This window comes from Bidens hawaiensis, unplaced genomic scaffold (genome assembly GCF_021521415.1).
Source record: "Bidens hawaiensis isolate Kalapana, Puna unplaced genomic scaffold, B.hawaiensis_p1.1 tig00013186_1, whole genome shotgun sequence".
Lineage (NCBI taxonomy): Eukaryota > Viridiplantae > Streptophyta > Magnoliopsida > Asterales > Asteraceae > Bidens > Bidens hawaiensis.
In genome coordinates this window covers 499,454-571,542 of record NW_027492112.1, presented here as the reverse complement: position 1 = coordinate 571,542, position 72,089 = coordinate 499,454, and the positions used below count along the sequence as shown (strand labels likewise).

The following is a 72,089-nucleotide window of genomic DNA, read 5'->3' as shown; positions in this document are numbered from 1 at the left end:
TGCACTACTATTGTGAGCATATCCAATGAAAATGCAATCAACAGTTTTGGGACCAATCCTAAGAGTTTTAGGAGGTGGTACGGTGACTTTAGCTAGGCACCCCCACACTTTCATGTATTTGTACGAAGGTTCTCTTCCCTTCCATAACTTATAAGGAGTCTCATCCCTATTCTTGAGAGGTATCTTATTTAAAAGATAATTTGCCGTTAAAATGGCATTCCCCCACATGTCATGGCTCACCCCAGAACTAACCAACATGGCATTCATCATCTCTTTCAATGTACAGTTCTTTCGTTCCGCCATGCCATTTGATTGTGGAGAATAAGGAGGGTTAATTCATGTATTATGCCACTTTGTGCGCATAAATCCGCAAATGGTGAAACGTATTCACCTCCTCGGTCGCTTCTCACACGTTTAATTTTCTTGTTAAGTTGTAACTCAACTTCGTTTTTAAACAAGATAAATTTTTCTATTGCTTCATCTTTACTTTTAAGTAAATATACATAGCAATATTTTGAGCAATCATCAATAAACGTGATGAAATATTTGTTTCCCCCTCTTGTTGGGCACATTTTTAAATTGCACACGTCGGTGTGAATTAAATCAAGTGTTTCTGTTATTCTTTCAACCGATTTGAAGGATGATCTTGTAAGTTTGGATTCAACACATGATTCGCATTTCGAGTTTGTATCAATGTGGAATGTTGGTATGCTTTTTAATTTAATTAAACGACGAAGTGAATTGAAATTTACATGTCCTAATCTACCATGCCAAACATTTGAATTTAAAGACTCAATAATATAAGCGGAAATAGATGCCTTATTCATTTCATTTCCAATCACGGTTACATCAAGTTTATACATACCATTGAGGGCATAGCCCTTACCAACATACATTCCACGCTTAGTCAAGACAAACTTGTCCGACTCAAACACTAAACGAAAACCAAACTTATTAAGCAACCAACCCGAAACCAAATTCTTACGAATTTCGGGCACATACAAAGTGTTGCTCAAAGTAAGCTCTTTTCCCGAAGTCATCTTCAAGATCACATTCCCTTCACCCTTGATGTCGGCCGTTGCTTTATTCCCCATAAACAACTTAGCATCACTAGTAGCCTCCTTAAAGGTGTTAAAGAGGGTCTTGTCACCACACACATGATGGGTCGCACCCGTATCAATGAACCATCCTTGCGGTTTGTCCCCCACAAGATTGATTTCTTCAATCATTGCCGAGAGCTCGGTGATCATTGTCATCAACGGTTCACCATTTTCATCCACCATATGCGCACGCTCACGCTTAGGCTTCTTGCATTGGTTCGCACGATGGTCATTCTCATTACAATTGTAACAAACACCTTGGAAGTTTGAAGATTGAGGTTTCTTTTTCACAACCTCCTTCTTCGGTCCAAGGTTCACCTTTCCCTTTCCCTTATTCATTTTACCCTTACCCTTATGCCCCCCCCTAGAAGATTGTCCAAGTTCAACCATGTTGGCCTTAGCCATTGGCTCCACACGAGCTGATTTTTGAGCCGTTTTATTGTCTTCCTCAATTCGAAGAACAATTAATTCATCAATAGTCATCTCATTTCGTTTGTGCTTAAGATAGTTCTTAAACTCAACCCAACTAGGAGGCAACTTTTCAATTATGGCTGCAACTTGAAATGTTTCACTAAGTGTCATACCCTCGGCATGAATTTCATGAAGTATAACTTGTAATTCTTGGACTTGGGTGATCACAGTCTTGGAGTTAACCATTTTAAAGTCCAAAAAACGGGCCACAACAAATTTCTTTGTTCCCGCATCTTCGGTTTTATACTTCTTGTCTAAAGACTCCCATAGTTCTTTGGCAGTCTTTATCCCACAATAGACGTTATACAATGGATCCGTCAAACCATTGAGCACGTAATTGCGACATAGAAATTCAGAATGTTTCCAAGCGTCCAAAGCACTCAAACTTTGGGCATCATCTTGGGCAGTGGGTATGGGGGCTGTTTTCTCCAAGAACTGTGCTAAGTTCAAGGTTGTCAAGTAGAAAAACATTTTCTGCTGCCACCTCTTAAAGTGGACACCCGTGAACTTTTCGGGTTTTTCAGCATGGTTAGCCATTGTGGTCACTCCCACATTGGCTGGGGTGGTCAAATGGACAGCAGGGGTAGCATTAGAAGTGTTTGGGGTTGGTCCTGTCATTCTTGCACACAGAAAACAGACCAAGTTAGTAACTTAGAAAAAAAAAATTCAGAAAATTCTGAAATTTGCCAGATAAATTTATTCCGTGCGAGATAGCTTTATCTCGTGCGAGATAACAAAACCAGCCCAAAAAAGGAGCCTTTACTGATTTCAGAATGCTAAACCAAGAACGAATCTGTCTAAGTCCAACTTTGAAGATCCAATTCTTGATTCTGAGACCAAAACAGAAAAGAAAAAACTGTTTTTAAAACATATACTATTTTGAAACAAAACTGGTTTGGATCAAAATAGAATAGTTTCTGAAAATTTAAACAAAGTTTTCACGATAAGCTATCTCGTGCTAGATAGCCAAAAACAACCCAAAAAGGAGCCTTTTCTGATTTCAGAATGTTAAACCAAGAACGAATCTGTCTAAGTCCAACTTTGAAGATCCAATTCTTGATTCTGAGACCAAAACAGAAAAGAAAAAACTGTTTTTAAAACACATACTATTTTGAAACAAAACTGGTTTGGATCAAAACAGAATAGTTTCTGAAAATTTAAACAAAGTTTTCACGAAACGGTTTTAAAAATATTGTTTTAAGATTGTAGGAACCGAATTCGTGAATTGAGTAAATAAACAGAAAATTAACAAATAGTTTTATTACTTATACAATACAATACAAGAATCTGAAATACAATACATAATCAAAGAAATAAACCAAATACAATACAAAAAAAATGTAAACGGTTTGGCTGAGGATCGTGTTGAACACGGGGCCCTTAAAACAATATTTCGAGTCTCCCAAGAGAACTCGTTGTTTCCCAAGGTACAACAGCCGGAGCAGTAGTACCGCCGGAGCAGTAGTACCGCCGGAGTTAACCGTAAACCTGAAAAAGGTTCGAATAAAAGAAACCAGAAATGTAGAAGAAGAAGAAGTTGGAAAAACCTTGCAACAATGCTTGTGTTGTGTGTAAGGTTTGGTGTGTGTTGCAACTTAGTTTACCTCTCTATTTATAGAGGAAAAACAAGGCACAAGTTTTTCATCCACCAATGTGGGATACACCACTATAGTATTTTCTTTCAAATACATACAATCACACATCGATATCTCATTTATCAATGTCTATTAGTGTGCATTTGTTGTATCATAACAACCTACTAATGCACACGTAACAAATTTTCCAACAGTTATTTTATTTTATTTACGGGTGTTCAATTACTTTGGGGGTATTATACGAAAAACAAAAAACTTGAAGCCCTTTTCCACATATGGTTATAAACCCTCCTCGCTTCTCAAGTTTTAAACACATGCATGTTTTCGAAAATATCTATATTTCCATTAGCAATGATTCTAGTTTTAAACAAATGCATGTTTTCAAGAGACGAGAAAATAATTTATGTTGTGTCAAAATATAGGAATCATTCTAATAAAAATCATCATAACTCTTTTTTTGTTTGTTCATTTATCCCAACTCTTTCGTACCTATCATTCTTTCATGCATGCAACCCCATTACTATCACATTACAAATTACTTTATAAACTTTAGTTAACAAAATATATTATTTATATTTAAGAAAGAGTTTAAATAATTAAACAAAAATAGAAATAAATAAATAAACTTGCATTAGATTGAAAACAAAATTACATAGATAAAACTTGAAGTAGAAAATAAAATTAGAAGCTAGAACAACACTACGTAATATAATGAACAACAAACTAATCTTTAAAAGATAAAACTTAATCACGTTGAGCCTGTTGTATTTGTCCCTGATCTCGTCGTGTCGCTGGTGTGAATAAATATGGCTTGTGTCGATGAAAAATACTTTTTACTCTTTTATGAATATTTTACTTTCTTCTAAGTCTTGTCTATTTTTTTTATCGAAATGCTAGATCACCTTCTTCGTCACTGAGTCGTCTCGGTAGGTTTCAACGAGGCTTAACTTCTTTGCTTCATAAATAGATGAATACATAACTTTCTACCTGGTTCTTGAAATTGTGAGAATCCATTAGGTGGTCAGGTTGGGGTTCGTTCATTGTTGCCCTTGCTTAAGAGTTGAGTGATGGAAACATTGGCTCTTGGATCCATATAATTGCTGTATATAGAAGATGAGAAATAAGAGACTGAAAAGAAGATGAGATAGTTGGGTGTAAATTTGTTTGAACTTCAAACCGTGAGTGATTTTCTAGGGAAAAGTTTAAAGTATAGAGTTGAGTGATTTTTTCCCCATCACTTTAAAATTTTAAGTAGAAAAAAGTTGATATCCATATGGACTATTTATGTTTTTAGGCAAAAGTTTGGACCAGTGAGGCAACGTTGCAACGATGTAGTTTCTTAAAAGTTAGAGACAAAAGGTGAAATATGAACATATCATATGTACCATCCGTGTACTTTGTGTGTTTTAGTGTTTGTATTATGATTTTTTTGTAAACCGAGTTGTAGGTCTCGTTATGGTTCTAACAATTAATCCCAAATCATCAAGAATGGATCTCGGATCAAAAAATACACAAGCATTCGCACACACACACTATTTGAGAGAGAAAAAGAGTAGAATAAAGTTTATAAGAAGCTTAGCCTAGTATATGAAGTATAACATGGTATTTATACTCCATACCTAGGTTACATACAAGGTGGGCTACTTGGTCCAGCCCAACTGGGAATTACATTGTCTTCCAGGCTCAATACAACCACAACTAAACAAAAGCATAACAATAATACAAATTAGAATTGCATCAAATACAAAAGCTTCAACAAAATGATAATTAAATAGGGACTTAACACGAGTAATTTACCTGTTTGAAACCGACAAACTGAAACTTAAAAGAAAAAAAGCCTGACTTTTTGGCTGTGGGACAGTGATTCAACTAAAAGTACATAAGTCGTAAGTGGACGCATTCCTTGCCTTTAGTAGGTAATAATCTTTTTTAATTTTCTTTTGAAAAAGGAGTAGATTATTCGTATTATTATTAATTTTTTTTTTCGGGATGGCCATGGCCCTGGTGACCACTAGACATTGTAAAACTAAAGCATTGTGTTATTAGACAATTAAATATTTGTTTATCTATATTCGAACACTAGTTTTTAACACTCGTATTACGAGGGTTGTTTTATATTGTTTGTTTTAATATTTATTTATTTTTTGAATTTATATTTCTTTATTGTATGAAAGTTAATAATATACTTAAGGTTTGATAATAAATTGTTTCACAAATAAATGAGATGTTATAACCCGGTTTAAAAGCTATATGGTTTTTATGAGACCCAAGACCCGTTTATATTTTTTACTATAAAAATGGTTTTTTAATTATAAATAATATTTATGAAAGTTAATAATATACGTATGGTTTGATGAGACCCAAGACATGTTTATTTTTTTTACTATCAAATTGGTTTTTTAATTTAAATAATACATATATATCTTTTTTAAAATAAATCATATATTAATTTTTATTATATCCTATTTTATAGGATTTTTGTATCAATAATTTGGTGAGAATAATTTTTAATTTAATGAGATGTTATAACCCGTTTAAGGAATATCTGGGTTTGGTAAGACGCATATCCATGAATTCGGGTCAAATGCATGAGAAGCCTACATTTAAAAATCAAGCAAATCTGGTGACTCCGAAAAAAGAGGGAACGACCACATCGCGACACGTAGAATTTTTATGTCTTCGTTTAATATATATGTATATATATATATATATATATATAGATTAAAAAGCTACTATATCCTTAAAAAAAGACTAATATTTGGTGCTGTCCAATTCACAAGTCTATGATGATTTCCAAATCCCACTAATACTCGTAGAAACTTTATTGACCATAAGCTTAAACGCCAACGGTGAAATTATAATACTACAATGTCAACATCCAAAAGACTTTAATTGAATACAAAATTAAAACTTGAACCCGAGGTCTTACACATTTAAACCTAGATGTTTATAATTTTGTCTTTGTCATCACTAGGGCTGTTTAAAATTTTCGAATACTTATTCGAATACATTTTTCAGATATTTTGGATATTCAAAATATTGAATATAATTCTTTAAACATTTTTATAAGTAATTTTTATTTTCAAAATTTAGATATCATTCGGATTTGGATAGTGAAACCACCATCCGAATGTTTGGATATTAATCTAAGCTCCATATATCCGGTTATGAGAACCCCTAATCACCACCCCATTGGTATGAGAAGGCATAACTAGTGTGAAGAAAAAAGACGAGCTAGGCGGTTCAATAATCTATCCTATATAATAAAGGAATCCATTTTTTGCCAAGTGTCAATCTAATGTTTCTCCATTTCTACCTTTTCCCGCCCAAAATATTAGAATAATATTGTTGCAATATCATCATTTTAACCTTTTAATTTATCTTTTTACAATGAAACACTACTACAGAACATATACATTAAAAGCGGTTCACATATCAAAAAACAAGCAAAAGTGCAAAAGCATAGAAAAACCACCCTAAAACAGGACGTGGCGGACTGAGTAGATTGCGGAAAAACATGGATCATTTATGGCCTCAACTCGTGTCATTTAGTCCACATCTTGAAGTTTTGAAAGATCCTCGTTCTAAATTGTTTGCAGCAGCTAGAGCAGGAAAAGACAAAGATACCAGCTTGTATAAAACTGATGCAATAGATGACGAAGTCGACAAATTGGTAAATTTATACGCACACATTTATGAGTATAATGTCATTCTTTGTTATAACATTTATAATTTTTCAAAGGGACGTACTGAGAAAAGGATGAGAGAAGAAGGAACGTATTATGAAAGGAGGTCCGATCCAATAACAGAATGTTTTGGACCAGAGCACGGCGGCCGAACGCGGCTTTATTCATGCATAGTAGGTAATGACATTTTTTTATTCTATTTGTATTTGTTTTCTTTAGTTTATACATTTTTTAGGAAATTTTATTATAGTTAGTTTAATACTAATTGAACTAAACTAATAAAATCAAGATTAGTAAGTGGACACAGTTGTTTGCTTAGTCAAAACAGGGTTATGACCAGATGAGGTAACCTGAATGGAGTTTTATTAGCTTGTGTTAATGGCTGTTTGATCGATTATTAGGTACTCATTCTCTTTAGATCTAGATCTAGAAGTAGATTGTTGCCACATGATACTGATAGCTTGTGTTAATGGCTGTTTGACCCATATACATTATTGCCACATGATACTGGTAATGGGGCTATGTTGTATCTCATACTCTTTCTCGTGCCAGATTATCTATCCATGTGCCCTATTTTGAGGATCTCAAAGATATAAACGTGTAGGTCTATGCATTGTTGCCACCTTTTTTTCATCTAGTTGTGATGGAACTTAGAGCATCTTTCTAACAGATGTATGTTGAGTGTATCGGGGTTGCGTGAAGTACATGGCAGTTCATTAAAAGAGAGGGGGGGGGGGGTTAATTGCGTGAAGTACATGGCAGTACATGACAGTCCGATATGTGCTGCTTTTTTCCTTTAATTAGACAAGTATTTATTTATATACTTTGTTTTCAGTAGGGTTACACCAGCTATACGTGCTAACAAGTTAATTACTTCATTATGATGGGTTCACCAAAAGATATCATTAATGTTTCAATATTCCTTAGATGTTTCGGACCTTGTAAAACTCGCTATAAATAAGGGTTGCTGAATAACAATCCTTCCAAGTATAACTAACAACCGTTTTAATAAGTATCTGCGACTGATGGTTAAAGCTCGCAATTCTACAAGTTTTAGTAGCTAGTAATTTTAATTGTTAATTAGTTAAAGAAAACTGGTTGTTTAGCTAGTTTAGTTTAATATTGTAATGTTATTCTAGTATATTAATTTAATTTTATAGGTGCATCTCATATTGTTGGAGGATTGTTTAAAGGTGATTGCGATATTGAGGGGGTTAACTCGAATCGAGAGAGCCAAAGTGTAGACGCGACCCCATAAATTATCGAAACTACACAAATTGCATAAACTACACAAATTACATAAATTATCCAAATTACATATAAATTTAACAAATTACTCCAAATAATACACAAATTACTACATAAATTATACTGGTTGCCAAAATTACTCAAATTATAAAAAAAATGCTCAAATTACATAAACTACATAAGTTACCCACCCACATTAATGTAATTGCTCAAATTACAGAGTACATAAACTAAGTTTGTTGTGTACAAAATTTGTAGGGTTTAGAGTCTAAAGATGCTTTGTACAAGTAGTCCCAATTAGTAGTCCCCAAGTGATTTAAAACCTGCAAGTTGCATAAAAATCCAAGTTTAGAACATACAACTTACAAGCAATAACCAGAGTAAAACTTTAAACATCAAATAATTTTCTATAATATTTGCAATACAACCCAAAATCAATTTCAAGTATCTTCTTATTGGTTCATTAAAAATAAATAAACAAGGTCATAGAAAAGCCCTAAAACCTCAATAAATGGTTAATTCATCCAAATATTAATAGAAATATGATACCATTAACCGAAATGCAAGAAATCAAAGAGATAATTAGCAAATTAGGGGCATTTTAGTACAAAAAATATGAACGTGAAACCTACCAATGAAGTGTACGCCGCCGGGATACCCAAATGAATCTTCATCCACTGCCGCCGCCGACGCTTTTTTCATCCATCACCGTGGGTTCCAGACGGAGAGTTGAATGACGATCGTGGAACCCAGATGGAGATATGAAGGAGGATCATATTTTGGTTGGGAGATACATGAACCAGGAAGAGAAATTGAGAGGGTTGGGTTGGATGATCAAATTTGAGTTACAAATCAGAAGATATTAGGAAGATAAAATATAACATATGGCTGTGATTTATTGTCAGAAGAGTGATGTCAATTTACCATCATGCCCTCATAAAATTCTAGCCACACATTATTTATAAAATGTCAATAATTAATTACAACCTTTGATTTAAATGATCAACGGATAAGATAAGATTGGTTCTTAAGTTCTCACAACTCAGTCAAGTTCTTATTTGAAATCATACCTATTTATAATTACTCTATTTTTTTTCTTGTTTAGCACGTTAATTTTATTTGTATTTGAACCAAACTCAAACCCTATATATATACACACACACACACTAGTTTTTATCCCCCGTATTACGGGGGCTGTTTTATATTATTTGTTTCCAGTATTTATTTGTTTTTTGAATTTTTATTTTTTTATTGTATGAAAGTTAATAATACCTATGGTTTGATGATAAATTGTTTCACAAATAAATGAGATGTTATATCCCGGTTTAAAAGCTATATGGGTTTGATGAGACACTCGTTTATTTTTTTACTATAAAATTGGTTTTTTAATTATAAATTATATATATCTTTTTTTAAATAAATCATATATTGATTTTTAGTATATCCCTATTTTATAGGATTTTTATATCAAATATTTGGTGAGATTAGTTTTTAATTTAATGAGATGTTATAACTCGTTTAAGAAATATCTGGGTTTGATAAGACCCATACCCGTGAATTCAGGTCAAATGTATGGGAAACCTCCATTTAAAATTAAGCAGTCTGGTGACTCCAAAAAAAGGGGAGCGACCACATCGCGACACGTAGGATTTTTGTGTTTTCGTTTATATATATTATAGATATATAAGGGAGGGATATTTTGAGAACATTGATGAGTTGTAAGAACTTTAAAAACTTAATATGAACCATAGTTATTTAATTAAACAAGTATGGAATATGTGACTGAGAATAAATCTGATTAAAAAATTAATTAAGAGAGAATAAATTTTTTTGATGATTACACAAGTTTAAATGTTAGTTACACATGTGTAATAAGTCAATTCGGTGTGTAAAAAAATACTGTATTTTTTTACGTTACTTACACTTACGTATTACATATGTGTAAAAAACAAATTCAAAAAAAAATGTTACGTTAAGTTATCTCGAGTTCTTAAAACTCAAAGTGGTTTTCAAAAGAAATCATATATATACGGGGAGGGATAATTTGAGAACCTCTTGAGTTGTTAGAACTTTGAGAACTCAATATGAACCACGCATTTAATTAAATGAGTATGAAATATGTGGCTGAGAATAAATCTGATTAAAAAATTAATCAGGAGAGAGAATAAGTATTTTTGATGATTACACAAGTTTAAATGTTAGTTACACATGTGTAATAAGTCGATTCGGTGTGTAAAAAAAATACCGTAATTTTTTGTACATTACTTACACTTACGTATTACACATGTGTAAAAAAAATTCAAAAAAATATTATTAAGTTGAGTTCTTTCGAGTTCTTAAAATTTAAAGCGATTCTTAAAAGAAATCATTCATATATATATATATATATATATATATATATATATATATATATATATATTGTCTAAAATGCCAATATAATTATGGTCCAAACAAAAAAAGAGAAACCCGGTCAAACCCTCCTAAGGCTTTGAAGAGGTAGGTCCCAGCAGAGCCCAGTTGGACCCGCAAGACTCACCTTGAACAGGGACTTCTGCGCAATGACCAACTGCTCCAGCAGGACCCACCATGCTCAAAGAACCTTACGCGCAGTACGCCAGCTGTACCTGCAGGGAAAGCCTCCCAATGGTGAAGTACCCCGCCTGTTCCCGCAGCTGCGGATACAAGCCATCAGGGAAGGCTACCCGCACTAACAGCAAGGCTACACGCACAAGGCATTCGCTACTTCAGTAGTCACATGAAGGAATGAGCAAGGCGGGAACACTCCCGCCTAAATGAGCCAGTCCGTATGCTTCTGGAAGGTCTTTCGTACTATACCTACTAAGGTATGGGCGGAACAGACAATTTGACCAGAGCAGCCCATGAACTAATCACAGGGTGACAGCTCACCGACAACAATACGAGGAGGAGCATCCTCTAGTACTGTTTGTCACTATTAGCCGCTGCCTACTCACCAACCCTTACGATGGGACGTGCGCAGCCTACAGTTGGTGGAACAGTGCGTAGCCGGCAGTAAAGGAACAGTATACAGCCGACCTTATTACTGTTGGCCGTAACCTATCCACCAACCAGCATGGCCTGTGCGTAGTCCACTGTTGGTAGAACAGGAATACTATTCAGCCGGCTGTACCTGCTTGGAAACCTACCTTCGGCTATAAATACTCCAACACCTTGGAATGGTAAGGACATCATCTGATATCTCAATCTTATCTAGCAATCTCTTAATATACACTTATATTCAGAGCAATCTAGTCTGATTCTCACGCCGGAGGGTGGTCACAAGGAGGAACCCCCCCCTTCTCAGTGACGAGCTTACGGTGTCTGTTTTGCAGGTCCTCTGAAGAACAACCTTCTCTGCTGGACCTCATCCGTGGGAAACATTACTTAACCCCCAGATTATCTATAATCTGCCCGTGGGTTCACCTAGTGTTTCTTCAGGCTTCTGGTCAGCAAGCAAGCAAACTAGCTTGCTGTTGTGCGTTGGACAAAAGAAAAGCAAAACTCCACCTTTTTTATTAAACCCACAAGAAGAAGAAAAATAATGAAAGCTTTGCTGCTTTCCTTTTCTTTCAAATGGCCACGGGATTAAAAAAACACATATGCTAGTTTTTGTAATTTATCTCACCAACAAACAAACAAAACAAGATGCAATATGTCGAACTTGCCGAAAAAAAAATTCCAACCATATATCTCACAATACTCTTTCCTCTCTCGATCGTGTTCTCCCATGTGTCCTAAGCTCTTGATACCACTTGTTAGGATCTTGGACACACACAAACACAAATAATACTGCAAGAGACAAATAAACAAAGATGAACATGTGAGATTTACGTTGGTAACAGTGATCTATTAAATCTAACTAAAGATTGCACTAGACAAACCTAGTAATAAACCTAGAAAACCCTAAACCAGATCACTAACATGGGCAACTGTACCTACCGAATGTAATATAGCGAAAAGAAGTCTGGGATATCGAACCCCAGAGACACTACCACAAAATATGTGTTATGGTTTTTGATTTTTGTTTACATAGAATTGTTGTCATCACAGATCCAGATGGTATAGGGGTGTTATCGTATAGATGGTGACACCTAATCTATACTCAATTAGTTCTAGAATGATAGAAATCGTGAAACTTTAGACATCGCATCAGTTTAGACTACGCGAAATAATAGAAAACGCATTAGATTAGATTACACGAAATCATAGAAATTAGAAATCACATCATTACGTGAAATTATAGAACTCGCATTAGTCTTAGAAATTATGAAATTGCAAAAGCATTTCCACGAGATCACGAGCTTTGCCAGTTCCAATGTTTTTGCAAGTTCTATGATCGGGCGAAATTTTTTCTGCGATTTCCAAATCTTTTGCGGAATCTTAACGTTTGCAAAATCCCTTTCCATACTTAAATATTTTCAAGATTTGGACTTTGGACTTAAAATTACACTTATATATATTGGACATATATAATATTTTTTATTATAATTTATTAACTTATAATCTAAAACTTAAATCTTATTTAGTTTATATCTCATGTGTAAATATTACTAACACCTATACATAATACATACATTATAATATATCTAAAACTATCAAAATACCCCTTTGATTTTTAGCTACAAACTTAAACAAGATATCCTATATTTCCTACAAATATATATGTATTAACCATCCTTTTAAAATGACTAATCTATAATTAGTAAGTGTTATAATACCTATATTATCTTATTAATAATTCATATGCATTAAATATATATCTAACTTGTTTGGTGTGCTAATACAGATGTCTCAAAAGAAATTGAAGGCTCCTAAGCCAATGCAGTCCATGAATGCTTTGATTGAAGATCACAACCAATCTGTCTCAGTGGAGCTGCCCACTAGGCCTAAGAACAAGTATTTCATATCTATGATCAAAGGATTACAATCATGTCCTTTGTCATATGCATTTAGTGCCAGTCCTGTCATCTATGAAGATTGGATCAAAGAATTTTGGGACACTGCTGTGCAAGGATTAAATGGCAATGTACCGTATGTTGCAGCAACGATTCAAGGGCAGGCGATTTTAGTTGATGAAGACATCATCCGCAAGACACTACAAATCAATGACCACAAAGATTCTTTCAAAGGCAAGTTAAAGAAAGAAGATGCATATGCATTCTTAGGCAACATGAGTCATGAAGGCTCTTACCCATTTACCGACGCTCTACCTCCATACTGGAAGTTTCTTGTGCATGTTATAACTCATTGCATTTCCAAGTTACAAGGAGGTTTTGACCGCATGAGTCTGGAACTGTTTACATTGATGTATAAGCTGGTGAACAAGGAAGATTTCAACTATTCTCAGTTTATCTTCGAATCAATCTATTCACATGTTAAAGAGAGGAAGACCCCGTTTTTGCTTTATCCACGATTTATTCAGTTAATCATCAATGATCAGGCGAAGGACCTTGAAAAGTCTGCTGGGGAGGCTCATCCTATGGTTGTAATTGGTGAAAGCGCATTTGATGCGATGGCAATCAGGAAGAAGGCTTACAGCTTTACCAAGCCTTTGGTAAAATTTGGTCAGTTCGCTGAAACTGAAGAGGATGTTGATCCGAACTTTGGGGCCGACGGAGCCAGTTTAGATTATGAGTTGGTTGATGAGTCTTCTGATACTGAAGAAACTAAAATAGAAGAAGAGGAAGATCCTGAGGAAACCGATAAGGGAAAGTCTAAAGTGTCACAAAAATACAAGAGGAAGGCCACCGACGAACCTCCTGTTGATGGCCCCTCTACTTAGAGACTTCCGAGTCCCCTTTGAAAAGAAAGCGATTGAGAAAGACCGTTGAGCCTGAAATAACAGAGAAAATGATTGAAGAATCATCACAGAAATCTAAACCTGAATCTTCTAAATTTGTACCTCCTCCTCCTAAGTTGGCAAAGGATATTATTATTCACAGAATAAAAAATCTTGAGAAAGAGAATGTAAACAAAAATGATGCTTTGGGACACATCAGAACTTTCATCATAAAACAAAAAGAATCAAATGAAACGCAAAGGCAATCTCTTGAAGAGCTGAAGAAGGCTAATGAAGAGCAATTTGAAAACCAGAGTAAGAGACTTGAAGCTCTTGATGAGTTGATGAAAGACCAATCTGATTTAGTGAGGATGGTTGAAAGTCTAGAAAAAGAGATGGCTGAGGCGAAAACAAAGTTGGCGAAAACAGAAACTGACTTGGCTGCAGCTAACAAGAAAATTACAAAGTTGGAGGGTAGAAACGAAAGAAAAACGCTGAAACTGCAGTTAAAGAATAGAAAGGTTCGGAAATTAACCAAAAAGAACATCAAAGATCTCAAGAAGCTTGAGAAATATCTGGGCAGAAAGCACAAACGTCAGGCAAAATACAATCTGCATTAATAAAATCTCGCGTTTATTGAGTGTTTATGGTGTTCATTTTATTTTATGTTTGTATGTTATGTGTAACCAACTACCAAACCTTAAGATGTCTTATATGGCCTACTATCGCATTTAATCTAAGTTCAGGGGCTAAAAATGTCAAAAATCAATTCATGGTTCTGCTCCCTCGTCGCGGGGAAGGTTTCTTGGAGTCTCCTTGTCGTTCGCACTACGCGACGAGAGGAGCTTCAGCCCGTCGCGATGCGCAACCGACTGTGTTGTCGGGAAAAGAATTTTGGCATCTTTGATTTGATGCCAGTTCGATTCCAATCGCCATAATCTCTTGGAGTAACCTTCAAGACATGTTTGGGACGATTTCCCACTCTCAATTTGTTATCTTGTTGCTTAAGTTGTTGTAATCAACCTTAATTACATTCATTTGATTCCATAATCAAATTATACACCAAGTCTCTTCAATTAATGAGTTTAACCGACCCCTCTATATAATTTAACACTCGTAAACCCAAATAATGCTGCCCTTCGAAATCCCTCTCCCTTCCGGGTTTTGGTTGCCAATTGGCAAGTTCTTGGCGGTTTGACTTTCAAAAGTCCAAGTCTTTGACTTTTTGGTGGTTTCTGCTCATTCCGTTCACCTAAGGGTAATGTTGCTATACTACTTGTGATTCACATGTCACGAGAAATTGTGACCTTTTTTTTTACTATATATAACAAATCCGTGGTTACTAGCTCAACACATTGTTGACAATATATATTATTTTTACGCATATCGGAAGTAGCATTTTGGGATGAAGTGAAGTTTGGAGACTTAGTTGGACCATAAGCTTTTATTTGAAAATAAAGAACAATTGTTTGAGTTGATGTATTTGTTTCAATTTGTTATCTTTTTTTTTTAAATAATGTGTACTTTAATTTGAATGAAATAATTAGTCATTGTCACTATATTTATTTTAGTGTCTTTTGAGCTATGATACTAATTTAGTCGCGTTCCGGCATGTTTCGTCGTAGGTTGGGGTGTGACAGTGCTGTAGAGATTGTTTTCACAAACAGGCCCGCCAAGTATGTTACCGATGAAATTGAAGAAGATAATAGCAAGGCTGAGAAATGGCAAGAACTTCACAAGCATGATCAAGATATCACAACAAAGCTCAGCATCAATCTTCCAAGAGTTAATTACAGTAACCTTAAGCTTTCACCGGGTATGCCTTCAGTTGTCCTTGCTCACCATGAAATGCCTGGGTGTTTGGCATATACAATGATGTTCCTGCTCCTCATATTCTCATTTAAAAGGAGGAGTGGTGAATTCCATGACACTGATCTTTGTATCTATCGGTGAAGAGTTGATGCATTTAGAAAGTTATGGCTTCGAAAAAATCAAATGGGATCACTACCTACTTCAAGAGCAGTAGAGACTTAACACTTTGTCTGAGAATCATGAACTGAACTATATTGCCAGAAAGATTTGCTATAATTCTGATGCTTTTCCACTAGCGGCAGATTTTGTGAAGTTACTAAAGAATAAGGATAGAAAAGGTGGATTCACTACAATCAAGCCTAAGCCAGGAAAAAGAGACCATCACAAGTCAGAATTGCATCATATCACTTGTGAAGGGCTCGTCTTCTACAAATACAGAAAATCCGATGACATTGTATGGCTTCCCATCGACAAGCTTTTCAAGTGTCACTCATTGGAAGACTGAAAGATGGTATTTTGATATAGAATCAGGGGAAGCAGTGATTAAGGCTGGTGGTAAGGAATACAAGTTCTACAACGAATTTGATTTGTTGAGGTTTGTCGTTGATAGATTGGTGTTGCATTCTCATCTTCTGCCCAATGTTAGTAAAATTGACTTTAATTGTGCACAAGTGGTTAGAGATTCATTTAGGCGTCACACAAGCTATTGCAAGAGTCTAGAGGGAGATTGTAAGGTTATTATTATTAGACTCGTGTAATAGATTAGCTTTTATGTCGTTTCCATATACGTTTTATCGTTAATTTTGTATTAGGCTCAAGGCCAAGCCCATTGGGCCTTTTATATGAAAGACAAGAGGCCTAGGAGATTGGGGGTGATTAATTGAACCTCCAAATTTGGGGGATGAATATGTTTTTTTCTTAAATTGTGAGGACGGGGTATGAGGATGAGGAGTGAGATGAAAATTTTGATGTGGTTTTCTTAGTGTATGTTTGGGATTGCTTCTTACAAATGTTTTTTGCTTTTTGGAGAGACAAAATGTTCAAAATGCCCTTTCAAAAGCACATAAAATCATCCAAATTTAGAGATGAATATTCTATTTTAAGCCTATTCATTGCCTTGTAATTATTAAATGATATTTTATATTATAATTGCAAGCAACTATTTGTGTAGTAATTGTTGAGTACCATGATATGACCAAAATTTGTTTTGATACTCGAATAGTTAAAATGGCCAAATCTCAAGAAAAAGAATCCAAATTTAACTCTACTAATAAAGTAGACACATGAAATAACACAGATTATCAAAAGTTATATACTCAAAAGGTGGATTTGTATATATACAAAATTGAAAAGTGAGTTAGATTATAAATTCAAACTTTTAATGCCATACATTCTAAGTACACTTTCACATAAAATAACTTTATGTACATATTCCATGGTTATAAAGAAATAAGATCATGTGTGGGCATTTTGAGGGGGTGAAAGTGTCACGGCCTTAGGGGACTCTTTGAGGGCGTTTTGGGTTGGGGCTCTTTGTAGATAGTGCCCTTCCTTTAAATCCTTCAAACAATCAAATTTAATCCCACAAACTTCAACCAATCACACATATCTTATTTAAATTTTATTTAAATTATAATAACTAAATGATGATTATAGGAGTTTCGTCCGCTGCACTCATTTCATCAAAAAGCCCCAATGATGACTTTGACGCAAAGTGCATCCATAACGGCTCTATCTACTGCATATGCTCCAGGTATATAAAAAAATAATTAAATTTATAATTTAAATTTCTTTTGTTTTTTTTTGTATGAAGAAAAAATTTGGAGATGTGACACATGAGCCTAACTATAAAATCATGAACACACTTAGAGCATATATAATGACAAATAATTCAGTTAATTATTTGCTCAAAAACCCTCCCTCAGTTAGCCCATCCACTACTCAGTTAGTTGAATGGTACATTCTAACCTACTTACAAGCCTTAACCAATTCTCTTTTCCACATCAATATACAACTTGTACTCCACCACTTACAACTCACCAAACATTCATTCACTTCAACCTCTGGAAATAGTTCAAATGATGGAAGCTTGCTTCCAAAGTGAAGAAGACAGATTATGTTTGCTGCCAGCAACCTTCTTCTGTGTAGCCATTGTAGACTTGTATGAGTTCTGTGTAGCTATAGCCTGTAGTGTTTAGTTTAGGCAATTGAGTTTAGATTGCCATGAAAGAAACAAGATCAAGGTTTGTGCTTCTTCCTTTTTATACGGGGTGTTGGAATGATCAAGCAGTTGAAGTTAAGGACACAAAGGTTGAAGCGAAACCCGAAGCAATGGAGGGAGAAAGCTCATCATCATCAACGGTGAAAAGCAAGAAATCTTGGAGTTTTGTTGCTCCGAGTAGATCGGATATCTCTAAGGTGATGGAGAGGTTGATTAGAAGCACATTGATCAAAGGTGTTACTCAAATGTTTGGTAAGCGAAAGGTTTCATGATTTGTTTGTTATCCTTGATCTTTCTTTCATAGTCATATTATTACTAACCATTAGAACAAGGTTTAGGGTAGTCGTAAATATAGCGATTGTGTCTAAAATGGTCGAAAAACCAGCAACCAAAAATTCTCGCAAAACGATTGAAAACAGAAAAATAAATGGCATATACCATAAAAACCCAACTTAATTTATGTTTTTCTTACAAAAGTCACTCCATAATTTTATAGACGTTAAAGTCTGTAGATGTTAAATTTGAACAAAATTATGAAAAAGAATCTTTAAACTCTAGAGCAGTGCATCTTGTCGTTTTGATTATGTATCCTTTTTTTACATGGCTTATATATCATTTTAGCCCATGTATTTAAAAAAAAAAATAATATGGATGTGTTAGTTTCAAGTTGTTTAAAAACTGAAATTTTATAATTTTGTTAAGTTTAAGTATTTAACATGTAAAAGACTTTAATGTGAAAAAATATATGTTGAGACTATATTGGTTTTATGGTATTGTCTCAAAATGCAAATATTGCAAAACAATTAAGTTTAAGTTTCCGGTCACAAAATAAAAACTAAAGAAGTTAAAATTAAAAATTAAGTTATGGTTGTTATCGTTCTCTTGAAACAAAGTCTCCATTTTCATCTTGGTGTTACTTGTTTCCAGCTTACAAAGATTTCGAAGACATTGAGAGCGAGCCGGAACTAGAAATAGGATTACCGACAGACGTGAAGCATGTCACACACATAGTTTACGATGGATCGGTGACTACAAATCCTGACAAGAATTGGGATCGTCTTCAGCCACCCGAAAGTCTTTCTTTTCCTTCTGTTTCTTTAGAACAACTTGAGCTTCAGATGGCCAAAGTCGAAAAGAGGGATCCCTAAAGGTTTATGACATAAAGGTAGTTAAGTTTCAATACATAATATATATAACAAATGAAAGTTGAGATTGTGATATGAGAGGAAATTGGTTTATGGTGAAATTTGTTCTTTTTGGGTGTTTGATATAAGTGATCTTAATGAAATTGTTTTGTTTGTACATAATTTTTTTCTTCTGGGATGTCACTTGTGTGATTAGATATTCATAACACTTCCTTTTGGCTTATATGACCATATCAATCTGGTATTCTTTTGTCACAAGATTTTAACATTGAGAGATAAACACCAAGTTGATCTTTGATTTGCAAAATTTATTGAAATTCAATGGAATTCAATGAAATCACAATCTAAGTTTTATTTCTTACTGTTTTTCAATGTGTTTGGTTCACGTGATTTATTAGAATGTCTTAATGGCTTATACGACGGTATATATAAATCTAACAGGTGATTACCGCACTGATAAATCCAATTCTTTTATGATTGTTTTGTTTCCAAATTTGTTAGAAAGAGAAATTCTTTTAACAGATTAAACTTATTTTAGATTTCAATTCATTTCAACTTCTTAAACAAAATCATTAACAAAACGCAACCTAAGATGATATAGGAATTTCAATGTGAATAGTAGCATGTTAAAATTGTTCTCCTAAGTTAATGTGAACCGACTAATATGTCCAAAGTTACAAAGAAATAAAATAGAGTAAACTACTATTTCGCTTAGGTGGTTTGATCATTTTCATCACTTTCATGTATTTTTTTCCCTTGTTACGCTAGGGTTTACGTTTTTTTAATACATCATATAAATTATAATTACGTATGATGCTCCAAATACCTACCATGAATTTCAGTAAAGTATCAACTTGATTGACTCGTTATGCCTTTTGTCCTCTTTTTATTTGATAGAACGCTTTATACACTTGGGTGGTGTTCTCTGTAGGCTAATCACAAGTTTAAATGGTGTTTTATGTATCATAAACAACTAAACTCGTATTAGTTTGTCATACGGTTTGATTGAGTGATGTTTCCGTATCTCGAGTGGCCTATAATTTACCTGTTTAAAATTTCGGTTTGGATTGCTTTTGGGAGAGAGGGCACGATGAGCATTCTTATGTAAAAATGATTAGGAATGGGTTTAAAAATAAAGGTACGTAGGAGAGACTAGAGAGCGATGACATGCCTTTAAAGCATTTTTGAAACCGGTTCTAGCTTGCCGTGAGATATGGGAGAGGCTTACATCGAGTCAATTTTTGAAGCCTCATATGGTGGATGATCTAAGATAGCGAACATAAATCATATTCAATACTACTGCACTCTTAATTTCTTACTAATGGTGTAACATTGTGGTTTTGTCTATCACTAAATATCAAAAGCAAATTGGTCAAGTCAGGTCACAAATAACAAACAAATTCCATACCAACATGTATTAATTTTTAAGCTAACACTCGTAGTAACATTCAGATAATCAAACACTCAAATAAATAATTAACTAGCAAATCAATTACTCGAATCCACTAAACAATAACCTAATAACTAAGTTGACAAATAATCAACTAATAAAGTATATTTTAAAGAAAAGTTTTTTTTAATAAATTTCTAAATGGTTGACGAATTGATGAGTTTTTAAATTTTGGTTGTGTTCATAATTTAATTATTTAAAATGAGTATGAATTCCATATTTTTCATGTCTTTTATTCCAATAAGAATGTTGTAAAGGTTTTAAACAATATAAATGAAAGTTGGTGCAAAAAGCGTTACTTCTTTGTTAAATGGTGTGTCATCCTTGTCAACTAAAGTTAAAGTTAATAGCGTAGTTGGTCACATTATCACATATTATTATTATCTACAAGAACATACTTTAAATTTTAGAATTTACTTCGACTTAAAATATTACTATTTGTGTTTTATATAATTTTTGTTTAAATCCATGTGACACATTGAAGACATATATATATCATGTAAAACAAGGGGCGTGTGACTGAAGAAGTATTTTAAGGTTACCATTTGGAAGATTCAAGGGGAGAAGAATTTAGCATTGAAAATTCGAAACTAAACCTAAAAAGTTTATTTGATTTGACGTAAAGTTTAATCAAATATATTTAACAAAAAAAAAGTGTTAGAGCATTCACAAGACCACAACACATCGTTTTTAAGTGTCGTTCGTCTCAGTTGGCATCACACAAACAAGGAGACGCAAACGAGTCACGTTGTGAGGCAAGGGTCAAGGGTTAAGGTTTACCTCTGCAAACAGTGGAGCATACGAGGTGGTGGCCCTACCCTCTCACTTACACACACAATATATATATATATATATATATATATATATATATATATATATATATATATATGGTAGGGTTAATGTAAAAAACAATATTTTTGTGAGAAAAATAAGAATAGATCTAGACCCTTGGATCTATGATCTAGTGGTTGAGATTGGTAGTTTCTAAATAATTGTATTGTTTCATATTTACATTGTATAGTGTCATATTTAGGTGGTTTATTTTATTTTAAAGCTCTTCTCACACTTCTCATAAAATACTTGTTTTTTATTTGAACTCTTTTCTACATATATATATATATATATGATGGTTCAAGAGAGAAATGAAATTACTGCGAGAAATGAATATGGACCACTAGTTTTATTTTAGGTTTTAAAAGCTTCAAGATTAATTAAGAAACTATAAATGCATCTCTCTTTTCAATCAATATATCTATTAAATTAATATAACTAATCAAATTACTATAATTGAAAAATATTAAGAATTCATTTATTTTCTATCCAAATTTTTATCCTACACAAGTACAATTTATCCTACACAAGTACAATTTATTCATACGTTAGAATTTCTTTCTATCCAAATTTCTTCCAACTCAATATATAAATATCCATCAACACGTAGTTACATTGTGACAAATAATATAAAAAACTATTTTACATGTTTTAGCATTAAATGTCAACAAAAAAATTACAACATACACAAAAATATATAACCTACACTTGTTCTGAGAATAAGAAAACATATAACATACACAAAATTCATCATCAATAAAATATGTACGCACACGAAAACATATAACGTACACATGAAAACTTTATCCTACACAGATACAATTTATTCATACATTAATAAAATTTTCTATTTAAAACCAATTTTTCCAACTCAACTTATCAATATACATCAACACGTAGTTACATTGTGATGAATAATACAAAAACCTATCTTACATGTGTTTGCATTAAATGTGAAATATACAACCTACATAATAACATATAACCCACACTTGTTTTAAGAATAAGATAACATAACCTACACACGAAAAACATATAACCTACACACGTGTAGGATATGTGTGTATTTATGTAGTTTATATAATTGTTGATGTCGTATTTAATATGTAAGTTATATGTTTTTTTGTACATTGTACGTTTTTATTGCTCAAAACAAGTGTGGGTTATATAATTTTGTGTTGGTTGTATATTTATTGTTTATATTTAATGGACACATTTGTATGACATTTTATTTATTATTTATGAAAACTAAATTAGTGTTTTTATCTTTTTAACTATTTTAGTTAAATTATGTAGATATATTAATTTGAGAGATTTATTATGGTTATATTAGTTGTATTAATTGGAGAGAGAGTGTTCATTTATTGTTACATTTATATCTTTTTCATTTATATTTAAACTTTTAAAACCTAAAATAAAACTAGTGGCCCATATTCATTTCTTGCATTTCTCGCAGTAATTTCATTTCTTTCTTGAACTTAAACACGTATATATATATATAATATTTAAATATAATAGGGTTTGTAGAGGTTTGAGTTTGATGTTGTGGACGAAAAGCGGCATTTTTAAAAACGGTTGAAATCTGATGTGATACTATATAACGATTTGTATAGATTTGACGTTATGGATGCTCTTATATCAAAATATTCATTTAAAAGATAGAATTACGTGGGGGTCAATTATAACATGTACTCAGTTTGTTATGTTTAATAATATTTATTGCTTAAATTTCTTTAATAGTTTATGAAATGTAATTTTCTCGACCTGGCCTATTTTGGTTTTATCCGTTTTAGTTTGACTTGACTCATTCCAGGTTGATTTTTTTAACACCTAATGACTAAAATTCTTGAATTCATCACTATAGATCATGATACGCTTATCAAATTCGAGTACATAACACATTTATCCTGGTGTTTTTTATAAGTTTTAGTTTTATCTTATAATTGCATCCTCAAACCAATAATAAATACTGTTATAAATTCACAAAACACATTTGTAAAATTTCATTCATGATTTCTTTTTAAAAAAGTATATCAGGTTTTTTTAAAGTTGATCCACTCAATACTTTTATCCTTTACCAACTTATGAGATATAATCCATACAAATTGTTTTCTAATAATTTTATACCGATCTATTTATAAAATATAAGTGGTGTTTGTTTTATTTTAAGTCACAAAATATTCCTTAATAAATGAATAGTTAAATAACGTAGCTAAATAATAATGTTGATAAAATCATAAAAACGAGTATTATAAATTTATAACTTACAGTTAACATTAGGATTCAACTACATAGCACTACAAAAGACATATTTTTAAAATATGTACCGATATATTACATATTATTAATTTAGTTGAATGATGTTGTCATTAAACATGTAGATATTTTTTTATTTTTTTAAAAAAAGAAGGTCATTGCTTCAACCTTTTCTTCTAAGAACCCTTTATCTCCAATTAAAAAATGACTTTTTAGATTGTAAAAAAAAAATATATTAATCAAAGCAATGAAAAAAATAAAGTCAAAGACTAGGAGCTCCTACCATTTCGGCCTTTTGGGAGGAGGATAAGTCCATATAAAAGTTGTGGTCGTGGATAATGTGGACACAGAGGCCCATCAACTTTTTTACTATGGGCCGGTCCCAATCATACCGAAGAAACACGGATTCGATCCCCTGGTATGGGTCCTGGATCCAATGAGTCCACAGGGTAAAACACGATAACTACTAACACAGTATGAGCACAACTTCCCAACGTCCAATGACCGAAACCTGCAAAATAGACACCGTGAGTCTCGTTACAGGAAGGACAAGGTGGGGGGTCTTCCTGTAACCACCCTCCAGCATGAGAATCAGTATCGTTCGTAAATGAGAATGCACCGAAGTCAGAGTATAAGTAAGTAAGAATACCAGTGAGTGAATGAATAGCTCATGCAGGTTGACAAGGTATTTATAGTCGAAGGAGGTAGGAAGGTGATTGGGCCAGCTGTCCTCTTCTAGAAGATCTTGATAACTGTCTGGACGCGTATCCTCTTATGATAGGTTGAGCTATACATCCCATGTGCATGGGTATAACAACCTGGACACGCATCACCTAATGATAGGACGAATTGCACCCTGGCCATGTGCACGGTTATAACAAACTGGCCAGGTGTCCTTCTTTCATTGGTGGGCAAGTCACGTACTCCTCAAGCAACAATCGTGGACGTTCTTCTGGAGTATAGTTAGTTATTGACAGCTGTCCCGTTGGCATTGCCTTCTGACCATTTTGGCGGACAGATGTCCTATCCTGCGGATGACTTCTGAGGGTGCCAGGATGCTTCCGCAGGTGGTACGAGGATGTTCTTCTTCTCCCATGATATGCGGGTGATCCGAATGTCCCGCGGGTGATATATAAGAGGTTCCTCAATGACGGGTATTTGGGTCTTTTTGGTACCCTACCTCTATACATACTTTTGATGCTAAATCTAACAATGAGAATGACTGTTGTGCTCACTAGACATGTACATTTCAGGTTTTATCCAAACCAGTTCGGGTTTGATGTCGGCCCAGGTTGGTCAACCCACAGTCAAAACCGATTTGTGATAAACCAAACCAGGTTAAAATGGGAATGGCCCAATCTTATCCAAACCGGTTTGGTGACGGTTGGGACTAGTTTATAACCGGGTTCAAACTAGGTTGAGTTTGAAATCGGTTTGTTGTGTCTAAACCGGTTCTTTTACATTTCTACTACTCACAATTGTCTATAGGAATGTTTATTGAAGTTTAGGTCAACAGAATTATCCAAAAAATGCAGCAAAATTGAGCACTACGACAAATAGATCTTATGTCTCGATTTGCGTCCATCTATAACGTCTTATAGTGTACATTTAATCGTAATAATCCTAAACACCTCACCATTGTCAGTCATGAGATAGTTATAGACGATGGAGTCATGGAGAGACGTAAAACCACAACGTGTTGGGTTGAAGATTTGAATTGTTAACCCAAACATGAAACATATATATGTGTGTGTTGTGTCGTATTGTTGATTTGAGATACACCAACTCAATGAGTCATAACTATTAAGTATAATTCGAATTTGGTTATTAAAATAAGTATGATTTGTGATATTCTTTTTATTTAACTGCAAGCATCACCAACACAAAGTCAAACACATCCACTAGCAAGTAGCTAACAAGAGCGGACAACAATACAACGCAATACAACAGAGACCAGAATTACATAGCTAACATTCTTCATGTAGCCCAATCTAAATTCAAGTTTTTATCTCTATTTTTTAATTCAAAAAAGCTTAAAACTTTAACATCGTCCAATATTCTCCCAACTTTCATTGGAATATTAGAAAATATGTATTTATTCTAAACTCTCCAAATATACCAACATGCCACCATAATAATCGACCGAACCACCAAAGCAATATAACAAGAAGTGAACAAATGCTCCACCGAATCACCCGAGGCTAAACAACAACTACAAATGTTTGGATCTAAGATATTTCTACAACATTATTTTTATCATCTACAATAATCGGAAAGTACAAAACTCATCATTTGTTCAAAGATTAGACATAAGATCAACAGTTTTTTTTGATGTTTGAAACATCTGGCACACGATAATCGATCCACCGCCAAGTAAGTCAAGCCATTGCAAAAATTCTTTGAGACAAATCATTTGCTTTCCAAATTAACAATAAGAAATTTCTTCCCACACCGATTCTTGATTGTATTTTAGAATTATGCAAGAAAATGAAAAGTTGACACTTGACATCCATAGCCCAACAAAACCCTACAAAAAATGTTTGTAATGTCATGTCATTGTAAAATAAATTGTATCTTATCTATTAATGTTCGTACTTAAGATTTAGCAAATCTTTTTACATTCTAAATTGTTATTCCACCATTATCGTTTCTTAAAGAAATTGATGTTTGTTTATATTATTTTTATTCTTTAACTATTTTAATTAATCTTATGTACTAACATTACAAGATGCGAACAATACTAATTTAAGAGAGGTCAAGTGGTATGTTATCGGATAATTTTTTTTTTCTAGTTTATATTTATACCTCTGAATTTCAGTAGAGTTATCAGACATTTGAATTGTAATAATTCTTTTCTTTATACGGTTTTACGCTTTTTTTTTGTTTAACCAATTTACGTTTTTACTTTTGAAATCTAATAGAGTTAACATATAGTTCCTGAACTTTAATAATTCTGTTTGTTTAAGCGTTTTACATTTCTCCCATATACTCAGGTGGAGTTATCGTTTAGCACAACTTTTTTTTATTTTTCAAAACAAATAATTTTCTTTTATTTTGTTGTACATGTAATTCTTTTTGTTATTTAATTTATTATAATTAAAGCTAAATTTTAACTATAGACGTGTTTAGTTAACTATGTTACTTGCTTATTTTTACCGTTGTTTATATTAAAGCGTAGACTGTTTATATTAATTCATCAGTATGTCATGTAACAAATACAATCCCCACGAATGATGGGCTTAAATACTAGATATTACTAAATTCAGCTTTTAAAACTTATCCAACCGATTTAAAAACAACGGTTTCTTAAAGAGTGATACCATGTATATTATCATTTTAGTTAATATATATATATATATATATATATATATATATATATAGGGTTGTAAATTGAGAACTTTGAGAACCATTTTGAACCACTAAAAACACCTTTAAAAAATATTTAAAAAAATTATAAAACAAAAAATAACAAAAATTTTAAAAAGGTAAAAAACTAAAATTCTTATATTTCATTCCGGTTTAGGTTTGAAAAGGTAAAAAAATGTTAAAACCAAAAATTCTTATTAAATCTGAGACCAACTCTCCGGCCAATCTCCAATCTCCGGAAGGCATGTCGGTTACAAACGTGCATTCAAAGGCATGCCCACGTAACCGTAACCAAATTTCAATTGTTCTCAGCTTCAGTTCTCGCCGTCTCCTCTTCCTAAACCTAAATTTGTTCGTCCCAACCTACAGACATACTTCTTCCCTTGGGCATAATCAATCCTCTGGCCTACTGTAGGCTTTGTTGTTACCGGCTATGATGCTCATGCATGTGACCCTACGATAATGATCGTCTATCGTTGTCAGGTTCCGATACATTGCTTCCAAGGCGGCGTTGATGATGGTATGTTTCGTATGTTTAACGCTATGATGATAGTTTATTATATGAGCCTCATTATTTGTTGGCTTTATTATTTGTACTTATCTGGTTTATGTTGTTGGTTCAGTAACGATGCCCATACGCTCAGTCGAGAGATTCTTATTAGTTCGCTTTTGGTCGATTAGTTTTCCCTACGAGCTGGCTTTTCGTTCAGTTTAGAGAACTTTTGTTTGGACTTTGTTTGAATAAGTCGACTAGGACTCTGTTTAGTCAACATTGCCACTTACTGTATAATTAATTAATAGGTACTATCCTTGAGTAACTTGGCTAATGAATATCCAAATTAGAAGTATTAGCCTTAAGTAAACTAGGGTATACGTTATACTTTGCTCATAGCAAATATTACAAATTTAAAAAAATTATACATGAAAGTTATGTACATGTTATTTTCATGTTGGATGGGGTTTAGGGGTTGGTTTTAAATTGCATTTTTTTTAACCTGCTAATTTTATTTTTTTTTGACATTCTAATATAATTTCAGAAAGTGTACCGAAGTTGCTGCATTCAAATATTCACAACAATAGCTGGATCGTTGAACGGGTCGCATTCGTGTGTTAGCGAGATATATATATTGAACCTATTAATAGTAGCAGCGTGTATCAAGGTCAAATGATCCGCACAAGCTCAGGTAATATGTTATATGATTACTAAATATGTAAATATAAAATGCATATGCAACATTTGGTCACATATTTCATATCTATATAAGTATGCAAAACTTTACATTACATGAACATTTTGGTAAAAAGGAATCGCTGAAGCAAAAACCTAGGAATAAAGTAACATGTGATATTTTCATTCTAGATCCGGATATAGCCTTCCATTCGAGCTTTTTGCGACCCGATCTCGACTAGCACATGAGCTGTTTGACTCGTTTACATCCCTACAATTAGGTATGGGTTTAAACTATCCTAAAACAATAGAACATATTGCTATTTTCATTTATTGCAGCATTTCAAAATGTGAAAGGTTCATTTAATTGAAAATTAAAACTCCTCTAATCTCTCTGCTTGTTTTTGTTCAAATGCTATGTATACAATTTTTTTAATCTATTTTTTCTTAAAAATGATATTTATTTTAATTATGTATCAGCTAACGACCGAGCTTAAACGAGCTCTGATGATTTCAGCTCGATGTCTAAAGCTGAAGCTTGGCTTATAAGAAATTTTCCAACCTTTAGGCCGGCTTATTTATTATTTAATTACATATTCACGTATTAATTTGGGTATGTTTATTTTGTTACATTTAGGGTTTATGATTGGTGATTGGAGGGTTTTGTGACAAAAACTACAATATAAGTATAAATGAATGTAGTTCATTTTTTGAATAATTAATTTGTTTGTTTTGATGTCACAAAACCAAAATTCATGCTAATATTTTAAGGAATTTGACATCAAAGTGACTAAAAAAATGTTCTATTTGGTTCAAATATGTTTAGTGTCTGTTCACAAATGGCGTTGTTTAATGCAATATACTTATACCTTATGCTCCAACTATTATGCAATAAAATGTATTCGGCTTCTGACTTTTATAAGTCAAACTGTCAAAAACCGAATGTATGCTAGAAGGTTTTGTGTTTGTAAATGAAATTGATATCACGAACAAAGCTGAAGGATTATGTTTTAACTTTGGACGGAAATGAAAAGCTTCAATATGAGATTATAATTGTCTGGGGCAACGTGGGGAGTATGTTAAACAATTCCTGGGTTCGAACAGAAGCAACATATTACACAAATAAATGGATAACGGGGTCCGGTACACCCCCGTGAAACTCATTTAAAACTTTTGGAATTTTAGATTCTGGCTGTTTTGACTTTTTTAGGTCAAATTTGGTTTGAAGCAAGAGTTGACTTTTGGGGTTAAAACGAACCAAAGTGACATAACTTGCCTGTTCGAGGTTCAGGTGACAGGCGGGAATGGAAGTGATGGCGGCACGCAAAGCCGCAATGACCCAAACTTTACAAGAACAATTGGCGCATTGTTTTGGTATTAATATATGCTATGTGTTTTTAATCTTGTATGCACAATTACCTAAACTTGAACCGATTATAGTTCGTTTCATTTATTACTTTTAGTATTAGTCCCCGAGTACCCGCCGCAAAGCGCGGGCTCTCATGCTAGTATTATACATATGTGTATATAATTTAGCTAAACCGAGGTTTTTTTTATTTTTATTTTTATTTTTATTTTTTTTATGAAACCGGGATGTTAAAATAAGAATTTCGGTTTTTATACTTTTTTGATTTTTGTGTTTTTTTTATTTTTGGGTTTTTTGTGGTCCAAAATGGTTCTCATACTTCTCTCATGATCCTGATCCTATATATATATATGTGTGTGTATGTGTGTGTGTAGGTATTGGAACATTTCAGAAGTTCTTTTACAGTGAGAAGTGCGAGAAGTGAAGGTGTAATTCCATTAATCCCTAATTTCATGTCACACCCCCATCTAGGGTCTAGGAGTGTGACCCATAAGTTGGTATCGTGTTTGTAAATAAATCAGAGTTGTGTTATTTTGCGGAAGACTTTATAAAACTTGAAGGATCAAAAGTGTAATTTATATATACAATCAAAAGACGGGAATTATAAAATACCCGTTTAAAGTTGTTAACAAAAGATTACTTGTTTATGTTTTACAAACCACCATGTTAAACTTATACAAAAAGAATCCGAGCCATCGGATATTAATACTTCGTCATTTCCAAGCTCTAACTTTGTTCACCTGCAAAATGTAATAAAATACGTCAGCAACGAATGCTGGTGAACACGCTGACGCAAGAATATTTCTTTTACTTTATTACCACTCGAGACTACGCCTGCCTCGGCCCAACGTGGCTTAGGAATAACAAAGTCAAATAACACATTATAAATATGAGCCTCTACGCTAGGTCACCTCAGCAAACATCGCAGCGTTCGACTTAGTTAAGTACCCGTAAATATACATATAAGGCCGTACTCCCTGCAGGAGAGCGTCCTACGACCAAGGGTGGTGCGATCATGCCCATACATCGCATAGTACCACCTATGTAAGGATCCAGACATACGTATACCACAGCCTGAGGGCTAGGTTTATACCCTTTATTTATAACGGTTTTAGAAACACATAGTTCCTTGTAAACAATTTCACATAACAAGTTGGACTCATTTTAAATTAAGTAAAAGTTTGGGGGCGTATTCACCTTGTCTGTTTAGGATCGGCTTCACTCACCGTCCAAGGGTCTTTCCCTTTATTTATCTCGCACCTATAGTACGAGTATAAATATTTGTTAGTCGGATACACGATCCGGCTTAAGACCTTTAGTCTTATATCTCAATCCTCGATTGAACCTTTAGTTCAATTCTTATTTACTTGAAAACCTTTAGTTTAAAAGTAAATTATAAACCTTAGTTTATATGAAAAACCCGACGTTTCTTCTTCTCCAAGAAACGTAATCTTTTTCTTTTATTATTTAATAATACTTTTTATTCATTAAATAATATTTCATAACAAAGAATATTTACATATATACTTACATACATATATACGTATTCAACAATATTTATAATCATACTTTCATTCGTTTCTTTGTTATGTTTTCTTTTCTTTTCTTTTATCGAGGTATCGGGTATATCCTCGACTTAAGGCTTAAGCCTTGAATATAATATTAAATTATATTGAATTCGATATTACGCCTAACCTTAAGTGGCGTATAGAAATTCTAGGGACTCGAGCAGCACTCCAACGCTGCTTTAATCTTCTCGACACGCAAATCGAAGAATGCCAAATTTTCAATACTCGTTGACATGACTCTCGAGACTCCTTGCCATTAACAACACCTTCTTGGTATGTGGGTGGAGGGTGGCACAACTTTGAGGAAACGATGTTACACAAACAAGATTCGAGGCACGCTTAACGAGGAAGTCGTGGAACGTTTTACGAGGATTTTTAGAGAGAGAGTGGTATTTGTAGAGAGAGGTTAGAGAACTGATTTTAGGATGCTTGGAATGAGATCCCATGGCTGTTATTTATAGGCGAAAAATTGGCTCCCATCGCGGTACGCGATGGGTTCCTTAGCAGACCTACCGCGTACCGCGATATAGGTCTGCTGACTCACAGCGTAGACCTGCCACGTGTTGAGGCGCCGCTTCACGTGGCGACACGTGGCAGCAGTGTTGCCACGTGATGACACGTGACAGCACATAGTGCCACCGTGTGCCACGTGGCACACATGTCACTCATTGTCAGACACCCCATCGCGGTACGCGATGAGAGTCTCTTCTGACTCATCGCGTAGCGCGATGGTCAGGAAAACCAAATTTTCATTTTTAACCCTCTAGTTTGGATTTTGGCAATTTTAGCCCCTGGACTTTGAAAAGTTGATACTTTGAACTCGAAATTTTCACGTTGTTACATTTCACTCCCTTTCTTATGTGTAGGTGCGTTGTGTAGGTGCATATGTATGTGTGTAGGTACGTATGTTTGTATATGTGTATGTATGTTTGTATGTGTGTAGGCTCGGTGCATTTATATGTTTTTAGGTAGGTTTGAATGTGTAATTAAGACATAAATACAACCAACATATATATATGTGTGTAACTTCATAAGAAAGGGAGTGAAGTTATGGATTAATGGAGTTATACCTCCACTTCTCGCAAGATCCATCCCCTGCATATATATATATATATATATATATATATATTGCATTTAGTTCATAATTTTTTTGAATGAAGTGAAATTTGTCAAAGAAATTGAAATTTGAATGAATTTGACTTGAAATCGATTTTTTTTTTCAAAAGGAATTGAAATTTATGAAACGATTTTGAATTGAAGTGACAAATCAATTACAAGGAAATTAGATATCAGTATGGCCACCACCTATATGCTGACCACCCCTACTGCCGCCACATTGTTGATTCCCTGCCAACCCCACCAATTGGCCAACCACCATCTCCCACCCCAACTTTACACTAGTCACCCCACTCGATCGTTGTTGCCACTTATCCCGACAACCATAACTGTTGTTATCACTACTACAATCTGTCACTGCCCTACTTTGCCATTGGTACCCTATCGAGGCGGCAACAAGGTTAGCGTTGGCATATGCGATGGTGTTTAGTTGTCAAATTCCATTACTTTAGTATAATTTCTTCACATTTTGAAAGAATTACCAAATTCCTTTAAATGAAATTAATTCAAACTCAGCTGTTAAAGTGTCAACAATACACATTAAAAATGAGATTCCAAATTTTTTGACTCAAAAAAATTAAAAGATACTACTCAAATTCAAATTCTAGGCACCCTTGGTTATTATTGCGTTGATTGTTTTTGAGTTAAGTTACACTGAAATATTTAATAATATTGTTGGGGTGTAAATGAGTCGAGCCTCAAAACAGTTAATCTAACTAATTTTTGAAAATTAAAAAATACAACACTTACCTCATAGTTCATGTACATAACTAAAATCTCCAACTCCACACCATCATCGCCCCACTCCATTGTTGCCACCCCCATAGCCTCTTCCGCCACAACTTTACCACCTCGTCTCCCCCCCCCCCCAACGCCACCACTACTGTTGGTGGTGATGCAAATTGCGATGGCAAACAATTGTGTTTTACGCAGACATTAGCAGGTGGTGGCGGTAAACCCGAGAGATCATGAAAATCTGTTTATCTCAAACGCTTACTTCATGTAACTTAGAATTTTATTTATAACTTAGTATGCTATGTGTTCTTACCCTACCCATTTATTATTTATTTTTTTATTATCATTTGAATCTCATTACTGATTTAAGATCAGAGCACAAAAATACTGAAATAGAAGTGTGGCTAAGGGCATTTTATTCCATATAATCTCATGATCTTTATCAGATTTACAAATCTTAATATTCCCATCAAGTTATTTTATAAAAAATATGATCTCATATCACATAGTTTATATGATAGGTGGTGGCAGGCTGACGGTGTGGTGGTATTATAGGTGACAACAACGGTGACGGTGATGACTGATAGGCGATAGTCTCCGTGATGGATTGCAATAAATTATTAGTTATAATTTCGGATTACTTTTCGATTCAAATTCCAGTTCCTTTCTATTTTTTTTTTTTTAAAAAGTTCCAGCCAATATCATTATTACTAACATAACCTTAAAAAATATTGTTCACATTAGACTTTAGATTAGGATAAAAAGATATTTATAAGGGCTCATGTAGTTTGTAGTAGACAATTTTTTCTTTAGTAAAACACAATACAATATCATATCTAGTCTAGTACAATATAATATTATAATGTTACAAAACATTAGAATGTGATATGTATTCAAAAAAGTGAAATGAATCCACCGTTCTTGATTTTAGAGTAGATAGATAGATGGGGTTTAATGTGGAGATAGAGTTTGTGGGGCTTTCTCTTTCTTTTTCTTTCAAACATCTGTAACACTAATTCATCTGCATATTCATCCATCCAATCTCTTCACATCAGGTACCAACACACACTCTTTTGTTTGATTTACCATTAGGGTTTTCAAATTCATGGTCAATTGATGTTGTAGATGTCTTTAATTTGTTCAGTGAGGTGGGTTTCTTGTGATTGCATGTTTGTTTGTCTTGTTTTACCTGTTTTGGAAGAGTTTTTAGCTTGTAAGTTAACATGCACACCAGCTGTTTGTTAAAATGCCTCAATGAATCATACCCTTTATTGTTTTGTTTTTTATTGCAATTTTGTTGAATTAAGCTTGGGGGTTTTGTTTTGGAGTTGGGTTTTCGGTTTCTATGGTTTTAAAAGAGTTGTTTCGTAGTTCTTTTTCGGTTGTTTTAGGAGGTTAAGGGGTGTTAAATTTGGATTGATTTGATGCAGAGAACGAGGCTGATCAGATCGATTACATGGCGGAAGAAGGGGAGATGTCGGATTTTGTAGACGAAGTGGACGAAGAAGAAGAAGAAAACGGTGGTGAAGATCAAAATCTTGATGATTATGCTATGGTCAGTCTAGTTTCACATTTTCTCGGTTATTAAATGTAGCATAATATAATATGCTCGATTTTCAAAGTTTTAATGTTTGGTAGCTTACGAAGGTGACGGATACGTCCTCGGTTCAAGCAAGATCCGGGAAAGATATACAAGGCATTCCATGGGAAAGATTGAATATAACAAGAGAAAGTTATAGACGTACACGGCTTGAACAGTATAGAAACTATGAGAATATTCCCTTATCAGGTGAAGCTGTCGATAAGGTATAATTGTACTCGTATTTGTGAACGTGACTACCTTTTCCACTTATTGGTATCATGACAACTTTATTATTATGTGTAGAAATGTAAACAAAAGTCAAAGGGTGGAAACTGCTACGAGTTCTTTCATAATACACGATCAGTGAAGCCTACAATCCTTCATTTTCAGGTTTATAACGTTCTCTTTGTTCAAGATTTTGTTTTCAAGTAGATTGATATTAAAATAATGTGTGTGTTATTTCAGCTAAGGAACCTTGTATGGGCGACTTCAAAGCATGATGTATACCTCATGTCTAACTACTCGATCATGCATTGGTCATCACTATCTCAAAACTTAACAGAAATCCTCAATTTTTCTGGACATGTGGCGCCTACTGAGGTACTTTAATATATATATTTTTAAATGTTATTGAGACTTTCCTGTGCTGATATTCATTTTGTGGCTCAGAAACATGCTGGAAGTTTGTTAGAAGGTTTCACTCAAACTCAGATCAGTACCCTCGCAGTCAATGATGAGTTTCTTGTTGCAGGAGGCTTTCAAGGAGAGCTTGCTTGTAAGGTAATTTGATAATACAAGACTTGGGTACCCGGCCAAAAAAGTAAAATTTTCTTAATATTTTAGTGATCGTTCATAGATTTTGTTAAATTATGCAGAGATTGGATAAACATGGGGTAAGTTTTTGTACAAGAACAACTTATGAAGATAATGCTATTACAAATGCTATAGAGATATATGATAGCTTAAGGTAATTATGAATCATGATGTACATGTTTAATAGAAGATGTATTATTGTTGGTGTGTTGACTTTTTTTTAATTAATATTGTTACTTTGTAGTGGTGGAATGCACTTTATGGCCTCGAACAACGATTGTGGTTTGAGAGAGTATGATATGGATGGCTTTCAGCTTGTGAATCATTTCCGTTTTCCTTGGCCCGTGAATGTGAGTTTCATAAATTGTACAGGTCATGTGGGTTGGGCTGATTGGTCAATTTGGGTTCGGGTCAAAACATGGATACTTTTAGCACGGGTCAAATTGGTTTGGGCCGGGTTTGGCTGACCTGCAAACACTGAATCACTTTAGAAGATCATAAAAAGTGAGTATAAAAAAAAGAGTAAACTACGGTTTTAGTCCGTGCGGTTTGTAAAAAATTACTGTTTATAGTCCAAAAGTTTCTTTTTTTGTTCTTTTCAGTTCATTAGTTTCATTCTTGTTTCAGTTAACTCCATGTTTTAACTCCGTTAAATAGAAGGGCATGTTATTCCCTTTGTGTAAAAAGATTAAAATGTCGTTCTTTTATTACAGTAATAAAAATTTGAACTTTTTTCCCTAATAAAGTGATATAGATAGTTTTATGCACATGGAATACATTAAAGGTGACTTTCAACCAGATGTTTTCTTTTTTGTTAAATCTTCTAACCAACCTGTTTTTCTTAGAAAGACGTTTTAGTCTGTATGTGTAAAAAGACTAAGATGCCCTTCTATAATTACAGTAATAGAAATGTGAACCTTTTTTTCCTAATAAAGTATATAGAAAGTTTTGTTTATATGAATACATTAGGGGTGACTTTTAACCCGATATTTCTCTTTTGGTTATATCTTTTAACGAACCCGTTTGACACATTAGAGTTAAAACACAACCCAAATTAACGTCCCGTTTTGTACAGCATACATCTTTGAGCCCGGATCGCAAGCTCATAACTGTAGTCGGTGATAATCTTCATGGATTGCTAGTAGACTCCACAAGTGGAAAGGCAAGAACTTTCAATAATATTATTTTGATAATTTCTTTTTCAAATAATGACATCATTTTTCTTTGGCAGACGGTTGCCACAGTGGAAGGCCACTTGGACTACTCATTTGCATCGGCGTGGCATCCAGGTGGCAACATCTTTGCAACAGGCAATCAAGACAAGACGTGCAGAGTATGGGATGTAAGAAACCTTTCAGAACCGGTTTCTGTTCTTAAAGGCAACATGGGGGCAGTTCGGTCAGTTCGTTTTTCATCAGACGGGCAGTTCTTGGTGGTTGCAGAGCCTGCAGATTTTGTTCATGTCTACAACACCAACTTAAACTATGAGAAAAGACAAGAAATTGATTTCTTTGGCGAAATATCTGGCGTGTCTCTTAGTCCCGATGATGAAACGCTTTATGTTGGCGTGTGGGACCGGACTTATGCTAGCCTGTTGCAGTTCAACAAACGGCATAGGTATGGGTATCTGGATTCGTTTGTGTAGTGATATTTATGGTGAAATAAGGCGACCCGTGTGTTGGAAGAGACCAGTATGTATAGTGAAAATCTTTTGAAGTTGAGAAAGGTTTGTTGACTATGTTAGGAGCCTTGTATAAGTTAGGGGCAAATGGGTTGTTGGTTGTTTAATGTCGAATTATGGTTGGGTTATGCTGCCGTTGATGATAGGGTTCTTGCAATGTATGGTTGGTTGATCATGTTTTTGTTGTCAAAACGATTTAAGGGTGTGTTCAAAGTAGGTACTGATCGACAATACGAAAAATGTTCTGTGTTCACTGTTGAGTTTGCCAGAATCGATGGACCACTTACGCAATTTTGCATCAGTGTCCCTTATATGGTGCAACTTACCGTCCCCAAACTCATACTCCCAGTCGGTTGCCGAAATAAGCCATCAGCAATTATCTCACACAAGAGGATATTGTAGGATGACTTCTTATTGCCACATTTGAAGATCAAGAAATGACTTGGCGTGCAACAGAAACCCATCTAATTGGTTTTTCGGTCACAATATTTTCATTATGGTTTCAATTAACTGCAGGTAGCGGTGCAAACGAGCCGAGCCCGAGACTAGGCTCGAGCCAAGCTCGTTTAACTTACATAGAGCTTGAGCTCGGCCCGTTTCGATCTGTATTTCTAAAGCGTAAGCTCGGCTCGTTTACTATTTGATTTCTTAATTTATTTTGATATATTTATAATTATTTTTTATATATTGTTTTCAATTATAATCTATAATATATATAAACAAAAACCCAAAAATCTTAGGTGTCGCGATGTGGTCGCTTCCTCTTTTTTGGAGTCACCAGATTTACTTGATTTTTAAATGGAGGCTTCTCATGCATTTGACCCGAATTCACGGGTATGGGTCTTACCAAACCCATATATTCCTTAAACGGGTTATAACATCTCATTAAATTAAAAACTGAATCTTACCAAATTATTGATGTGAAAATCCTATAAAATAGGATATATTAAAAATTAACGTATGATTTATTTTAAAAAGATATATATATATAATTTATAATTAAAAAACCGAGTTATAGTAAAAAAAAATAAACGGGTCTTGGGTCTCATCATACTCATATAGCTTTTAAACCGGGTTATAACATCTCATTTATTTGTGAAACAATTTATCATCAAACTACAAGTAAATTATTAACTTTCATACAGTAAAAAAAATGAAAATTCAAAAAATAAATATTAAAAACAAATAATATAAAACAACCTCCGTAATACGGGATATATAAACGAAAATATAAAAATCCTACGTGTCGTGATGTGGTCGCTCCCCTTTTTTTGGAGTCACCAGATTTGCTTGATTTTTAAATGAAGGCTTCTCATTCATTTGACCCGAATTCACGGGTTTAGGTCTTAATACACCTAGATATTTCTTAAACGGGTTATAAGATCTCATTAAATTAAAAAACTAATCTCACCAAATATTTGATACAAAAATCCTATAAAGTAGGAATATACTAAAAATTAATATTTGATTTATTTTTAAAAAATATATATTATTTAGTAATAAAAAACCAATTTTATAGTAAAAAAATAAACGGGTCTTGGATCTCATCAAACTCATATAGTTTTTAAACCGGGTTATAATATCTCATTTATTTGTGAAACAACTTAATATCAAACCATAAGTATATTATTAACTTTCATACAATAAAAAAATAAAAATTCAAAAAATAGATAAATATTAAAAACATATAATATAAAATAACCCCCGTAATACGGGGGATAAAAACTAGTTTTATATATAAGATGATATCTTATCTTAAATATATATAAACGAAACCTTCCTACATTCTCTCAAGCTACAAAATTGTTGTATATGTAAATGCAGGTTTTTTATGCATTTGACCCGAATTCACGGGTATGAGTATCACCAAACCCAGATAACCCTTAAACGAGATAAAATCTCATTAAATTAAAAATTAATCTCACCAAATATTTGGTATAAAAATTCTATAAAATAGGGATATACTAAAAATTAGTATCCGATTTTTTAAAAAAAAATATTATTTATAATTAAGAAACAATTTTATAGTAAAAAATTAAAAGGGTCTTGGGTTTCACCAAACCTAAATAGCTTTTAAACCGGGTAATAACATTTCATTTGGTTGTGGCCCTTTCATCATCTAATCTTAAGTATATTATTAACTTATTTACAATAACTAAAATTAAAATTCAAAAAAATATATAAATATTAAATACGAATAATGTAAAACAACCGCTTAATACGAGGAATAAAAACTAGTATATATAAGTTAGTTATTTTTTCATAATATTAAATAAACTAATTAATAATTAATAAATATTTATATATATATATTATAGAAATTATGTTAATGATAGATCCGTTAGGCTCGCGAGTCGACTCGAGCTCGATAAGTGAAGCTCGGGCTCGTTTATTAAACGAGATTACTTTTAGGCTCAGGCTTGAGCGTTTGTTTAAGCTCGGCTCGATCATGATTTTTCACGAGCCGATCTCGAGTAGGTCACGAGCAGCTCGGCTCGTTTGCACCACAAACTCCAGTTTTATATATCGACTATTTCTTCCATTAAAAATTGGAGTATTTTAACCTTTTTACACATAAGAGACTACGTATATTACAAAAATCTATACATAATAAATAAGTAATTGATTACACCACGTGTCATAATTATGTGGGTCCAGAATTCCTTTTCATGTTTCTCTTATTTCATTTTAATAAGTTATAGGTAATTTCGATTATATCTTATATCAAAATATCAATTTATAATTCATAAATCTTCATTATTAACTAGTTATTGTATAGGACCGGCCCTGCCCCTACCTCTCAGTCTCTCACCCATCATCTTGCCCTACCATAGGGTCGGCCATGGCCCTCAAAAATTACATGCCTCGGTCGGTTGTCTGGTTTGCCCTACCACAGGGTCGACTCTGTCCCTACCTCTCACCCACCATTTTCCATCCTTTTCCGGGGGCTACCCAGACAACGATTTCGAAATTGTGGCCAAAATTCCGGCCACACAAAATTATCTAGTACCACCATATCCGTTCTACAACAGTTAATTAAGCTGACAAGCTATTGTACCAAACTTGTAGGAACCAATTCTGATTAGAAAAATTCCTGCTTAGTTTCTTTATCTCATTCCATCTCATACTAGCTATATAGTAGTTGATCAGTGGCGGCCCAACCTTTTTGGTGGCCTAAAGAGAGTTAAAATATATGGGGCATTTTTTTCCAATTAAAATATATAATTTTTTTGGTGCTTTCGATCATAACACGTCGAAACATGATCAAATTAAGTAATAAGAATTTATATGAGACGTTGTTTTAGCTACTCCAATTCAAAATCGGCCACTATAAGACAAATAATTATAATTTTAACATAAAGCAACTGAACTTAGTGGATTTAACAAAGGAGAAAAAAATACATAAATAATCAACTAAGTAGAAATCTTGAATCATGAAAACGAAACCTTAAATCGTGAAAGATGGATGAAAACAATTTAACTTTCGAAACCTTGACTCATGAATGTCGTTTGATTGTATATTGTGAGGGCCGATGATGTATAACATAAATAAAAAAATAATATAACATAAGAAAATTTGAATGAAGAATATGTGTTCTAATCACGTTACGTATTCTAAAGGATTCTAATCAAATATTGAACAAGTAGTAGTAGGAAAATATATTACATCCCAAGGGAAATTTGTTACAAACTGAGGATAAACGGGATGATATGTATGACTCGAACCTGGGCCTCCGTGGAAAAATTGGAGTGAGCATAACACTGCACTGCGCACTGGTTAATATAATCAAATGGTTATTTGGTAAAGTTACAAAGTACATATTAATATAAACATTTAAGGTGAAAAGATTTAAAAAAAATGGGGCCTCAAAATTTTGAGGGCCTAAAGCTAGGGCTTTAGTTTCCTATACTATTGGGCCGGCCCTGTAGTTGATACATGCATATGTATCTTCTTGGGATGTTTCACGTTCAAACATGGAAAAACTAGCTTAGATTTATTGTTGTAAAGAATAGTACATGAGTAACATTTGGTGTAGAAAAACAGTAGTTGACACAGACATTATATGCCAATTGCGAGCGGGTTCTCTAACAAACGTCCTGTGCCATTTTACATTTACATGTATATAAATAAAATGGTATAAGCGAGCTCTCTAACAAACTCTAACATGCATCAAGACCGATCTTTATATAGCAGGTCACACAAGAGATGCATATTGACGCATTAACGAGACTTAACTGTTGATACATGAAAGAACGGTGGTACGCATTCACGTAAATTTAACAGGTGTTCGTTAGAATAAAAACGGATACACAAATTAAAGTGTATACATGACCAAATATATTGTTGTGTAATGCCAGATTATATGCATATTTAACTACTACCATATCTATATATATATATATATATATATATATATATATATATGTATGACTATACAAGTATAGTTTTCATGATTTTCGAGTCAGTTTTATAACTGATATGTTTTCCCACACTTCAATTATATTTATTTGTTACGAAGAGGAGTAATTTAGTACATGTTTGAAACAAATATCATAGAAATATATGTTCACAATGTGTCAATTATGCATCTTATCAATTTCTTGTAAAGTGTTATTTACCCTAAATTACAAATATGAAAACAAAATATACCTTTTTGTCTTATAATTTATAAATTAGGCATTTAGGCGGTCATCAAATGATGGATATAAAATGATTCATGTGAAGAAGTAACAAAAGTGTCTCACCCGCACACGGGCTTCTCATATTTTCTTTCAACTTCATTAAATAATAATGACAATATAACAAAATCAAATATGATATCATATTTAATACAATGAATTTATGATTGCAAACAAATATATATATCGTTTACCTCGAAACATGTTTAATAAACATTTATGACGTATCCAAGAAACCCGTGAGCAGTTTTCTAACATGCATATAATTGTCATTTATACAACAATAACAATAATTAAATCACCTAATCTCATTCTTTGTATTTATCATCTTGTAGTTCCTTTCTTGACTACATTTTTATGTCTCCAATAAAAATATACAATATATCTAATCATTATATATAGTTAGCTATCTTTGAAAAAAAACAGTAATTATGTGTTATACACTTATACCTCTATAATTATATCACAAGAATACCCATACATATAGTCCTAAGATACCGGTCCAAAAAGTACAAGACATAGTTTTACAACCAAATATGAGACTGAGATTTTATCAATACTCGTCCCAAAACTGTCTCATTGTCGTCTCTAGCCAACTTAATCAATGATTCATGCAAAAGTGATTTGCATTGTTTGGATTAAGAGTGAACATTGTCAACGCTAGCTAGTGACTTTGACTCATGGATGTTTGGCCAAGAGTGATATCAACAATATATATACAACACAAAACATTTTCTAGTATTGTTCTATTTGTCCATAATAGATGTACGCAAATCACAGTCTAGTATTTTTCTATTTATCTATAATAAGTTAATAACTGATACATAAACCAGATACGACCATCTAATTTTCATATTCGTATAACTCACTCTTTGTATGTAATTGTATGCTATTAAATGACATGAGAGTAAAAGAAGATTGATGACCATAGTTATGACTTATGGCTATGGCTATTGCTGAAAACAAATACATTAATAAAAATAACTATCTTTCTGATTATTTTTTCTATAGAATGGTCAATGTTGTATATTGCAAATTTGAAATCCTCATAAGGTTTAAATTTAATGTATAATATTAATAAAAAAGATTAAAAAATCAAATAAAAGCATAGATCAACTTATTTGATTCAAGTAGTCACCTGTCATTCTTGGTCAATGGAGTATTCTGTGATCAGTGTGTAACTAACTAACTATAGTACAAAGACAAATGCACAGTGTACAAGTAAGAAAGTGAAAAAGTTGTATGTCAGGAAAGTATAAGAGATAATGCAAAAGGTACAACATAGTGGAGACAAGAATGTAAGTGAACAAATTCTGATGAAGAAAAACACAGTGGTGCAAAGATGAAGGTAGAGACAAACAACTATCGATTACCAAACCATCTCATGTGCATCTATGCCTTAGTGGGTCCCATCACCACTTACTTAGGTTTCAAAACATTCCATTCCCTCCTTTCAATCTTACATTTGTTTCAAAACAAACATAAATATGTTTGTTGTATTTAGATACTAGGATTTATTTTTCTATCAAAATACAATACGGGTTCAATGTAGACAAGTTTGAATTTAGTCTAAATAAGTTTTGTGTCAGTTTCAAGTCATATACATTTAGCTAAATGGTTATATTCAAGTAAACAAGAAGATCTGTTTGCTTCGATTCGTTTTCTTAAAAATGTTTTGTTACTTTTGTATGGTCAAATTTAGAAGCTTATATGAAATGAACATCAATGTAACTATTTTATACACATTTGTATGTTTTGCTATAAATTTTCTAATCTTAAGATATATTAATTTTATGTTAAACGAGTCATACTTATTTTGACACACGAATATGCATAGGAGGTTAAACACTTGAAAATGTAATATTTTTTAAACAAGCGCATACACCTATTGTGTTTCGGTCCATATATCTAACACAATTCTCAAGTCGTTTCATGTTTTGATTCACGTAAAATTTATGGTTCATGTCGACCAGTAATCCACAAACATGACCCGTTTAACAACTGTATGGCTTTTCTATAACGGAAAAAATGAGGCTTTACTTTATGTTAGTTGGTTCACTGAGATTTGCACAGTGACTCTTGAAAGTTGAAACTTCCACTTTAAACAGTTAAGTACAAGATATAAAGCAAAAGGTACTTCCTGATCAAGATGCTCCAAACATCAATTCCTAGTCCCAATGATGATACTAAAACTAGGGAAAAACACACTAGTGTCAAGTTGAAGCAAGAAACAAAAAAAGCCCATTTGCATGTGGCTCAAGTGGGCCCCACACTTTTATATAAACCTTTTACTCTTTAACAAACTTCCCACTACATAAATAATAATAACCAAACTCAGTAACATCTTCAACCACTTAAATGGGTCATCTTCAATTCATCATTCTTGCATTAATCTCAATTCTTTCATTAACATCATGCAAAGCCATTGATCATGATGATATGAATGCTGATGATGTTATAGGACTCATAGCATTCAAAGCAGACATCATTGACTCATCATCACATCTATCATCATGGAATCAAGATGACACCTCCCCATGTTCTTGGAAGTTCATAACATGTAATCCAGCCACCGGACGGGTCACCGAGCTTTCATTAATCGGGTTAAACCTGTCCGGAAAGCTCGGTATAGGCCTCCAAAAGGTCCAAAACCTCCAAGTACTAAACCTTGCTCATAACAACTTCACTGGACACCTTAACCCTCAACTATCACTTCTTAACAATCTTGTAAACCTTAATCTTTCGCATAACAGTCTTTCTGGTACCATCCCGCCTTTTTTAACCAACTCCAGAAGGTTAAAGTTTCTTGATTTGTCCAAAAACTCGTTATCTGGTCCGGTTGATAATGAGTTTTTCTCATCATGTTCGTCTCTTCGAGTACTCTCATTATCCGGAAATAACCTTAACGGACCGATTCCTAACTCGGTTTCACAATGTAGTTCCTTAAACCATCTTAATCTTTCCAAAAACTGGTTTTCTGGTACCCCGGATTTCGCTAGGGGTCTTTGGTTGTTGACACGGGTTAGAACCTTGGATCTTTCGCATAATGTGTTAACGGGTAGTGTCCCGGATGGTGTCTCGGGTTTGCATTACTTGAAAGAGCTTTTTCTACAAGGGAATCATTTTTCTGGAAGTTTGCCTTTTGATCTTGGCTTATGCTCACATTTAAATAAGTTGGATTTAAGTAATAATATGTTTAAAGAATCAGTTCCTGTTTCTTTTAATGGGCTTGCTTCTTTAAGTTACTTAAATCTAGCGAATAATATGTTAACCGGCGAGTTTCCTAAATGGATCGGGCGATTAAACGACTTGGAATACTTGGATGTTTCAGGCAATGGGTTAACCGGGACACTCCCGGAGTCAGTTGGTGGTTTGGGATTATTAACTTACATGAGTCTTTCGGGTAATAATATAAGTGGGAACATTCCTAAATCATTGATCTACTCGAGTAAGCTCTCGGTGGTTCGGTTAAGAGGGAATAGGTTCAATGGTAGCATACCCGAGGGGTTGTTTGAGCTCGGGTTGACACAGATTGATCTTTCGAGGAACCAGTTGACTGGTTCGATCCCTCCTGGATCGAGCCGGATTTTTGAGACTCTTGAGTCTATGGATCTGTCTGCGAACGGGTTAACGGATGACATACCGGCTGAAATGGGACTTTTCTCAAAGTTGAGGTACTTGAACTTGTCTTGGAATAATTTTGAGACAAGAATGCCCTTGAAGCTTGGGTATTTTGAGAATTTAACTGTGTTGGATCTACGAAATGGAGCGTTTCATGGGTCAGTCCCGGGTGATATATGCAACTCGGGCAGCCTTGAAATCTTGCAGCTTGATGGGAATTCGTTAACGGGAATGATACCAGAAGAGATCGGGAAGTGTTCGTCGCTCTACTTGCTGTAAGTCTTCTTGTAAGATCATTAGATCCGGAGGTGGTAAAACATGGTCGGGTCGTGTAACGGGTCAAAATAGGTCATTTCTTCGTTGGTCAAAACACACACACATTTTTCAGTAAATTGCGGTTTTCGTCCCTGTGGTTTGCTAAAAGTAAATTACGGTTTTTCAGTAAATTACGATCTTCGTCCTTGTGGTTGACCCAAAATACATTTTGTCAAAAGGCTTTAGGGTTTTTCAGTAAATTACAGTTTTTGTCTCTGTGGTTTGCTCAAAGTAACCATTTTAACCTCAAAGTTTAATACTTGTGATTTCAGTCCACCACATTCACACCATCCAAAAGAAAATAACCTTTTAATTTTATTTTTTTTAACACATGGGATTTTAGTCTTTTAACTCAAAAGTTAACAGTAGAGATGGTGGTGTCAGTGAGGTGGATATGATTGTAATAAAAATGAAAGATCAGGGACTGAAATCGCGACTTTTAAACTTTTGGAGTAAAACCACAACGACGAAAACCGTAATTTACTCTTTTTTCAAAGTTAGTTTGTTAAATATGCTTACAAAAACAATATTATTACAGTAGCAATCAAATCTTATGAATATAACGATTTAGGAAGTTGTATGCGTCAAAAATACACTTTCTAGTTTCTACCCATTTTGATACGTTTCCTAGCGACCCACATTAAGGGAAAAAGCGTAATTTGACCTCACATTCGTGATACACGCAGGAGCATGTCTCACAACGATTTACGGGGATTCATTCCTAGATCAATGTCACTTCTGAAAAAACTCAAGATTCTCAAACTCGATTCCAACGAGCTAAGTGGCGAGATACCACAAGAGTTTGGTGGACTAGAAAACCTGTTAGCAGTTAACATATCATACAACAGACTACAAGGAAGACTTCCTGATAAGGGCATATTTCCAAGCTTACAAGAAAGTTCATTAGAGGGTAATATGGGAATTTGTTCACCTTTTTTGAAAGGACCATGTAAAATGGATGTCCCAAAGCCTTTAGTTCTTGACCCGTTTTCGTACGGGAATCAAATGGGAGATCGCGAAGGAGGGGCAAAATCGTCAAAAGGTTCCAAGCATCATAAGTTTCTTAGTGTTTCCGCTATAATTTCCATTTTAGCAGCTGTGTTGATATCCATTGGTGTGTTAGTGATAAGCTTACTCAATATATCAGCAAGAAAACGGCTGCAGTTTGTCGCTAGCGCGCTTGAGAGTTGCTCAGGCTCGGCTCGGTCAACACGCAGCCTATCGATCTGGAAGCTTGTTTGGTTTGATTCCAAGATTGCCCCTGGTTGGGTTGGTAACCCGGAGTCATTGTTGCATAAGGCTGCTGAGATTGGGAAGGGTATTTTTGGAACTGTGTACAAGGCTTCGTTAGGCGAAGAAGGTAGAGATCTCGCAATCAAAAACCTTGTAGTGTCAAACATGATTCAGTATCCGGAAGATTTCGATCGTGAGGTTCGGGTTTTAGGGAAAGCAAGACATCCTAATCTTGTGTCAGTAAAAGGATATTATTGGACACCAAACTTGCAGCTTCTGGTCACAGAGTATGCACCTAATGGTAGCTTACAATCCAAACTACACGAATGGTCAACTTCAAGTCAACCGCTTTCGTGGTCAAAACGGTTCAAGATCTTGCTAGGAACAGCAAAGGGTCTGGCCCACTTGCACCATGCGTTTCGTCCACCTATCGTTCACTATAATCTGAAACCGAGTAACATTCTTCTAGACGATGATTTCAACCCAAAAATATCAGATTTCGGATTGACTAGAATCCTCGCCAAACTTGACAAGCAAGTAATGAGTAACCGGTTTCAAAGTGCATTGGGCTATGTGGCTCCAGAGTTAGCGTGTCAAAGCTTACGTGTCAACGAGAAATGTGATGTTTATGGGTTTGGGACATTGGTTCTTGAAGTTGTGACAGGTAAGCGGCCGGTCGAGTATGGAGATGATAACGTGTTAATACTTGAGGAGCAAGTTAAGATGATGTTAGAAGAAGGTAATGTGTTAGACTGTGTTGATATGAGCATGGGACAGTATCCTGAAGAAGAGGTGTTGCCTGTTCTTAAACTGGCATTAGTATGCACTTCTCAGATACCTTCAAGCAGGCCGTCGATGGCGGAAGTGATTCAGATATTACATGTCATCAAGACTCCTATTCCTAACAGGATGGAAGCTTATTAAGAGTGTTAGAATGAAAGCTTTAATTATGTATAATTGTAGTACTTTTGTTCTTAGATATTAATTAATGTTTTCACCTTGCATGGGTGGTTTTATTCATTATCTAGCTTCAGTTTATCACTCTTGTCACATTTTTTTATTTCAAAAAGGTAACTAACTTTGGTCAGTATTACAATCTATCATTAGTATATACTATATAGCCCCCCTTCAAGTTATCTGCTGATCATTAATCATTATATTGTTTGTTCATGTCACATTCCAATATTATGAACGTGTTTCTTGATTAGGTAAGTCGTAAGCATGGTCGTCAGTCAATAACTGCCGGCCTACGTATGCTGATTCAGTAAGCACGTCAGTCAATAACTGCCGGCCTACGTATGCTGATTCAGTAAGCACGACCGTGATATGGGTGAATCATATTGGCCCAACCGTGCAAGTTTGGAGTCACGTTCGTGCCTTGTCTAACTTGTCGGTTCAAACGTGTTCTTGGTTAAACACAGTTGTGCCATACAGATTGATCCGTCTTTGATGATGGCATGACATGTGACTCAAGTCATGAGCCGAGTGTCTTGGAGTGGCATGGCCGCCAGCGTGCCTATAGGCCTGTGTATGAGTTTTATGCAAATGAGTTTTTAATATTAAACATTTTTATACATAGTAAGATATCAATAGGTTTATAAAAATTTGTAATAAATATAACTTATAAACTCCATTATAACATTAAGAAACCCCCTTTCAAGTAATACAAAACATCCACATTACTTCAATTCAAAACAACCAACGGTTATCAACCTACATCTTTAACCGCCAACCAGACAACAAAACACACCATCATGACCTGACCAAGTCCACCTAGCCAGGCATCGCCTATATACACCCAGCACCCACATTACAACTGCAACAAAACCGGTCCTTCCATCTTTCCTTCAAGGGGCGTAATACATCGTGTAAATCCAACTAACCACATGTGTCGTTATCAAGCAGGTCGGTCTCACCGACCGTTGCCACATATCTGGCATGAAGTGGCGGTCTTTGTGTTCATATAGGTGCACTGATCACATGCCCACCCGGTTGAATCATCGGTTCGGCTTGTGGTTCCAACCTTGCTAAACCCTTTTCCTTTGGCCCCTTTTGACTTGCTTGTGCCGGCAGCGTTCTTTGATGTACTTGTCTTGCTTGATGCAGCGTGTGCATCCACATCTGATAGCCCGTTTTCTAGTGCTCCAACCAAGTTCTCAAAGTAGTTGCGTGCGACACTGTTGCGGTTGTCAATAAATATTAAATACACGTTTAGCAGTAAAAAAATAGGTTGAAAACTTTAGAAAACGATTACCTAGTCAAACCAGCCAGCTTTGTTCTGAAGTTGTTAAACGCGTCTTGAGAGCTATCGTCGTTGAGGTAAGTATGTAACTCTTTCTCTGCACATTGATGAAGCCTTTCTAAACCAGCCTCCGCTTCACCTGCCATCGATAATTTGTGTTAAAACCTTTACACGAATAAATCATTCTAGGGTTTGACATTTGAGTGTACAGTGTGGGAACCTCGGAATACCTTGTAAGTACTCAAAAAACTGCCTCTTTGCAAGTTCGCGCTCAGGTAGGTAATAGCCGTACGCGTAAGTCCATTTTAACACACGCCTACATTCAACTATCTGCAGGACAGAAAAACACATATATAATAAGGGGAAAAAAAATAGAGATTTAGTGTATTGAGATTAAGTAAACAAACAAAAGATTGCAACCAAGCTTAAAAAAGTATGCGTACCTGCAACCAAGCTTCTATAATGAACTTTAACTGTGTTTCAGGTTGGCACTGTTTCTCGCTAAGTTTTGCAAGCTGAAAAACATGGACCGAATAAGGGCACAACGTAGAGAATAAAGCAGTTTTATAAAAATAAAAATACAAACAAACTGAACACATCAGCACAGGTTTCTAATTAACCAAAAAAAAATTATGCGTCAGGTGTTTTCTTAAATGTTTTTAAGGACGAAGTGGAGGCCCATGTTGGTATACACAAGTCCCGATCAGTATATAATGCAAGGAGCTTGGTGTTAGAATTTGAGTCCAAGATAGGCCCAACCCAAAGTCGATGAGGATCAGCCTGGCCCTGGAATAACAGAAAACCGATACGTAATAATAATTATTTCAAGCAGGCTCAAGTTCGATATGTAAAGCTCGGGCTTAAGCTCGTTCATTAATTATGGGCCTCAAAAGATCGAGCTAATTTAAGCTTGGGTCATTCAAGATTTAACGAGCCAATCTAAGTAGCTCACGAGTGACTCAGCTTGTTAACACACCCCTAGTCCTGATTTGGTGTTAGGTATTCAATAGTTGGCTTCATCAAATACGATCCAAGCTAATTGGAATGAGATGTTTCTTTTTCCATCTGGCATGCAGACACATATATTACAAGGTGTTGCATTTGGGGCCCAGGTATCTCTTCTTTACAATATCTTTCAATCAATATATAATTCTCACAGATTTGCCTCTTCCCTTGTAGCCACGCTATCCCCGGTAAACATATCCCGGAAGCCAATTTCCTTGCCACCTTTTGGCTCACATTACTATTATGTTTCAATATCATACTTGCAATCTATTATCACCTCATAAATTATGTTCTCTAGTTGCAGCCCGTGGACGTGGGTCGGATTGGACAATTCCCGTGTCCTTTTACTTTCAGTTATTATTGTGCTTGTGTGATTGCCTTTCACCATGTCGCCACCGCCCGAACGTCAGCGATCAAAACTAAATGTTATCATCATCGATCCGCTACCATCACCGTCAATCAGCAATATCAGTCGCTGCTATTGTGTTCTTTCTTGTTACTAATAATCGTTCTCACAGTTGGATACTATCTTAACAATTCAAGCATATAGTAAACAATGAAACAACAAAACCATCACTTGCAGGTAGCCTTGAAACTTCTTTGTAGCAATCAGTAATAAGCCAATCTTTCCAAGTACTGGTTTGACCAATCTCAAGTGATTTTTTAGTCCACGTGGTGAGTCCCAAATATGTGCAAGCTGATTAGAAAAAATATTAATGCAGTTTAATCATGGCCTACACTGACCAGCGTGCGTGAAGTAAGAGGCTCTTTTGAGCTTGACTGGTAATTACCGATGCTTTGTTCAGTACGTGTTGCCGAATTTGAAACTGGAAGGTCGGTTTTTTGTTCAAAATTTGCTTAAAGAGTTACCAACAGCATAAATATGAGATGCTGTCACCGACCACACTTCTCCAACCCTTACCATTCCACAACAAACTTGCAATCATATTTCTTTCAATTGCTCACTCAAGAGGATATGTTGAACCTTCTTTTAAGTACTTTATAAGGCCCAAGACCAAATCGTCAGTGACGTTTTTTTAATAATTCAACCTTATCATCAGAAGAGTCGTTCTAAGTGCCATTGTGAGAACCCGTCCCCATGATCCCTTGGCTATATATATATATATATATATAGCCTTACCAATTCTATTATACTCTACAGCTGTATTCGACATTGCAATATACATAGCAGCAAAGTACAGCTATTTTATTCTTCCAAAATGCTAAAAGAAAAAGATCAGAATATCAACTTACATGAACTGTTTGCATCTGATTCAAGTCCGCAAGTGCTTTTTGCCTCGACTGTCATTGTGAAAAAATAAAAGTATCATATACCATTTATTACGGGTTCAACCACGACACAGAATATTCAAATATGCCAAAGTGGTCAAAGTGTCGAAACAATGAGAAGAATACTGGTTAAAACAATTGGTGCATACCGATTGATTTGTAGCCCAACGTTCATAATAATGAGTGTATCGCTCTAAAGAGTTCTTTGCCATCTCTCTTCGACGTTCAGATTCATCATACTGCAAATGAAAATTGAAGTCATTACCGGATCAACAATTAAAATGAAAAAAAAATAGATATTAATGATTGTTTTGAAGCAAAATAGATCAGTTTAACTACCGCTCCCTCTTGCTTTGCTGACTCATAACGATTGCAAGCATAAAAGCCACCAGTCCTCTCTCCATGATCCGACCATTGACCAAGACAACCTATATGTACAATTTTTTGTAAGACTAGGGCATTAACTTATGTTCATAAAGTTCACAACTTTGTAAACTAGAATGTTTTTTAGCTAAACCCAATCAGACCCGTTTCAAACCATACAAAGATTCAACCTTTCAAACAGAACCCATTACAAGTAACCAAATCTTACCAGCAAAACTCATATTTGCAAGGGGGGTTGCAAGTCATGTGCATACAACCTTGGTTCTTCTCAATTGGACGTTTACACTTTGGACAAGGCTTAGAATTAGCCAAAATCCTGAAATCGAAACATGAACCATCAAAACAAGAAAAAACTAACATTCTACAAATATATGCCATTCTATTAAAAATAGCATTTACCAATTCATATTTTCTGACTCCGCGCTATTTTTCATTATCCACTTTGACACGGTTTCACAGTCCACCGGTCGATGAGCTTCTTCTGTACACTGCAATAAATATAAAATGAAAACTGTATCGTTTATGAAGCAAGAACATAGATTAACATTATAATACTCACATTCCAACAAAAGCTGTATGAGCAATGACACGTCACATCATAGCTTCCACTTCCAAGTTCAAACTCAATTGCATGGTCACAGCCCGGAGCAGGACACCATTTTGTCTATAAAAAATATAAATATATGAAAAAAAATCCTAAATTGCAGGAGCCAGGAAGAAAAGACACAACCTACTAACAGGTTAAAGTAAATGTATACCTTTTTACTGTCCTCAATAAAAGATCTAAGAAGGTAACGCCGATATTTCTTTTTATCTTCATCTGAAGTCAACATGTTGACCATGTCCACTCCGACAGCAGCACCACATGATGGAGTGGGACATCTTAATGTCAAGCATCCAGGACCATCACTGATAGATGTGCTGATGTAAGCTACAATAAACAGATAAAAAGATAAAAACTTTATTAATAATGCAAGCTTTTCACTGAGGATCAGCTAATACATCGAATTTTAAAATAAAAATAAACCTTTCCAGCATGTATTGCAAAAAGGATGGCCACAAGCAGCAGAGCTAATCTTATCAAGTGAATATGATTCAAAGCAGATCCCACAAAGCAGCTTCAAAAAATATAAACAAAAAACCATAAACACTTACACAATCACATTCAACATATTTAACCTAACATTTACATACCTCTCCAGCTTTTGGTGGCTTAACTGTCGTGTCCAACAAACCAACAGCCTTTCTAACTTTATCCTCATTAGCAAACCATGCTTCATGAACATTACTAACATTCCTGCAGAACATCAACCCAGCTTAATACAAAACAAAAATACCAAACTTCTTGATCAGATAAATTATTCACATAACTTAAGACATTACCAGTTATAACTGCGTAAAAGCATACATGCAGAATCCCTTGAAATCGAAAGAACCGAGCAAATTGTAGTGATATCCTCCTCTTGGCGCTGGCAGATATCGTCTTCCTTCAATATAGTATAATTTTTCTGAAACATGAAACAAATTATCAAGAACAAATGCTAAATCATCCAAGTTTAGCACCCCTCTTAAAGTCTCAACAATCAGTTTGAAAGCAGCTAACAAAACATCAACTTTACTAAAACTGATAAACAAATAATCAAAAAAATAATGTCTTGGAGCAATCCCATCATTAGCTAACAAAACCATGATCCATAAATCAAAAAAACATTAGCTTTAATAATCAAAATCAATAAAAAAAATATTAACTTTACTAAAATTAACAATTTTTTTCTAAAACATGAAACAAACTATTTGATTCATGAAATCCCAATAATCAGCTTAAAAAGAAAAAAATTATTAACTTTAATAAAATTGAAGAACAAATAATCAAAAAAGATAATGTCTTGCAACAATCCCATCATTAGCTAACAAAATCATGATCTATAAATCAAAACAAAATATTAACTTTACTAATCAACATCATCAGAATCGTTATGCAAAATTGACAAACAAATATATTAACCTTACTAAACCTGTTTTAACAAAAAATTTCTGAAACATAAAACAAGCTATTTGATTCATGAAATCCCAATAATCAGCTTAAAAAAACAAAAAGCAATCAACTTTACTAAAATTAAAGAACAAATAATCAAAAAACATAATGTCTTGGAACAATCCCATCACCATCTAACAAAACAAACCCATGATCCATAAACCAAAAAAATCCAAACTTTACTTAAATTCACCAGTTGGCAACTAACTAACACGTCATAAAATCATCAGAATCGTTATGCAAAATTGATTAAAACAAATATATTAATTTTACTAAAACTGTTTAGTTCTGAAACATAAAACAAGCTACTTGATTCTTGAAATCCTAGTAACCAGCTTAAAGAACCAAAAAGCAATCAACTTTAAGGAACAAATAATCAAAAAACATAATGTATTGAAACAATCCCATCATCATCCAACAAACCCATGATCGAAAACCCAAAAAAATCCAATCTTTACTAATTAAATTCACCTGTTGACGACTAACTAATTCTGTATCAGAATCATCAGACTCATTATGCAAGAACTCGTATGCAGCATCATCTTCATCCTCGCTGTACATCGCATCACCGCTGTAATAATCTTCCTCGTAAGAATCAACATCATGGGCATCATGCATATCATCTTCTGAATCCATCAGTAAAACCCTAATTAAAGGTGTGTGTGAATTTAGGGTTTTAGTGGGTATGAAGAATAATTTGATCGAATTGGGGATTTTGTGGCGTGCGAAGGGCTTTGATTTATGGGATGATGAATGATGTTGTCGGTCTACGCAAAGTCGCAAAACAACCACAATATTATTTATAATATTAATTAATATTATTATTAAGTAACCTTTGTAACAAGGGTTTATTGTTCTTTGCCTATGTTGTTATATTTTTGGAAAATATATTGAATTAAGTTAAGAAATTATTCTTTAGACTTAATTGCATGGTTGATCCTTATGATTTGCATATATTGTATGCGTAATTTCCAAACTTAGCTAAGATGGTTTAGACGTATGAATTTTGTAGCTACGGTGATCCGTACTTGCTAACGCTGTTAACTTTTTCAGTTGAATCTGTATAAAATGATCAAATTACTCTCAATATTAATAATACCTGACTAAACTACTCTCATTTTACACAGATTCAACTGAAAAGTTAACGACGTTAGCAGGTAAGGACCACCGTAGCTACAAAAACTGAAAAGTTAACGACGTTAGCAGGTAAGGACCACCGTAGCTACAAAATTCATACATTTGGACCGCATTTGTAACAAGTGTACAATTATAAGAATCAAGTTTGTAATTAGTTAAGTTTGAGTATCAGGTGTGCAATGTCTGCAAACCACAGGGATCAACCATACAGTTAAGTCTATTCTTTATGATTTGTGCGGTTTTTAAACTCAATATGAGGGTAGTCGCTGACGTAATTTGATGGTTATTTGAAACGACGAGAAGTGGAATGCGAGATTAATTAACGAAAGAAAGCTTTGTTGGTAACAGATAGAGCTTACAATGAGAGCTTAACAATTTGTTCTATGTTGATTAGCTTCGGTTAAGATTATGGGCTTTTAAAGAGTATAAATTTTACGTACTTTTCTTTATGGGGTTTTAGCTTTACATATATTTTTGTTTGCAATAGTCGTTTCGTGTGTTAGTGTATAGACTTATTATTATAAAGTAACCTTTGTAACAAAGGTTTATTGTTCTTGGCCTGTATTGTTATATTTTAGGAAAATTATGAATTAAATTAATGAATTATTCTTTGATGATTTGTGCGGTTTTTAGACTCGTTACGAGGGTAGTCGCTGACATAATTCGATGATGATTTGAAGCGACGAGATGCAGAATGCGAGATTAATTAACGAAAGAATGTTTTGCTGGTAACAAAGAGAGCTTACAATGAGAGCTTAACAATATGTTCCATATTGATTAGCGTCGGTTAAGGTTATTGACTTTTAAAGAGTGTGTAAATTTTATCATACTTTTGTTAAGGTTAAGGTTTTGGCTTTGCATATTATTTTGTTTGTTAGTCGTTTAATGTCTTGATGTGTAGACTTTTATTAGGTCTAGATACTTTTAAAGGGATAAATGTGGTTTTTTCTTGATGATTTGAGCTCACATCTATTGCGACTAACCACCATTTCATGATAAAGCTAGTATGGTTATTTGATGTTTAACCGTTTTTTTATGTTATATGATATATTATATTGGAGAGGGAACGGGAACAAGCTCTCTATCCCCCATGATAGAGAAAAGGGTTGTCATCATCTCATCATTTGTATACACTATCAATAACTTGATATTATTGAAATTTATGCATGATAATATATATACTATATGATAAATAGAACTATCTCACAACGCTTGTCATATCCATGTCCTTTCTCATCAATTTTTTTATGATTTTCTCTCTTATTATATACAACTCTCATCTATTAATAATAATTTGTTTTTAAAGAAATTATAAATTGTACTAATAAAACATATTTGTTTTAAGTTTTCCTTTATTTAAGAAACTTTGAAGTTTGGTCATGTAACTTTTGTTTTCAATTAATACGTAAAAGGATGTGAAATTACATTAATTTTAATTCATGTATTTTCAAAATACAATGATATTAATTTTTACAATCGTTAGTATATGTAATACATATTCTCCTATGGGATGCACATAAAGATTTAACAACTTTATGTATTAATAATTTTCACTTCGTGTGATGCACGGGTTCTAAACTAGTTATAAAAGGCATGAGGATAAAACTAATTAGATACTCACAAATCAACAAACCAATTAAAAACCTTAGCCGTCACAAGTCGGTCGCCCAATCTTCTTCTTCAACCATGGGTCAAGAACAAAAGCCTCGACCATGTTCTCGGCTTGTGAGATGATCGGTCGGTAGCCCGAGACAAAACAAAAAGGTGTTTTCGTTTTGGTGATTTTGCGTGTGGACTAGCATATGTGAATCATTGATATGTTGTGTACTTATAGTCGAGTCATCTGCAACAATCAGTCAGTTCAAGGCAAAATTTTTATCTTTAATGTGGTTTAATTTGGGTTTTATCAGCCTTACAACTTGGCTCCTGGTTGCCATTATGGACAAGAATCAAGAACGGTTTGCGTGACTTTCTACCCTTTTAGTTAAATTTTAAAATGAATGCATGAAACCACAAATTTTATTAGATTCGTTTTTGCAAGATTTGAGAACCCTAATTCGCTTTCTTTTATTAACCCTATAAAATGTGTGGTTTGATGTAAAATCGGGTCTTTATTATAAAAATTAAAACTTTATAATCTATATATTGTGATTATTAGAATCATAAAGTTTTCTTGAACCAACTTATTGTAGTAGTCAAGGCTATTAATGCTCTTAATTTATCAGTGAAGTTGAAATCATAATATCTTACCAGGTTGATAACTAATCTTTATTATACTATGAATAATGTCACTTATATAATATTGTATATAATAAACGTATTCCAGTTAAATTTAATATATGTGATTTATGGTATTTTTTTCTTTTTAAAGTGGCGTTACCCCAGTTGACAGGTCTTTGAAGGAAAGCTTCTACATCAACTGCTCCTTACCCGAGTTCGAATCATCCGACAATGGTGTTCTTCGTAGTAAGTGCCTTACATTTGTTAGAATCAGACCTGAGACATCCTAGGAAAAAAATCTTATGAACCCCCCCCCCCCCCCCTTCCACCAGAGCTAGCTCATGATGGCAAAGTGATTTGTGTTTTAATGTAGAGTTGTAAGTGTTATATGTTCTAAGTGTTTTTAAACTTTTTGTTTACATATTGTGCGATCATCCGGATATTTTTGTAATAAATATATAACATGATTATATAGAAGTATCTCATTAATAAAACTCAACATAGAAGTAAAACAATATAGAAAAAGTGTGATTATATGTTATTTTTCTCACGAGTTAGTATGTTATTGACATGAATATTCTCCCATCATAAAGATTAGTCTATATTGTTTTCCTAGTTACAAAACTATTATCATGTTTCTCCATCCATAGATAAAGTAAGATAAACACTTAAGGACCACTTCATACACTTTTGCACGCTTTTCCAACTTGTGTTTCTTCTTTGTTAACATGAATTTGTCGAAAAAGTTATGTGATTTTGAGAGGCTCAAAGTTGCTAATCATCAAAACACATTCTTAATTTTGTTGTTTTAAGTGGGTTTGTCACTTGTTTCCAATCGCCCACTTCTTTGTGTCTATCCTTTTAAGCCTTTGTTACGTCCGCATCCGAATGCAATTCAAACCCACTCAAAATCCAAATCAAAATGTTTAGCTATCAATTAAAGAAAACTCCATAATATATTGTAGTGGTAGCCCCATGGGGCGCCACCACTAGTCACGTAGGCACTGCCCGGTTGCCAATACGAAATCAAACAAGGGCGTCATATTCTTTTAACCCTTAACAAGTGTTTCTTTAACATAGTCGTTGCCCATTATGCTTTCTAAGGTAACAAAATAGTTGTTACCCATCAAGAAAAATTAACTTAAACTTAAAAAAACAATTTTTTTACCATTTTAACGACCAAAAACCCAAACAACTCCAGCACGAAAGCCTTTGACCCTAACAACACATTTTTCACAAACCTTCTCGCAATCAATTATTTATATTAGTATTTATCAACTATTTTTTTTATAAAAAAACAATGAATGATTTAACCAAATTAAAACGACTACACCTAAGTTAAAAGAAGGTAAAGTTAAAGTCATATTGTCTACGTAACAATGACATGACACTTTAATTATATATATTAACTTGAATCACTACACTTAACCAAGAATACATTAGTATGACACATCTATAAAAATAATCATAGCCTCTGACTTATGAAACTTTTCTCTTTGACCAAACACTAATTTTACTTGTTTCATTTTGTGCCCACCCTAGTAAAAATTTCTGGATCCGCCTCTGACTTATGAAACGTTTCCTCTCACAATATCAGCAATCCAAACACCTTATTACTTTTCAAAAAGTTATTAAGTTATAAGGCTATACACATTCACAATCTCAATCTCACATTATAAAATTAATTTCTCTCACATCAATCTACATAATTTAACACATCCCAATCGTTTACACATATTCACAACCCATCCCAACTTAAAAAAAATATTTTTGTAATGAAGTCTGTTTTAAAAAAATTTATGTCGGAATGTTTATAAATTTTTTTAAGAAACATCGTGTATTTAATTATTTCTTTTAGTTAGAATATTAAAAATTAATTGATTAATTAAGTTATTGAGGGTTAGTTTGGATTGCAATCTGGGTTTGCTCTAACAACCCAGATTGCCAATCTAGATTGCTTTGTTTTATTTTTTATTTTTTTTAACTTTGGACCCACTAATATCTTTATGAGATTGTCAATGGGAGTAGTTGGTGAAAATAAGCAATCCCAAACACCCCCCCTAAAACTTAAAATAAGAGTTATTAATTTGCATATCACTTCACTTCAAACTAAGCACCAACTAATATCTTATTAAGAGAATCATACTATAAACAAATACTCCCTCCGTCCCATTATAAGTGTTCTAGATGACTTTTCAAGTCTTTCTTTTGCTACCTTGACCGTAAATATTTTTGTTCGTGTCATATAATACTTGATGAAAATTATATCAATGTAAAATACATTTAAAACACAATCCATTCATATATTTTACATCAAGTATTATATAACACAAACAAAAATATTGTCGGTTAAAGTTAAACAAGAAAGACTCGAAAAATCAAATTAGGACACTTATAATAGGACGGGGGGGAGTATAACTTTGGTCACACAAATAATAAACCTTATTAGAATAAAGAGAAGACGAAATCATAATAAGAACAAAGATTATAAAAAAACATGTTAGAAATTGGGCTAAATTAAAGTTGTAATAGACGAGTTTGCTTGTATTAAATATAACTTTGTTTAACTATATTTTAACTATGTCGAATATATATTATAAAACATATATAATACTAAATAAGTAAATAATAAACATTTCAATATATATGGCCAGCTCAGGTTTAAACCGGGAAACCAAACTGGTGAACGGTCTCACTATTTCAAACGGAATAATGAACATCCATAAATTTGTTACATGATTATCAAAGTACTTGTTTCCCGTTGTATCGTGCGGGCACTCTTTTAGTTATTATTTTATTTATAAGTTGATGAGAGTGGTAGAAAAGAAAAGTAGAACAAAATAATAGTTTCTAAGTAGGTGATAGAAATAAGGAAGATGCTCGTTAAAATTGAAGGAAATATATGTTTTTTAATTAGATTATAAATTTATAAGCATGAGCAAACGAATACAAAGGATAATGGAAACGATTCCTAGGCACTATTAAAACCTTATGGGCATATTCGTTTCATAAAATTCGTGAGAATTCAAAAGAATTGGAATTAAAATTCTATGATATGACGTGTTCGTTTCTTTGAAATTGCAATCTTAATTCCATTTTGGTGTGTTCGGTTCAAAGAATTGGAATTATAATTGGAATTCAATTCCTTCAAATTTCTTTAAATAGAAGGATTTTAAATCATTGCAAAATGTGGAGGAATTCACGGATATTCATTAGAATCTTATCTCGAGTATTTTTTAACGATGACAACGAATAAACATTTTAGTTTTTTTTTTACCTTTTTTGTTTTTAATTTATATTTTGAGTTATGAAATTTTTATTATTATTTTTGAATATTTTTTGAGGGGTTTTTAACCTTAATAGAAAACCCGTAAAAAATTCAAAAAAATAATAAAAAAATCATAACGCAAAATATAAATAAAAAACAAAAAATCTAAAAAAACTAAAATGTTTTCGCCGTTACTAGTGTTAAAAAGAAAATTCTTGATTTCTATTCATTTGTCAAACGAACACATTAAGAATGTATTTAGATTTCAATTCCCTTCAATTCCAATTCCTAATGGAATGTTTAGATTCCAAATCCATTTTCTTTAAATTCTATGCAAATTCTATGCAAATTCCAATTCCAATTCCATTCCATTCCATTCCATTCCGTGAAACGAATGCACCCTAAAAATTTTGATGGGATTACCGGTTTAAGTTACATGACTGGATTTTTTATTTTATTTTGCCCTGCTCTTGATCTATAGATGCTAGTTGATTTTTATCTCGCCTATAACTTTGTAATATTGTTGAAAAATTGTATTGTTAGGACATGTGATGTGGTTTAACTACAATGACTTGTTAAACCGTCACTTTCAGTCACATAGACAGTAACTTTAACTAGTCAATCTTTTAACAAGTGTGATATGGTTTAACTATATATTAGAATAACAAGAAAGCAAAAGAATAAAAAAAGGGTGATTGAATGAAAGGGGTGGCCCGCAAGTCAAAACTTCATCTCAAACGTTATGTGGGTTCCGCCTGAACCTTTGGCAACCCCCTATACTTTGTCCAGCGTGGTGTAGCCATTGCTAACATGCATGTATGGTATGCTTGACGCCTCTTTTAGATGCATAATAGCGGACTTTAAAATAAACTAAAGAGAAACTAATAAGACTGGTTGTTATGAAGAAGGGTTTGCTAAGTAGTTCAAGCAATGTGTCACTGCCACGTAGGTAGTGAAACTTTAACTAACCCACTCATTAACTTGCATTTTGTGATTTAACTAAACACTAAATAAATGAAAAAAAACGTTAGCGGTCGTTTGGGGGTGGCCTCACCATTTCCTTGTTAAAAATCTCGTTACCCGGCAAACTGACGCCCCTTAACGCCCCGACCTTAACGACCCAACTCGGTTTAGCTGGTGTTAAGGCGCAACCACTTTTGTTTAGTTAGTCCATTTGACGCCCCACAACAAGTAGCCTAATTGTAAGGAGATGCTTCTTTTAAGATTTATCAATGTTTAATGAGTTTGGATGCTCTTGAATAACCTTTTCTATCAAATCACACGAGTCAACGGTTACCACAGAGAAGTTAGGGAATATTACGAAAATAAGCGTTTATGAAAACAAATTTCATGTTTTAGGTGTCATTTGCAAGAAATTCCAAAAATAGGTATTATAAACTAGTCGTGACGAGCATATTATGATAACACACGAGTAGTTTGTAGAACCAATTAAAACTTGCCACGTTCACTGATAATTTACTCGTCAAGACTAAATAAATTTTATGCCTCGTAATAAACGCCCACGAGTAATTCATAAGTCCTTTAGTCGCGACGACTAGTTTACCTGGTTTGCATTCCCTGCACGAGTAGTTAACTCGTCGCGACTAGTTTCACTTACAATCTACTCGTCGCGACTAAAGAACTTGTGAATTACTCGCGGACATTGATTACGAGGCATAAAGATTATTTAGTCGTGACGAGTAAATGATTAGTGAGATGTTATGGACACGTGACAAGTTTTAATTGGTTCTAAAAACTACTCGTCACTGCTAGTTTATAATACCTATTTTTGAAATTTCTTGCAAATAACACCTAAAACTTGAAATTTGTTTTTATAAACGCTTATTTTTGAAATTTCTTCCTTTTTTTACTAATATTAAGTTGGAGACTAAGTTTGAAATATTCAACTAAGTAAAATAATTAAATAAAACCAAATGAAACATGAATTATAATAATAAACAAATATCAAATATAATATGTACATGCCCTATGTCAAATTGTACTATGACCGGTCATTTTCATCTCTCTGTTCATTACTAGCTTTATATTTTCATTGTACACACTACACCAGGAATCCCGAATATCCCGCTGAAACCCTCCACATCCTCGTCTTATTTCACAACCCATATCAATCTCAAACCAATCTCTCTTCCTCTTCAGCTTTCTTTCCTACATCTTCTATCGTGTTCACTTTTTCCGGCCACCAAAATCATCTCTGGCCACAACACTAAACACAAAACAAATCTACCATCTCCACCCCAGTAGAAGGGATTCCACTCAACGTCTCCGAATATTTTGGTACAATAATTTTTTATTTTTTATTTTTTTTTGTAAAAAGGTATTATGTTACTTAACAAATTCCATTGAGTTCATAAATCTTATTTCTACTTACTTCATAGGTTTATTTAACCGATAAGGATGAGGTTTACTAGGATCCGCATTGCAAACCTTCGGTGGCATCTTATTCAAGGTCACATGTACGGAGAAGTTATCAAATGAAGTTTTTCTAGGCTTTAAAATGTGAGTATCCATTTGTCTATTTATATAAATGTCTACCAAAAAATCATATGCCCTTGATTGGCTGGTTGCTTCCTACCTCTCTCAAACCACTGGATTATTTGATTCAAATTTGTGATTTCCTATGCTCCTTTTGAAACAGTTGTGGATGCAATCACCATAAAGCTTTGTATAAGTAGAGCTATTGATGAATAAGAAGGAAATGGTGAAAAATATCTACCCAAGCCTTTCGGTTCCAAATACCAGTTTTAGTAATACCACTGCCACTGCCACTGCCACTTCCATTTTGAGTAATATTATTGTTTTTTAAACTAATTAAAATATTCTACTTCTTTGGAATGCCATATGTAGATCAATGAGAAACTCAAAAGTGATGGTGATGCATCTACACAAGCGTGGTTGTTCAAGGAGAGGTATGATATGTTGTCTAAGAGTCTATTAAAGACGCCCCATACTGTCTCACCCCTCCCTTCTCTCTCTCTCTCTCTCTCATATATATATATATATATTGTCGCGCCAAACTCATATAATCCTTAAATATGTTATAACATCTCATACACTTGTGAAAATCTTTTATAATCAAACAATAATTTTTGCACCCTTAAACAACTCAGTTATTTGTTAAACCTTTCATCATTAAACCCTAATTTAATTTCCCTCTTCTACATATTTTTCGTCGTCGGTTTATCCTCTCCATCATCGGTTAACTTCCGATTACAACCCACCACCGTCAACCTCCCCTCTCATGCATCAACCACCATCGTCACCTACATCAACCACCCCCATTTTCATAAGACCAATATGTGTGTTCATGTTTGTTCGTTTAAAAAAATCAACATGTTCATGTCCGTTTATATTCGTTCATTAAAAATCCAAAAAAAACTACACATTGAAAGAGATCAAACATTAAAAAAAATATAATGAACGTAACAAAGTAATATATATGTATTAAATTAAAACAAAAATACGTTAAAAAATAAAACAAATCATTACAAAATATAAAATAGTAAAACTATTAAAAACAAAAACCTAAATAAATTCTCGCAACACGGGGGGACTCAAACTAGTTATATTATAAGTCGGTAATTATGAATTAAATTGATATTGCTCATATATAATCGTTTTTATCATCACTAAATTTTCCAATCCGGTAGCGGTCGTTGAACCTTTGCCAATTCAACATTACAACCAAATAAAAATCATCACCCTATCAGAACGACTTCCACACAAAAAAAAAATAAAAAAAACAAAAAAAAACCAACAACCAACTTCATCTACTAGTATAATACTAAATATACATGTTTTCTATTGTATAGTTTATTTAATATTATATTAGTATTCGTTTATTTTTTGTTTGGAATGTGTATATTACTAACTTAAGAATGTTTTATAGGTCATGGTACATAAACACGATGGAAAGAGCAATTAACTTAAAGATTCGAACTAAAAACTGCGAACCGGAATGAATTAGGATTGAACCAGATCGGACCAGCAATTGAACGGAGATAAAATGAGTAAGCCGCATCACGTGGCCAAGGGGCTACCCTCGCCATGGGAGGCAACGTGGTGGTTTTGTGGCTGGCTTGCTTTTTCACTACGCGACATCACAAGTCAGTATCTTCTGCTTTCCGCGCGACGCGAAGTGTTTGTTTGCCATAAACTTCCGACGTTTGAAGGGTTTGGAGATTTAAATCAATTATAAATACATCATTACCTTAACCCTGATAATCTACGATTACCAGCCGAATTTGTAAAGACTTGGATTGCATATTTTGAAGGTTTTGTGTAACAACTCGGGTTTTTGAATTTATATTTTTTCTTTTAAAACCTGACCCGTTTTGAGGTTCGGGTTATTTTCTTAAAAGTCAGGGTTTATAGAGAAGATTAATTATTAAGGGTAAAGTTAAAATACAAAGGACAACAAAAATGAGAAGGGTGCGAAGGAATCTAGTCCATTGATCTTAGATTTGAATGACTGAGATTAATTTAATAAATAAAAATTGATGAAAATGACATGAAGGTAATAACTCATCTTTGTTCACTTTCTCTCTCCACATGCAAGGCACATGTCAATCCCCCCATCATTTTAAAATGTCCATAACTTTTTCATACGACATTATTTTTTTAAAAAAAATTCACCATAATAATAGGGGTTTTTTATCTTTAATATGAGTATCATATTGTTATATAAAAATAAAAAAAAATTGATGGGTTTTTTTTAATTGTGTTTTTTTTGTTGTTCATTGTGTCATTGTGTAATATGTTGTTTCCATTGTGTTTTACGTTTCAAGTCATTGTGTTATACGTATTCACCATTGTGTCTTACGTTTTAGGTCATTGTGTTATACGTATTCACCATTGTGTCTTACGTTTTAGGTTGTGTTATACGTATTCACCATTGTGTTTTACGTTTCAAGTTATTGTGTAACATGTATTAAGCATTGTGTTTTATGTATTAGATAAAAAGACACAATGGTGTGCGAAAAGACACAGTGACGAAAAAAGACACAATGACGAAAAAAGACACAATGATAAGCGAAAAGACACAATAACGAAAAAAGACACAATGACGAAAAAAGACACAATGATGCGAAAAGACATAATGGTGTACTAAAAGACACAATGACGAAAAAAGACACAATGGTGTACGAAAAGACACAATGACGAAAAAAGACACAATGATAAGTGAAAAGACACAATGGTGTGCGAATAGACACAGTGACGAAAAAAGACACAATGGTGTGCGAAAAGACACAATGAAAAAAGACACAATGATAAGCGAAAAGGCACAATAATGTGCGAAAAGACACAATGACACAATGACGTGATTTTTGTTTTAAATTTTATATAACAAAAATCATACTCATATTAAAGATAAAAAAACGCTTGTTATTATGATGATTTTTTTTAAAAAAAAATATCATACGAAAAAGTTATAAACGTTCTAAAATGATGGGGGTATTAACATGTGCCCGTGGAGAGAGAAAATGTGTACAATTACCTCTATACCCTTTTTCTTTTGGTACCCACTTGACACATGTCAATTATTTATGGCTTCTCAAACTTCTCATTTTTGTTACCCTTTGTAGAATAACTTAACCCTAATTATTAATATATTATTGTTTAAATTATTTATATAAAATATAGTATACATTTCTTGTTTTGACACTTTTAACCTAAAATATAAAGTTTAATCCCTTTATGTGCCATCCTCAAACCTCAGGGACTATAAATGAAAATTTAGTTATAAACCATTTCCTAATCTGGATAACCATGACCCAGCCCCGAATTCGTATTCAATTTCTTGTACCCGGTTATCAAAATGTATATCTTGGACCACAATTTTCGTGTTATTATTGTTAATTGATCATGTAATTATGTTATTAATGTTAATTTCGGCCTAATCGACATCGTAAACATGTTAATAAAATCAGTATTGATCCATTCTTTCCTAAATACGTAGCCGACAACCTTTTGATCTTGTTGGACACGAAATAGTTGAGTATAATCCAATTAAATTGATATATACGATCCTTAAACCTTAATCGTCATCAGCCCTATAAATAATTGAATTAGTTTTATCGTTTAATGGCTCATTCATACTCCTCTTTAGCCGGCGACTGTAACGATCATTACACACTCATTTGGGCATCCTCTGAGGTAATTAGTTGATGCATTATGATCGCTATAACCTGATAAACAAAAGCCCTAAGGCTTAAACGATTAACGATATTAGATTTAATCAATTGAGTTGTTAGGGTTTATAATCAAATCCTGTTTAGTCTGTGTTTGTTTATAATTGATCATTCCTAACCTTTGTTGCACGTCGCTGGTTAGCCCAGCTAGTTAAGTCATTGGTTAGGGGATGGCAGGTCGCGGTTCAACCCCTACAACCCCGTTTTTTTAGATAATTTTGGTAAATTGTTTTTAAAAGTATTTTATTAACCATAATAATAATAATTATTAAATAAATTACTTTATTAAAACCCGACTATAATATTGGTGTTTCTCGCATCTTTCGTCCATGTATGTACGTATATGTAAACATATATGTATATATACTACCTAGTTTTTATTTCTCGTATTACGGGGGTTGTGTTTCTTTTTCGTGTCTAATATTCATATTTTTTTGCATTTTAATTTTATGTATTATAAAAAAGTATGTATTATAAAAAAGTTACGCCCTGCTTGCGGTGCGCCATATAATATATATATGTGTGAACCCTCGTGTGGGCAAAAATGAAATTGCACTAATTTTGACATTATTTTACTAATCTCGTGAAAATAACGTTAAAAGTGGCGGAAGGTTAATTAGGCATCATGTAGTGGCGTTGATAGCCGAAAGACAAGGGTACATACACCGATCAGCCGGTTTCCCGATGATTGAGTGTTATGTGCCTTATGTCAAAGGCTTGATGCAAAACTACTATCGAGCCGGGGTTCTCACAGGAAGCAGCCTCTCTATCCTTATGGGGTAGAGGTAAGGCTGTCTACATCTTACCCTCCTCAGACCCTACCATAGCTTTGCTACTGGTGGGATATACTGAGTACGATGATGATGATGTATTATAAAAAAGTTAATAATATAGTAAGGGTTTGATGATAAAATAGTTTCACAAATAAATGACACGTTATAACCCGCTTAAAAGCTATGCGTTTGCTGAGACACATGACCCGCTTATTTTTTTTTACTATGAAATTGTTTCTTATTATAAATAATATTTTTCTTAAAAAGTTGGATATTAATATTTAGTATATCCCTACTTTATAAAATTTGCATATCCCTACTTTATGTTATAACTTGTTTAAGGTTATCTAGGTATGGTGAGACCCATACCGTGAATTCGGGTCAAATGCATTTAAAGTCTTCATTTACAAATAAAACAATATGGTGGCTTGAGTAAATGTAAGAAACAATCATATATCTTTTAAATGTTTCGTTTATTTACGGGGATTATTTGTTTCTAATATTTATTTATGTTTTGAATTTTTTTTTTATTGTATGAAAGTTAATAATATACTTATGGTTTGATGATAAATTGTTTCACAAATAAATGAGATGTTATAACCCGGTTTAAAAGCTATATGGTTTGATGAGACACAAAACCCGTTTATTTTTTTTACTATAAAATTGTTTTTTAATTATAAATAATATATATCTTTTTTAAATAAATAGTATATTAATTTTTAGTATATCCTACTTTATAAGATTTTTATATCAAATATTTGGTGGGATTAGTTTTTAATTTAATGAGATGTTATAACCCATTTAAGAAATATATGGGTTTGATTAGACCCATACCCATAAATTCGGGTCAAATGCATGAGAAGATTTCATTTAAAAATCAAGGAAATCTGGTGACTCCAAAAAAAGGGGGAGCGACCACATCGCGACACGTAGGATTTTGTTGTTTTCGTTTATATATATTATAGATATATAATATCACGTAAATTAACGTTATTAATTTAATATATATATACAAAAGGCAAACTTATTATATATTTATATACTTTAACTAACTAATAATTTTTAAAAGATGTATTTTATTGATATAATATGTTTATATATAATAAAATATTATAATATACTTTTTAAAGAATTTACAAACTAATAATATAATATAACTTAATATAATTATAACTATCGTACTCTCATATCCGATCTAGTTCATTAACTTAGTATCTTCGTATTCTATTTTCCTTATTAAGCTTTATCGTCAATGCGTGATCCGCACTAATCATTCTTAATATTTCTCTTTTCACTTTTGCTCATCTATTGAGGTGGGTACCACATTCCCCTATTTTACTTATTTTTACCGTTTTAGGACATATGCGTTTAATATTTATTTTCCTACTATTTAACACACAAACTGCAACTATTGTCACTTGTGTTTAACGATTTGTACCTTATTTTTTATGTGCTTATTTGCTTTATGTGAACCTCATTCGGAGAGGTCCAACATAATCTCAGAATAGTATGATCATACGACAGTCGCAATAGCCATCGTCTAGTTTATCTGGCATCGTGCTTATCAACAACTCATTTATTTACTCACTGGTTGAATTGCTTAGATAATTTGACTTTGTTGCGTATTTATTTATCTATTATATATATACATCAAAACTGGTGTGCTACTCACTCAACCTTGTGTTGACAAATCTACTTTATTTTTAACGCATATGCAGGTCATGTTATGATGTGAAGTTAACAGGATTTGAAAGAGAACTTAGGATTCAAGATAGAGAAATAAACAAGACTTTTGATTTATGATATATGTTTGTTTGTTTGGTGAATTAGTTGATTTTGGATATTATATTGAATATTTGATTTTAAATGAATTTAATTTAATAGATATTGAAATTTCCAATTTTGCATGATAGTACATTGAGAACTGTTAGCAATCAGCTCACGCCCCGGCATTTCCGCCGTATGTTGGGGTGTGAGATTTTGAAGGCTTGGAATCTCACGGTGACGATTGAAGCGAAATCGAAGACTACGAGTTTTATTGCCTTTAATCTATTGTTCTTTATTGTTATTTCACCATGATTTTAGTGTTATTGCTTTGTTTAATGTAATCATGCACGCTAAACGCTTTAGACAACCTAGGCTTTATGATAAACTTTGTTGACATTTGATTTTGGTTTGGGACTTGATTTCGGTTATGGATTTATGATCATGTAAACAGTTTATTGTTGTTCATTCGATGCATATGTGTGCTTAGGATTGTTTGACGAGTTTTATTGTTTCACAGTTTCCTTGGTGATTGTTTCATATGTTAAGATTCTGTTAGGTCATCTACTGTGTGTTTTTAACTAGTTTGTGGTTGATTTGCAATAAAAATGTAACATCTTGAAATTTTCAATCCAAAAACGTCAAGTAAGCAAAGTCATGGGCCATATTGAAAATTCTGATTTTCTTGACCCATCACATTACGCGATGGATCAAAAGACAACCAATCGCGTATCGCGATGTGTATGTCACAGAATCCCAAATGGTCGGCGTCACAATACGCGATCACCCCTAGTTCCTACGTCATCGCGTATCGCGATGACGTGGTCTGACAGCCCAAGACGCGTGTCATGCCACGTGGCACCACGTGGAATACGTGGCAAAGCTACTGATGACGCGACTAGGTTAGTCGCGATACGCGATGCCTACAAATAGAAGAGCGAGCAACATAATGGCTATTTGGTTTGTTCGAATCTGAATTTATTTTTTAATTCCTGAAAGCTTATTCGAATAGAATTCAGAATTTTCTAACTGAACCAAGTTCAACCGACTTTAATTTGAATTGGTTTTGGTTAAAATTCAAAACAACCGAATAACCAAAATCACATGTTCTTGTTTGTTCTAGCCAACTAAATTTCAAATACAACAATGCAACATACATAAAACCGAGAGTTTTCAACCAAAACAATGCGAAGAACAAGGATATATATAGTCTTAAACATGACAATAGTTTTAAACATAAAATAAAAAGTTCAAACAAGAAACAACAAAACAATGAAACATCCAACTCTTTAACTTCACTCGCTCGTAATCTTCATCTCTATAAGAAACGTGAACAAATAAATAGAGGATTAGAATTCTAGTTTAACTGTAGTATAGTTTAGCCATATCATATATATGACATTTGAAACTAGCCTCAGTTGATATCATGTAGTTGGTAATATGTGGTATTCTAGAAACTATATTGACTTCTGACAATATTCTGACACAACCAAGGCCATATATAACTTGACATCCCATAATATTCGAATATATCAATCATTCTCAATATGACACTTGTAAGACTTAATACTAGTACATGTCTCCTATCTCTCTTTGCTTGATTCATATTCTCTCGTCTATGTCAAAGTATACCGATTCATTACTCTTATACTCTTTATGTTTGAAACGGATTATATTATGTAAAGGCAAAACGGGTGGTCATAAAATTACTTGATATGAACATGATCCATTTATATGTATGATAAAGTATAATCAATTAGTATATTAACTTTGTTCCAAAACTATAAACATAAAACAATATTCTAGCTCATTAATGACCATACAAATAGCGGTAGCAAACTTTGATTCTTGCAACTCGTATTCTCTATAGTTGATCTTATTTCATTTACATGTTTAATGCTTGATCATCATAACAAATTACAACTCAAGCTGAATCGTTAGCAGAATCAATTAATCATCAACCATGATACAAAGAAGAGCATCTCAACTGTCTACGCTCACAGGGTACTCGTTCCGTCATACGTATCATAAGCGTGATTATTGCTATTAAAGTGATGATAAAAAGAATACTTATAACATGAAGATATTGGTTTGAATACAAGTTACTATCAAGTCTTAGGGTGAATTCCAATAAGTGGTGTCATATGTTTGGAAAAGTAGTGGTTGGTGGTTCACCAAAGTGGTGATTGGATCTTAATTTGTTGCATAAAGAATCAACCATTATATATGGTGATTGAGCCATGTGATTCGTTGGCTCGTGGCCCCAACCTCATTGTCTTATCTTCACCATGTGGTGTGCAAGTCATGATCGATGGTGGTCAATTCCATTGATTCTTGTATTTGATTCGACGTTATTAAGTTGTTATTGGTTTCTTCATGAATATGTTAATTGATTGATTAAACAATATAGCATTTATCTCCAAGATTATATGACATGGTGTCTCCTAACAACAAATCATTGGGTTTATGTTACATTAAGCATCAAATTTTGTTAGATATAATCAATTTATTTAAAACTTATGTTCAATAATTTGTAGAAATAAGGTTTACATATACATATACTCGTATGAAATTGAAGCAAACAAACATGTCATGTTGTGTTAGACTGCTAGACACGACTATGTAACATAAAGACGGCCACATTTGACTGAATTTGTCATTTAATGAAATATTAACGTGAGTGTGTTTAATAAGTGGGTTACATAACATGATATGTTTAACAAGATTAAATGTAAGTAGTTCAATAACACGAATAACATTACATATTTGACATGATTGTTGACAGGGCTCACTTAACACGATTAATTTAATAATATATAGTAAGATATAACTAACGTGCTAAAATAAAAGCTATAAAAAGTTACAGTCCATAGATCCGTAACGAATTGTGTTAGATGTTTAGA

General features: G+C 33.6%; 3 protein-coding genes and 1 pseudogene across 5 annotated transcripts; 3 read left to right on the top strand and 1 right to left on the bottom strand.

The window, feature by feature from the left end:
- The first annotated feature begins 17,698 nt into the window (after nt 1-17,698).
- On the top strand, nt 17,699-19,121 carry LOC143543554 (CRIB domain-containing protein RIC4-like). Its single transcript, XM_077035851.1, has 2 exons — nt 17,699-18,182; nt 18,858-19,121. The coding sequence occupies exons 1-2, from the start codon at nt 17,933-17,935 to the stop codon at nt 19,076-19,078; spliced, it is 471 nt and encodes a 156-aa protein (XP_076891966.1). The 5' UTR covers nt 17,699-17,932; the 3' UTR covers nt 19,079-19,121.
- A 15,205-nt stretch (nt 19,122-34,326) lies between these two features.
- Nucleotides 34,327-37,182, top strand: LOC143543567 (putative WD repeat-containing protein C2A9.03). Of its 2 annotated transcripts, none has more exons than XM_077035862.1 (9): nt 34,327-34,486; nt 34,579-34,737; nt 34,817-34,903; nt 34,979-35,113; nt 35,183-35,293; nt 35,389-35,480; nt 35,571-35,676; nt 36,402-36,488; nt 36,558-37,182. In XM_077035862.1, the coding sequence occupies exons 1-9, from the start codon at nt 34,388-34,390 to the stop codon at nt 36,969-36,971; spliced, it is 1,290 nt and encodes a 429-aa protein (XP_076891977.1). In that variant the 5' UTR covers nt 34,327-34,387; the 3' UTR covers nt 36,972-37,182. The 2 variants fall into 2 exon arrangements, with proteins under 2 accessions (XP_076891977.1, XP_076891976.1); XM_077035861.1 differs by having other exon boundaries at nt 34,570-34,737.
- A 6,849-nt stretch (nt 37,183-44,031) lies between these two features.
- LOC143543566 (probably inactive leucine-rich repeat receptor-like protein kinase At3g28040) lies at nt 44,032-47,859 on the top strand. Its single transcript, XM_077035860.1, has 2 exons — nt 44,032-45,583; nt 46,310-47,859. Exons 1-2 carry the CDS (start codon nt 44,046-44,048, stop codon nt 47,778-47,780), a joined length of 3,009 nt encoding a protein of 1,002 aa, XP_076891975.1. The 5' UTR covers nt 44,032-44,045; the 3' UTR covers nt 47,781-47,859.
- A 608-nt stretch (nt 47,860-48,467) lies between these two features.
- Nucleotides 48,468-54,619, bottom strand: LOC143543565 (putative E3 ubiquitin-protein ligase ARI8; annotated as a pseudogene). Its single transcript, XR_013137092.1, has 15 exons — nt 54,284-54,619; nt 53,161-53,285; nt 52,972-53,074; nt 52,805-52,895; nt 52,536-52,708; nt 52,337-52,441; nt 52,177-52,265; nt 51,969-52,093; nt 51,733-51,821; nt 51,543-51,632; nt 51,358-51,405; nt 49,542-49,613; nt 49,329-49,428; nt 49,111-49,237; nt 48,468-49,033 (listed from the first exon to the last, which is right to left on the bottom strand). The product of XR_013137092.1 is annotated as a putative E3 ubiquitin-protein ligase ARI8 (transcript).
- Between the last annotated feature and the right edge of the window lie 17,470 nt (nt 54,620-72,089).

Excerpts from the sequence above, each read along its gene's own strand:
- LOC143543566 (XM_077035860.1), top strand. The coding sequence starts at position 44,046 with ATGGGTCATCTTCAATTCATCATTCTTGCATTAATCTCAATTCTTTCA. Across the intron at positions 45,584-46,309 it reads TGTTCGTCGCTCTACTTGCT|GAGCATGTCTCACAACGATT; the intron begins GTAAGTCTTCTT and ends TGATACACGCAG.
- LOC143543554 (XM_077035851.1), top strand. The coding sequence starts at position 17,933 with ATGAAAGAAACAAGATCAAGGTTTGTGCTTCTTCCTTTTTATACGGGG. Across the intron at positions 18,183-18,857 it reads AGGTGTTACTCAAATGTTTG|CTTACAAAGATTTCGAAGAC; the intron begins GTAAGCGAAAGG and ends ACTTGTTTCCAG.
- LOC143543567 (XM_077035861.1), top strand. The coding sequence starts at position 34,388 with ATGGCGGAAGAAGGGGAGATGTCGGATTTTGTAGACGAAGTGGACGAA. Across the intron at positions 34,738-34,816 it reads CAGGTGAAGCTGTCGATAAG|AAATGTAAACAAAAGTCAAA; the intron begins GTATAATTGTAC and ends TATTATGTGTAG. Across the intron at positions 35,677-36,401 it reads GTTTTCCTTGGCCCGTGAAT|CATACATCTTTGAGCCCGGA; the intron begins GTGAGTTTCATA and ends CGTTTTGTACAG.